At 43.6% G+C, this 72,089-nt stretch overlaps 1 protein-coding gene across 9 annotated transcripts in view; it reads right to left on the reverse strand.

The window, feature by feature from the left end:
* The window catches only part of BCL11A (BCL11 transcription factor A), a gene marked incomplete at both ends in the record, with an annotated part of 96,737 nt that extends 95,070 nt beyond the window's left edge, over window positions 1-1,667 (reverse strand). For all 9 annotated transcript variants that reach the window (XM_082642539.1, XM_082642542.1, XM_082642547.1 and 6 more), the window contains one exon: window positions 1,613-1,667. In XM_082642539.1, the coding sequence (XP_082498665.1) occupies window positions 1,613-1,667 (55 nt within the window). The remainder of the gene's footprint in view (window positions 1-1,612) is intronic.
* Between the last annotated feature and the right edge of the window lie 70,422 nt (window positions 1,668-72,089).

Consider the following 72,089-nt stretch of genomic DNA (forward strand, 5'->3'; position numbering starts at 1 on the left):
GACAGAACTCGCTTTTACGGCTGCTCTGCAGAATAAAAATGCTTTGCAAAGCCGAGTTTCTCCCCAGCCGATTTCGCAGTAGGGTTGGCAGGGAGGAGGTCTGGGCATTATGCTGGGGGGTCAGAGAGGACCCTCGACCCGGCTGGCGCTGAGTCACTGCACGGCCTGCCGCTGTGCCAGCGGGCGGGCGGCGGGCGCCGGGTGGGCGATCCCGGGCGGGGCGGGGGCGCGGCGAGGCCCGGCGAGGCCCCGGCGAGGCCCCGGCGAGGCCCGGCCGCAGCCGCCGCCCGCTCCCGGGCTGCCGCGCAGCGCTCGGTCCTCTGTCTGTTTGTTGGCAGGAGGCTCCCGCACACGCGGTGCTTGTAAACATTCAGACACGAGATTTTTCCCAATCAAAATCCACTTCCACTTTTTTTGAAAATCTTCCAAAAAATAGTAAGAGGAGGGAGTTCCTCGCTCCCTCTCTGTGCCGCCGGCGCTCTAAGTTTGCAGCTAAAGAGGTTTTGGTGAAGGAGATAATTGTATTTTATCCCCTCTATTAGAGACTGTGAGATTTTTGCTGGGAGGGGGGCGATGGGGGAGTCAAAGAGGAGAGCGTGGCAGAAAACGGCCGGCGGAGCGTTAGGCTTCTGTTTTGGGGCAAGAAATTTTGCCCTATTTTATTTATTTTATTTTATTTTATTTTTCACGTTTTCTCGCCGCCACTGAGGTTCGGCCGGGAGGGGCGGGCAGCGGCAACCCGGGCGGCAGCGGCCAGAGCGCCCTCCCTCCCTCTCCCGCTCGCCCCCGTCCCTTGCCCCTGCCCTTCGGCGGCGGCGGCGGCGGCGGCGGCGGCGGCGCGGGAGGGCAAGCGCGAGGAGCCGGCACAAAAGGCAGCGGGACAAACACCCACCTCGGGCCGGAACAAAAGGCGGCAGCGCCGGCCGCTGCTCCCGTCCTTCCCGGTTGCCCAAGCTCTCCCTGCCGCCGCGGTCCCTCTCCAGACTCGGGAGACTCCAGAGCGCCGGGGGCCCCCTCCCACAATCCCACTTTCTCACTATTGTGGAGATGACTACTTTCCTCCCGGTGCACACTTGACCGTGAGCGCGCTGATGTCCGAGGGCCAGTCTCACCTCTTTTCTCCCTGGGAATTGTTTTTTTTAGACTTGGGCTCCCCACCCCCCCCGTTTCTCTTCCTACGGTGAGTGGAAGCAACCCCCCTTTTCCCTTCGGTTCCCTCCCTTAGGTTTGCAAGAGAGTTGTTAGCATCCACAGCATTGTCCATTATTTTGCAAAACTGGAGGGGAAATCATTGCATTCCTTTTCGAAAAGCGAAATAAAGCAGAGGAAAGCAGGAAAGAGGAGCAGTCAAATTGTTGTAAAATTAAATAAAATTAAAAGGTTCGTGCTATCCCAAAAGTGTACATACGGCTATGGTTCGGGATGGGATGAGATTGGGTTTTTTTTCCCCCTCTCCCTTTAATCTCTTTTATCCCGACGCTCGGAGGTTTTTTCTCGTGAAAAAAAAATTTTAATGCATGCACACACCCCTCTCTCCCCCTCTCTCTTGCTTCTCGTCCTGCGCGCTCTTGTGATTATTAATAATTATTATTACTATTATTGGGTTACTTACGCGAGAATTCCCGTTTGCTTAAGTGCTGGGGTTTGCCTTGCTTGCGGCGAGACATGGTGGACTGCGGGGCGGGCGGCGGCGGCGGCGGCGGCGGCGGGCGGACGACGGCTCGGTTCACATCGGGAGAGCCGGGTTAGAAAGAAGGAGACTCCAGAGAAAATATCTTCATCAGTGCCTTTTGACATCCAAAATAAATTAGAAATAATACAAAGATGGCGCAGGGAAGATGAATTGTGGGAGAGCCGTCATGGCTTTTTTTTTTTTTTTAAGCAAAAAAAAAAAAGAGAGAGAGAGAGAGAGAGAGAGGAGAGATAGAGGGGGAGAGAGAGAGAAAGAGAGAGAGATGAAAAAAATGGCAAAAGCCCCCCTGAGCTGCAAGTTCAAGTGCGGACGTGACGTCCCTGCGAACTTGAACGTCAGGAGTCTGGATGGACAGAGACACACAAAACATGGGCAGGGCGAGCAGGAGAGAAGGGGAGGAGGGAAGGGGAAGCTCACACCAATGGACACACATCAGGGGCTGGACATGAAAAAGAGACCAGGACAAGCCAATGGCCAGTGCGGGGCGGGGGAGGTGCGGGGCGGGGGGCTCCGCAGACGCCAGACGCGGCCCCCGTGGGAGGGGCGGGCCGAGGGGAGGGGGCGCTGGGGCCGCGAGCTCACCAGTGGCCGCAGCAAGCGCCGAGGCAGCGGCGTGGCCGGGAGAGAAGAAAGGGGTGGCGGGGGCGGAGGGGGTGGGGAGCAAGACGTGCGCCCTGCTCCCCACCCCCGCACGCGGACTCTAAAATGAAAGATTATTTAAAATTTTAAAAACAAAACAAACAAACAAACAAAAACCAGAGTGTACGGGGAGGCTGCAGGGGCCGGGGAAGCGCGGGCGGAGGGAAGCCAGGTAGAGTTGCTCCCGGACACCCTCCTGCGTGCGCACACCCACTTCCCCTCTCCGCCGCCGCCGCGCTCGCACCCCGCGTGCGGACGCCGGGGCCGAAGCAAAAGCCCTGAGGCCGCGGCTGCGCTCGGGAAACTTTGCCCGAGGAGAGAATGGCAAAGAAAAATCACCCGAAGTTGAGAGCTGAGCCTCCAACTTACAGCTACGCGGCAGGCAAGGGGAGGCGGGAAGGAGCGCGCGGCGAAGCAGAGTCCAGCTCAAGTTTGGAGGGTTGCGGGTCCGGAAGGGCAGCGCCGGGGCCTCCGGGAGCCCGGGCGGCCTGGAGAGAGGGGGCAAGGGCGAGGGAAGCGGTGCAGACCAGGGCCGAAGGGCCGGGAGGGCGCCCCCCAGGCCAAGCAGGGGGGCCGGGGATCTGAACGTCCCGACAAACGATAGGGTCTGAATGCAACTGGGAGCAGGGAGTCGAGGCTCTCAACGGTCGCGGAAAGGGAGAGAAAGGCCGAGGAATAAAAAACAGGGAGCCGGACTCGGGGCAGGTTCCAGCCCCGGGAGTGGAGTGCCCGGACCCAGGGCGAGGGAGGCGCCGAGGCGTCCACCTCAACGGAGCTGCTGCCGGCCAGAGGACAAAGCCCGGGCAGTCCCGGGAGTGCCAGTGCCTGGGAACTTGCTCCCGGGGCCGCGGGAGGTCCCCAAGCCAGGTCCCAAGGAAAGACACACCCCCTCCCACTCCAGAGCTACTGCAAAAGCACCGAGGAATGGCAAGAAAGTGTTTCTTACGGGCAGAGCACAACTAGTCCAGTGCTGTTACCCGGGGAAAGAGAATGGGGAATGAAGAAAGAGCGACTGGCTCGCGGGAGCAGCGGGGAAGCCACAGTGATGGGGTGACAGCCCCGGGTCAGCGCCACGCTCCCCGGGCGCCCCGGGCGGAGCCGCACATCCCGGAGCCCGCAGCCCATCTCTGGCCTTTCTGCAGACGTTCCCAGGAAATTAGGGAAGACCTGTTGGAAATAAACCCCTGTCTCTTTAATGCGCGCGCGCGCGCGCTACTGCTGTCAAAAAGCGGGCTTCACTCTGGCGTGGGATACTTTCAGTTTTACGTAAAATGTACAGCAACAGCACCCCCTGCGATTGGAAAGTTTATTCAGAAACGTGCCCGCAAAGTCCCCCGGCGTCTCCCGCCTCCCAGCCTCCCCGCCTGCCTGCGCCACCCTGTAGCCTCAGCCGACGCCGATGCCGAGACCGCGCTGCGATTCCAGATCCGGAAGGGCACGGGGGGAGAGCAAAATGGACTCGGGTCCAAGGGAGGCGCGGAGGGTGCAGGGTGGAGGCGGAGAGCCGCGGCCCGCGACACTCCGAGCTGCAGGTGGACGTGTGTGAGTGTGTGTCTGCAGAGCGAGGAGCCTTCCTTCGCTCTCCTCCAAGCGGCTCCACAACCCCTTGTGTCTTCTCTTCCCCCTCCTCAGTCTAAGGGACGTCGTTTTCGTAAATTCACCTACCCGGCGCGGGGCTTTATTGTTTTAAGCGAGGGCCCCGGGCTTGCATGCGCGCACCCATCTCCGAGCCGCGCCGGCCAGCGGCTGTTTATTCATATGTTGCCTTCATAAAGTTTCAAACCCATTAGAAAATAACTGGTTTGCCTAGCTCGGCGAAGCTTCGGGCCCCTCTAAGGAAGAAAAGGAGGTTTTGATGCTCAACATTAGGAGAGATGTGGGCTGGACTGGGTTTGTGTAAATATGGTTTGTTGTTATTGTTTTCCTCCAGTTTAAGGGGGGGGGGACTAAAAACCTGTTTAAGAAGCGGGAAGATTCACTTGCAGTAAAGCTCTGTAGCGTGTGCGTTACACCATTTCCCCTTTTTCACGAGTTTTTCAGAGCAGGTCAGCATCTCTTTTCCACTACTGTCTATTTTTTTGTCTTGTTCCACTAGCCTTGGAGCGACCAAAAGAATGTTATTGCAGGGCAGGGGTGGGGGGAGCGGGACGTGGAGGAGAATGGTTGGAGGGAAGGTGAGGAGAGGGAAGAAAAAAGTACAACTGGAGGCCTTTGAAAAATAAATAAATAAAATAAAGGCCCCTTCAGGTGACAATAGTGAGTCAGTCACATTATTTCGGAACCGAGCTTTTCAAATTTAAATATTTTTCCCATCCATCCATAAAAGTTCATATATAGAAAAGGTATATAAATGGGTGAATGTGTGTTGTGGAAATATATATGTATGATTTATATATAATGGTGTGTATAGAGCTTTTCAGGGTTGGCTGTAGTGTAAAAAGTAATGACTTTATTACCTCTGAAAGGTTCTGTGGTTCACATTTAACAGTCTTCTGAATTACAATTCATTACACAATTGTGTGCTCTCTAAAACCGGCACCCTATCAGGGCCGCTATCTGTGGTTATTTCCAATAAATAACTGGCAACATTTTATTGATTTTCTTTTTTTAAAAAAATCATAGCGTATTAGGCACTTAGTTACAAGTAGGTCTGCTATGTTACTGCACTTGTTTCAGATTCCAGGGGGTTCCTTCCGAAACCACATGTTAAAACATAACATTTAAAACCCAGTTTTGCAGCTGCTTTCCCTGGGTGCCCATGGAGAGGTAAGTGGCGACGTTTCCACTATTAACATATATTTAATTTCACCATCATAAAATGCCCAGAGTGAAACAGGAACTGCCCTCCACTCCTGCCCCTCCCCCAGCCTGATTTCACCCAGTCCAGAAAACCAGGGCTGTGTATCGGCATTTGATTCCCTCCGCGTCGCGGACCCCCACTCGCGGTCCCTCCTGCTCGCCCCTACGAGTGACGCCCCCTCCCTCATTGATGCTGGATGCTCGCTAAAGCGCCCAAAACTGGGGGAGGGGGAAGGTTTGTATGTGTGTTTAAAGAAATAAAAATGTGTTGTTTTAAGAGCTTTGAAAATACTACGTAAGTATTGATTAATGATGCAGGTGGGTTTGTAGAGGGGTGAAAGGTCACTTTAAACGCGCACACTTGGATACACAATAAGTATATTTACTTTCCAAAAGTAGCTTTCAGAAAATAATAAATTATGACAACGTTAAAATCATTTTATGGCCGTTCGGTTAACTTCATTTGGAGCTGTAGAACCTTTGCTGATTCCACTGAGGAGCTAATACGCTCTGTGGGCTCGTTCCCAAACCTTTGGTGACGACATTGCGTGTAAACTCCAGGCCAACAGACGACCCCTCCCCTCCCCTCCTCCCCCTTTCTATCTTGCCCGCGGAGGAGACTCCCCAGGACTTCCTGCAGTATATATTCTGCCTCTGATCTCGTACTTAATAGCCAAGTCCTGTTTTATGCTTTATAATGTGTTGACAAGTTTTCTAACAGACTTTCTGAAATAATGCACATATATTCACGTCGGTTAGAAACCCACCGTATTTTTAGAGTCGAGTAGATCTATACCCTAATGCAGTGAGAGAGTGTAAATCATAGAGGATTTCATAGTCCTTTCAGTAGTTTTCGGTATGAAGTATGAGCCGCGTGGCCTCCAGACGTAACCTTTTAGAAAAAAAGACAGTGCTTTTATTTTATGGTGTAAAGTGCTTTTAGCTTCAGGGCTCTGAACGTGAATGTGGTCAACAAACAGCTCCAAGAGGGAGACTTAATACAGTCCCAGCCTTCGTGCGGAGGATCGGCTGGCGCAGGGGACTCGGGCTGAGCTGGAGAATGAAGGGTTAAAAGGTCTGATGGAAACTGCAAGATTCAAATAAAATATTCACTGTCTGCCTTTAGCAGGAAACACCTTTATAGACTTAAAGATAAATAAATGAGTGACTGAATGAATGGTTAATACAATCGCTCCCACCTTGCTTTTACTTCATTCTTCTTTTTTTTTTCTTCCTAATGTAATTTCATAAAATAAAGAATGGGCAGTCATCTTGATAAAAATAAAACTTAGGTTTGGATTCATCACTTGGCATAGGTTTTGGGGTTCTTAAGGGTGGGAGTGCTAGGGTGTTGTTAAGACAAAGGAAAATTCATTTTAAAAAGGAAGGGAGGTTGTGCTTGAGGAAGGGGGTGGGCTTTGTGTGGGGGCCCCACATTGAAAGGTGAGCATGAGGGCCACAGCCCCTCTTCTCCCCAGCCTTCCTCAGCCCTGACCCCCTATAACATTTCTTCCTCCTCTGCTCACAGTGTGATCCAGAGCCTGGGACCTAAGGAGGCCCCTGGAGGGCAGTGTCTACACCTGAAAAGGCAGACTTCCTCCAGTGGGGTTCCGGGAGAACAGTTAGTATGGCATTTCTCCAGAGGCTCCCTGGGCCTTTAGCTGACTGGCAGGCTACGTCACATACCTGGATGGAGCCCCTCAAAAAAATAAAGAAGGGAGGAAAGAAGGGAAGAAAGGAAAGAAGGAAGGGAGGGAGGAAGGGAGGGAAAGTAGGAAGTCAAAAGCTGGATCTGCTCTAAATAAGTCTATACTTACCTCTAGACTGGGCTGCTGTGTGCTGAGTCAACAATGTGTGTGTGGAGGGGGGCTGTGGGCAGCAGTCTCACCACTTAAGTAAGAGGCTCCTTTGAAGACAGCAAGGAGTTCTGGTTAGAACACTGAAATTTAGCTCCCTAACACTGACATCAAAGACACATACGTGCTGGGCAGTGAAACCAGTCCAATGGACCGCATTAGAAATGTCCAAGTGCAATGCTTAGCACACAGTAGATTCTCAATAAATGGTTTTTGAGTGAATAAGTGAATAAATCCTATCACCACATAAATGAAACCAACATAACCATACAAATTCTAGTAGTTTCCCCCAGAGCCAATAAGGCTTTCATCAGGCAACTCTGTTATAAGAGTACATTTTAGCCTAAAAGTGATTCCCACCAAGGATGGTGAGCTCCAAAAGATCACCCCAAAGATCAAAACAGCTGAACACTTAAGAATAAAATGCAAGATATTTTCACCACCTCCAGCAGCCTACATAATCAATTATCTTCCAAATAAACCAGTGTCAAGAACTGGGTATCATGAGATTCACTTTTGTAACATTGCTTTTTGGATATGTTCAAATCTGGTTTCCCAAATGAGAGTGCTTCTAAAGGAGAAAATACAATCAGAAAAAACAAAAATGAAAAATATCTCAAACTTCATTTTCTGTGCACCCTCTCCCAATAAATCTTTTGCTTTTAACAAGGGAATAATTTTTTTAAATACATGTTTTTCACACCCAGTCTTAAAAACAAGCTTCACCTATTTCCCTTTTTTTGTGGGAGGGGGTAAATAAGAGGAAAAGCAACACACACACACACACACACACACACACACACACACACATCTGGTCTGACATTTTGTACAGCAAGTTTCAGCCCAATGTGATTTAAAACAATGTGAGTTAAAAACCTCTTAAAATTTGGGTTTATAATGGAAACACTGACAGACTCTTAATTATAGCAGCCCTGCCAGACACTGCTATAATGAAATAGTTGTGCTTTCATTACTACAGAGGCACTATAGTTAGGGGTCTGTCAGTGTTTCTATTATAAACCCCAAGTTTAAGAGGTTTATAACTTGGGCTATTTAAATGGCACTGGGTGGAATTCAAGTTGTCAGTCCAGATGTGAAGTTGTTTTATAAAAGAATAACTCAGTAGAGGAAGAGCTTTTGGAGATACTTCCTCTCTCTCTCCCCTTCTCTCTCTCTCCCTCCTCCCCCCACCTTCTTCTCTCCCTCCCACCTTCCCTTCCTCCCTCCCCTCCTTACACATCACAGAAATGATTTTTACTGGTTTCAGATGGTCTTATTGCCAACTTCCAGCTATGACTTCACTCACTGTCTAAAAGGAAAATTTATAGGCAGCTAGTCCTTTATTTGGACAAGTACTCTTTGCCATTATTATAATTTTTTACTATTTTATTATCCTGGAATACATACACACAACACACACACACACACACAAACCAAAAAAAATCAAGACTCTATGTCAAGGAATGCAACCTCATACACATACACAGAGGTACACATTCTGATGAAAAAGTATAAATTTACTGAAGAGGAGAAATAAAGCACCTGAAATCTTCTTTATCTTGCCTATCAACTGTGTAGTAAAAACGAGAAGTACTACCATCTTATTTCAAAAATTTGTAGCTTTCCTGATATCATTTGGTTTGTTCAGAAAAGCAACAGCTAGCATTGTGCAGTCAGCACTGGACTATCCAAGGACTCTACACAGACACCATGTATGTCTCTGCTTGACTTTGAATGTTGACAGTTTGATGAAGAATTTATCTTGGATTATCTAATGGACCATAATTTTGAAATATGTTCTATTAACCTGATATACCATCACCATAATGTATGTTTGTTAGTGAGGATGTGGCTAATGCTGATTCTATCATAAGGAAAACAAAGATGGTGGTGGTGATCATGGTGATGGTAGTAGTGGTAATGGAGGTGACAGTGGTGGAGATGGTAGTGATGGTAGGGGTTGGAGGTGGGGTGGTTTCCCTAGTTAACACGTCCATAAGAGTGCAGTAGAAATAGGATGAAAGATGAAGCTAAAAAGCTCAAACCTTTGCTTCTCCACGTCTTGACCCTTTAGAAAAGCCATTCCATAAAGATGAGGTGGTCGATGAATTAAAACGAAGTTTTCAAATGCACGCTGCTCTATGTCCCTCCCTTGCCCAGCAAGACGAGGCCCTGGGTGGGTGTTTCTGGCAGGCCCTAAGGCCACTGACTTCATACAGAAAAAGACCCACCAAGAACTGTGCAGCAACCATATCTGCATTTAGGAACCTTCTCACTTTCAGAAGAAGAACAGTCCATTTTCTCTGTTCTCTCTGACTGAAATCAGACCACCACCAAATCATGCCATCAAGGACCATAGGGCCTTGATCATTCTCACTTCACAATAGCTTTAGTTGGTATCCTCTCGAATTAGCTAGGTGACAAAAGAGAAGCAGTCATCAAAACACATCACCAGGCTCAAGTTCCTTTTCTGCCAGTTTCTCATAAACCCCACAAATGCCTAGGCCCACAACCATTCCAGATGTGTGCCAATCATTCCCAGAGATTACTGAAGAGCTGCGGCTATTCTAGTTCCTTTTCCAGAATTTAAGACACCATTTTTTCCCTGATAGTTAATCATCAGTATTTTTTTTTCCTGCTAAAACCAGCAAAGGAAACTTTTCTGGTAGAAAAAGGCTGTCTCTATTTCATCTTCTTTGGCAGCTTGGTAGAAGATAAACAAATCTCTCTGGTCTCCCATTCCTGGTTGTATACAATTTGCCTGTTTTCTTTTTCTCTTAAAAAAAAAAAAATCCTTTGCACAAGGTCAGTTACCTAAGCCTCCAGATTCCTATAAAATGAAGAATCTAGTCCTAAGAACTGTTATTCTTTCTTTCTTTATGGAGCACTGCACTGAACAGACATGACACATGGTTTCTGCTCTTGGATGGCTTTCATTTTTAAGGCACTAAGATACACATACACAGGCACAAGCCCATCGTATAAAGTTCACAAGTCACACATGCCAAAGCCATACTGATGCACACTATTATCCTTGCTTTGGGTAGCCCTCGCTTCACATTGCTGATTTAAACAGTTCTAAGCCTTTAGCAAGGACCAGTTTGAGGAGACACAGCTCTAGTTACTTCTGACACCAGTTGGAGAAAGACCTTGGTTTCTCAGAAATAAAAATGGTAAATAATGAGGTTTGGTCATGGGTACATCTGTGATAATTCTATTGTTTTCAGTTTTTATGACATTAAATATCTTAACTACTCTTGAGAAATGAGCTTTCCGTATTACATTTGTTTTGTAGGCAATTTTAGAGACTTTTTCTAACATGCAATTGTGAATGTATCATTTCACTTCCTTAACACATAGTAGGCATTTAACACTGTTAAATCAAGGAATGAATTCTACAAATGCATTTTCTGTTGCTGCTGCAGGTGAAAAAGACACAGGTATTTGTGTCGGCTCACTAAGAAATTAAATATGCATATAGTGGAAAATTACATTATTTCACTTTTTAAATAGTTAAGAAGTATGGGCCATTTGCACAGCTATCTAACTATACTTTATAAACCGCAAGCCCATTTGCGTCAGGTGGAAACAATTGCATGTCTCTCTGTGTATATTTCATATAGTAACTTATGTCATAAAAGCTATCACCTGACAAGTCCTGGGTTGTCAGTTCTTTTAGGGCAGAGCCTCCGTCCTTTTCATCTTTTTACCCCTCAGCACAGAGTAGGACCTTAGGAAATGTCAGGTACATGAATAAAGACTTACGAAGTAGACCACTTAGATTCCTGGGAACTTCAAAATCCTTTCTACCATAGATAAAATGTTTTTTTTATTGTTCTCAATTCTCAGATTTTGAAATACAATAAAATATTCAAACAGTCAAAATCCAAGTACATTACAACACAGAGTAACTCTGAGAGATTACTTCTGGAGCCTGATTCTCCAGATACTACCTTCTTTAAATATCAAGGCCTGTTCTAGCTGGTTCTCATTTGAAAGAGGCAAGGCTCACAGAGCCTCATAATGGCAACTGCTCTCCCACCCATCCCCAAACAGTGATTTCTGTGGCCTTGCTCAGGGAACAAGGGAAATATCAGTATGTGCTCTTCAAATATGATGGAAAGAGAATCCCGACCCTCTCTTCTCAAAAGATTGAATCTTGAACTCTGAGCTTAATTAGTAGGAGAAAATTCAAGATTAGTGGATTTTCAAAATAAACTCAGTTTATGAAAGTAAACATATGAGGGGGGAAAAGGCAAATATGTTAATTATTCGAATATTAAGCACATAAAGGGGTTTTGCTAAAGACTGTAGATCTTTTGCGTTTGTTGATTTAAAGATTCTAGAAAATTAAAAATATGCTCATTTTAAAACATATGTTTTACAGGAAGTAAGCTCTCCTCAATGGGAACTTGCAACTCTCATTTTTTTTCTTTTATTTTAACATAAATAAATCAAACTGAAAAGCAACCTCAAACTAAAAAGGAACTGTTTTTTTTTTTTTAATTGATAAGACTTTAGCTATAGTAACATCTTTAGAATTCCAAGCTGGATTGTTGTATTTCCACTGATCTTCATATTTAAGGGTTTCAATCTCTTAAAATTAATGTGACAAAGAGAAAATGTTAAATGCTGAGCCCAAGCCTGTGTTTTCAGATATTTTACCCTCAGTAAGATTGACATGATATCTGGTTTGTAGAAACGTTCAAAATTATTACATTTCTGACAATACTAAAAAGTTGTCATTCATTACTTCCAATTTTTGAATATTCTAGAAGGAAGAAGCTTTTCATTATGGGAGATGAAGGGAGCAAAAGAGCCCCTGATTTCAGGTGGTATCTTCATTTTTTTAGGGGCAAGGGATTGACCAGCAGCAAGGAAATAAACGAACATTAATCCTGAATTATATATTTTTTCCAACATGATACCAAAGGCCTAAACATTGTGAATAAACTTGCACTGAAATAATAAGATGATGGCAGTAATTATTTTAATGAGAATCTCCCTAGCCAGAATAACAAACATATATTGCCTAATGTTACACTGAAAGGTAGTACATAAGTACACATACTGCTGTGGTGACTAATGTGTGATAAGAGAATCCTCTGCTCACAATTTGGGCATTTATGTCACCACGTATTATTGATAGCTATGTTATTTTTACTACCCTGTGTCTTTATTATGTAACGTCTAATTGCAGGAAAAATTATTTTCATCCCCTTGATTTTGATAGGCATTTCCATAGAAAGGATGGAATACAGAGAAGGCTGTGTATTGTGGAGTTCCTCCATCACTCAGGATGTTTGCTGTTGATTGCTGGTAACAGTTCTATAAGCACTGTACACTGGCCTTTTAGGAGGGAAGGAAATTAAGTACAATAGACTTGTGATAAAATAAGGATGAGGTTCTGATGAAGACACAAGGGAACTGGACCACTTAGAATTAAAGCTTCAGCCCCCATATTCCTGCATTCAGGTGTTGCCAGCTGCAGAGTGTGTGAACTCTCTCCCTGAACTAAAACCCCTGATAAACTGGGGTTTAACTGCACCTTGGTCCTAAGGTGGAGATAAGACTAGATTTTTCTGGGTGTAATTTCAATTATGATGCTTACTTTGGTGGAATGCTTTTCAAGACAGTGAGCAGAGTAAAAAAATCTGGCATCCAGAACCAAACAAGCCCTAGTGTCTGGCCCCTGTACAGTTTCCACAAAGAGGGTCAAAAGGGGCTGAGACGAAAGGTGTATCAAAGGTATCCTTGGAACTCAGAGCCAATAAAAATGAAACTATTCTCTTCTGAGACCTAATTAACTTTATATCCAAAGCTACACTGCACATTTGTTCATTGCTTATGACTAGGACTAAAAACATATATGTGCCATGGAACTAGGCTTTTAAGTGATCCATTGGGTGGCTTTTCCATGTCTGTAAGGAATTTTCTGTTCTTTAGAGGTATTCACTCAATGAATAAGTAAATCTATGCTAATTTTTTTCTCTCAAAATGTTAAGTATTTTCCTAGATCTATTTTCAAGGAATCAGAGACTTAGTCCTGTAACTTCCAAAATATTCCCTTCAAATTCTAAAACAAAACCAAAACAAAAATGTTCCAGAAACAAATTTCATGCTACCGGCTTTGCAAAGATTAGTCTCCTATTAGAGTCACGGTTCCTATATGATCCTTTTTCATGTGTTAAAGGAGGATATATATTTTTCTGTTACCTTTCTTGACTGTAAAGCAATCACAGGAACCTGCAGGAGGCACCATAAATATGCAAATTTCTGAGAGATAACTGTTTTCAGTGGTTATGCCTCCAAGTAGTCAGGGAAACAGGAGAACCTGAGCTTCCTACTTCCAAGTAATTCTTATGTTGGTAGTGCCCCCTGCTGCAATCACAGGTTGTCCAAGAAAGGGAGAATAAAATTCGGAAGCATTTAGATCTGGTTAATATGTGAAGTAAATGCCCGCTACCTCTGCTCCAGGAACAGTCATACCCAGTTCAGAGTTCCTCCTGCCCATCACAAATTCACTTTAAACACTTTGCTCAGCCTAAAATTGGGAAGATCTGCTTTTAGCTCAAAACCTTTAAATATGCAGGTTACATAGAGATAGATTTTATTTCTCGAAAAACAAAACAAAACAAAACACAGCACATCAAGATCCAAAACAGCACTTTAAAAGAGTGGAATATTCTAAGAATTTTTTAGAGGTTATCTAACTGTAATAAATTTTGAGTTAGAAGCATATCAAGCTACCCACTAGGACATTAGAGCAGGAAGGGAAAAGTTAAAGTGTTAACAGCGAGTAGAGCTATTATTCAGTTTTAAACGGCTTTATTTATTAAAGAAAAATTTTGTGGGCCATTAGCTCATGGTGTGGACTGGACATTTTGATATTAAAAAGGAAAATGAAATAAAATAAATACATGAAACCACCAAGTTACGAACACTGGAAAACTGATTGCTGTAGGTTTAAAGTCACTCCATTACAGATTTCCATATTCAGACTTGGGCGGAGGGGGGTGGTGGTGGTGATAGAATAGAATAACAGGATACAATTCAAACCTGTGCCGGTCTACTGAATGCATAATATGCATTTTTAAATTGCCTGAATATATATTCACATGACAGAATCTAATGGGTTTAGGAGGAGCCCTTGTTCTTGATCAAATCATAAAAACTTATAAACTTGTCTATCACATCAGATCACATACACTTCTATTAAAATTGTTTTTGTCTTCTTGTTTAAATATTACTAGGGTCTGAATAGATAAAGGAAATTAAACCTTTTTTTAAAAAGCTCAGTTAGGTATTAGAAACTCTACATAGGGCCACCAAAGCAAGGCCTGATGGCACAGCTACTCTTAACTTTTTCTGTTGGACCCTCCCCAATCTCACCCAATGCCCCCAAGTTGCCCAGTTTTGCCATTTTTTAACGTCAGTTTCAGAAATGTATGCTCTCCTAGTGTAAATATCTCACAGTGGCTATGTACTAGAGTTTGAATTTCAACTTAGCTTCACACCTCATTTCCATACTCAGATCTTCGCTGCTAGAGCAAAGTTAGAGGACTGAGGAAATTACCTATATAGTTTCAGCAATGAGCCTGTCTTTATCTGCATCATCCAGGAATCTTGCATCCTGTGTGTGGAGCCTTGACCTGAGAGCCTGTGAGGAGAGAGAGGGAAGGGGACTGGTAGATACTAGTTACCGGGCAGAACTAATTAGAAATAGACTGTGATATTAAAGGTATCCATCTTTTCCTTACTCCAAAGTTAAACAAGCCCCCATTACTCTATATGATGAGAATTTTTAAACCCCCCCCCAGCACTCTGGATTTTATTGCCACAGAAGGTGAACTGTTAGAAAAAGAAAACCGGTGCACAAAACAGCAGTTGGGAATTGAAGCCCCGTTTTACCAGAACCCCTGCCATATATGTTCTGTCACTCACCTTCTAGACACTCAGTACAACCATTCAATCTATTGAATCAAGAGACTGTTTGATCTTATCTGCATCTGTGAGCTGACTGTCAACCTGCTTAGGCTGCATATTAAATCATCTATAGTAGCTGTATCAAGCTGAGATGATCTGTTAATTCTAAATTTATTAACCCTTGGAGTGCAGTCATCATGTTTAATCTGGTGTAGCCCGCATTTATTTTACAAGATTAAATCCTTCTTTAAGATATGGCTGTGCTGTAGGTTAAAAACAGCTAATGTGGGTTTCATTATGATAATTGGGGGGAGACTGTCTGAAAAATGCTAGTGTGACTACCCTAACAGGCTATGTACGTATGTGTCTGGTCCCAGGCACTCTCCTAGGCTGGCATTTGCCTGTGGGATGAAATTTATTCCAGAAACAGTTCTGTCTCTAAAAAGAATGCAAAAGGAAAAAGAGGAGGGGGAAGAAGAGGGAAAAGAGCAAGGCCTCTGACAGACTTCCAGGGGTCCAGAGCCAGAAAGACTGATTTCCAAGGCAGTGTCAACCCCCAATGTAAAGCCTGAGGGATGAGTTTCCAGAGGCACACACCTGGTGAAAGATGCTAACAAAATTCCTTAAGTGAGTCAAACTTCTCGATCAATAAAGATCACCTATTTCTGGATTGAGTGATTTTTTCACTCCCCCCACCAAAGAAGAATTCCAAGCAATTCAAAATATAAGGTAGACCTGCTAAATAGAGAAAAACATATTCATTTAATATGTTAATCTGCTCTTCAGACAAAAAAAAAAAAGATATCCATCTCTTCTACTTGCCCATTACTGATGTTATCAACATATTCATAGCTTTTCTTTCAGACACAAACTGCTAGGCATGCTCCCTTTTTTGGTAACCACGTGCCTGATATCTCTCTAATGTAGCCTAATAACAATTTTAGCATTCAGATGAAGCGATTTCATTCTGTGACTGCCTTTTCTATTAGATTTGATTTTGAGAAGCCCCAGTGGGTGCCTTCGAGGCAGAGATCTATCTGTGAGGCTGCTACCGACTCAATAGCAGCCTGGGCTAACCTTGACCTTTCCCGAGACCCCACTCCATCTGGTGCCAGCCTGCTTTCCACCACCACCCCCCTCCTTTCTTGCTTCATAGTCAACATTGATCAAGGCAGAACGGAGCGCCTCGTCTCCTGGAAGGGCTGGGCAGGCTCAGGAGGACAGCACATTTCAGTATATGGAAATGATCAAGCTTCTTATGCAATCATAAATCTACATAGGAGTCTTGTGATTTGATATTTCATTCACCTCCAAAGATTTTTTTCTCCCTCCCAACAGGGATTTATAAGCTCTGTAAGAGCTCCCGGACAACGGCTTTCCCCAACACCTGGAAATTATCAAGCTTGCTGCTTGCTGAATGATGCTAACAGCTCTAATGCTGCAAATTCATTTTTAACAACTCACTGGCTTTTATCTAGGATCTGTGTGTGTGTGTGTGTGTGTGCCTTTCTTTAAGAAAAATCTACCAAAGCAACGGATAGTACCAAAGACACCAAAATAAAATCTGACTTGAATCTCCTACATCTCCACACCATCCCCATTATATGTCCGTAGATAGATTTTTCTATCTCTGTATTCTGTCCCCTTTTCTTAACCGCCTAGAGAGGGAGAGATAAAGAGGAAAAGAGGAGAGGGAGGGAAGAAGAGAGAGGAGATGGAAAGATGCCAGAGAGAGGTAACTGGATGTAACACTTGAATGGAGCGTGAAAACCTACCTCTCCCCTCCCCAGGCCACATTCCTTCTTTCCCAAAGACCCACACAAATGTCTCCTTCTCCAAATCACCCACTACAGTACACAGATGCCTCCTCTGCCTCACACTCTTTCTTTCCTCTTCTATCTGTTTCTGGAGCTGGGTGGTAAAGAGGCTGACTGAGGGGGAGTCACGTGGGCAGCCCGTGGGCAGCGGCGGCAGCAGCTCAAAAGAAATTGACTGACTGGCCGCTTGGGCGCATTTCAATATATGGAAATGACCAGAGGCTTCTGCAATAAATCAGCACTCAACACTGTCATTTTTCTAGTTCTGCTTCATTTTCCTATTTTCCTCCTCTCCTCACAGAAGCCCCATTTCTTGCCTTTTCCCTGCTGTGTCTCTTCCCACCTCCGACCCCCACCCTCTCCGAATCTGGCCCCAGCCTCGCCAAACGCCCACCCCCCCTTTCTGTTCCCTGGCTACCCTGTAATTGGAAACATCCGGTCGAGAACGATTCTTTTCTTTTCTTTCCCTTTAAAATTTTCTTCTTACAAAATCGGGCAGCATTTGCTGGCGTGCATCAGATTTCCTCCGACCAGAGGCGCCCGGGATGCGCTCACTTAATCCCTAGGACAGGGGAACTCAAGCCCCTTGTGATGCAGAAAAAAGAAAAAGACCGCGGTCCTCATTTCACCTTTCCCCATCCCAGCTCCCGCTGCCACCCTCGAGGAGTTCCCTTAGCAAACTTAAAAGAATATCAGAAGCAACTCGTGTTATGAAATGCCCGGGATAGCGCTGGGTGGACAGCCAGAGAAAAGGGAGGGACGTAGTGGGAATCTGAATGGGTTTGCGGGGTTGCTGCTTTTCTTTTGCAGATCTTCTGGTGCCCTCCACCTAACCCTGCCCCAGTGCCTCGGGTCTTTTTTTTTTTTTTTTTTTTTAACTAAAGCGGCGAGTCCCTGAAATCTGCAAATACTCTGGATGTTTCTCAGGAGCTCCACCGAGCCTGGATTTCGTGGCGAGTGCAAAAAAGCGAAATTAACAAAACCCCATCACCGCGCTGCGGGGTTTTGATTTTTGTTTTTGCTTTTAAGTTCCGTGCAGAAGCAAACATTACCTAGCTTCCTCCATCCCCTCTCCCTGCTCCTACTTGAGATTTCTAATCTTTCAACTTGGTTCTCTCTTGTGTTGACTGGGCAGCCTCTCTTTTTTTCTTCCGCTTGGATCTGGGAACAATAGGCATGTAAAGGGTCAGTGGGCATCACCTTATATAGCTCAGAACCTAATTAATTTTATTAAAGGAGGATCTGTTTATGCAATATGACAGCCTGGGGGAATTAACCATTTGAGGACGCAGACGCTGTTCAGCCGCCAGAGATTCCCACCTCACATCATAAGCTTATACATACTTCCTGCCCCTTTTGATCCTGGGCGGCACCGTGATCCGGGTCTGGTTTTTTGTTTGACCTCGTGAAGAGCTTGTCTAAATCCCGGGGTTCAGCACAATTCGAAGGACACCCAGAAAATCCATAGATTCCTATTACCAGATGACAATCGAAGTGCCCACCCATTCGCAGTTTGTTGCATTGACAGCTCAAAAGGTCTTACTATGGGAACGGGGGATGAACCTCTCACGTGTCCTGAAGTGGATATTTGGTGCTTGCAAAATTCTACTTGGAAATCACATCGTGTGAAATCCAATGTTCCTTCTCAAGAGCACAGGAAAATGTAACTGTTTTTAAGTTATTATTTTTTATTTTTTCCTGCCACTCTGGTAATTTGAAATACATTTTTAATAACCTCCCGGAAAAAACAGTTTAATAGTTCAGACATATTGTTCTTTGACTTAATATCCCTATATATTCTTTAATTGCCAAAAACAAAGTTTATTTTATTTACAAGGGCTAACTTTACATCTCCTAGGAATTCTAATGTCATAGTTTTTTTTTTTAATCATCACCTTGGATTTTGTTCAAGAGGGATCTAGAAATGTATAGCATATGTATAGAAATAGATATGATAAAATATTCAAGAGCTCTCTGAAGGAAAATGTGCTTGAAAATAACCCCCTCTTTTATGGAATTTGTTTTGATTTAGATCTATAGATAGTAAAAAGAATGAAAGAAACTGTGAATTACACTGAATATAAGATGTTTATCACTTTAATATTACACTTCCTAGCTTCCATATTACAGAGCTTTAGAATACTCCCCAAACTTTCAGATTGAAGCTCTGCCTTGTACGGTCTGAGGTTTGTCTGGAAAGACCTGCCAGCACATGCCAGCTAAAAATGAGTGTCAATTAATAATAATAATAAAGCTCCCTTATTTCTACACTCATGCAATTTAACAGGTTTGCAGAGGAACATAGGATGACAACAGTTGTGAGAACATTCCAATATATGCAGTTCTAACAGCTTTCATTCTAAGACGCCAAACCTTCTTAAAATAGAATGGCTTAACATTTCTTTTTTATATTAAAAGTCCAATCTACATTTCACATAAAATGTTTTTTATCACAAAAATATTTGTCTCTAACAAAATGCACTTTTTGTTCTACCAAAAAAGCAAACCTCTTGAAACAGATTCTCCTAGTTTTTTGCAGCTCCCCACTGCAATTTTCTGTACTATTTTCAACTGCCCCTCCCTCATATGAGATACTTTGAATAAAAATAATGACAATTGAAATGCTGAACTAGAATGCTATGTTTCCCAATATTGCTAATAAAATTTCTAATTCTTAAACTGCTCTCTGATGGAACTAGGCAAATTGGGGAACTTACACTGATATTTCTAAGTGCAGTTTGTTGTTTTAAAAACATATTGTACTGATTAATAAAAATGTGAAATAATTTGAGTTACAAATTTTGAACGACAAATCGCCATCTGCTCAAATGGGGGAAAACCAAAAATTGCCGAATATATTTTCTCACCTCTTTTTTTCATGATAACATAAACAACATTCCTGAATAATTAAAAAAAGAAACTGACTACACTTAACGCATTTTTATAGTTCAACAACTGCTTGATGAGTCCACCTTCTCAAACGTGCAATTATTTTTTTCTTAATTACTTACATATGTTCTATCAGAAGATGCAGGTTCTAGTGCTTTTCCTGTGTATTGTGCAAATCTGTTTAGTTCTATCTACTAGACTATAAGCCCCTGGATTGATATGATAAAGTAGATTGCAATGTACAGTAACCCCAACTTGGTCATAGGTGCCAGCTATGTCAGAGACCCGAGAGAACACTCAGAGTACCCTCTGGAGGAGGGGAGAAAATTTTTTAATTTCTATGAACCCAGATTTGGAGGAAAAGGCACAACCCATCAAATAGATACCTAGATACAAAGAAGTATGATAAACAATTTAGCTTACCATGTGTGGGAAAGAAAGTGGAGGGAAAAAAAAAAGAAAGTGGGTAGGTAGCTCTTCCATCCATGGCTATTAAAAGCAGTTAATGATGGCCTGGCAAACAGGACCCAGTGGAATTTACTATTCCACCAGCAGAAACAGTGAACAATCATCTAGGACGTGCCAACTTGTTGGCATTCAAGCAAGGAAGGGAAGAAGCCAGGGGTCATCAGTGCAAGGAGTCTAACGATATCCAATACAAAGTTGAACAGACTGCTTTTTAAACCATAACCTAGGCTTAGACAGGAGAGATAAGTATGTTGCTTTTTAATCATCCTGAGAATAAAAAAATCCCATTCTATTCAGTTAATCATAGAATAATATGATGCATTTTTTCTTTCCTTTTTGTTTTTTCTTTTTTAAAAGCTTAACGGTTTGAGGGGGAATGGTGTTCCTTTTTTTTTTTTTTTTCGGTAGAGAAACATTTGCAACATGATCAAAAAGCTGAAACTTCACAGATCATGTATGCACGGGAGAGGGAAGAGTGGGCCAAATCATGCCATGCTCTCATGCCATGCCCACCACTATCTCTGTCCAGTTTCAGTGCAGGTAAAAGTTAGGGTGTGACTCCCCAGGTCCTGGGAAGGATGTGGAAGTTGCTTTCATCATGTTGGGATGGGGTAGAAGGGAATGAAGAAATGGCTGGAAAATGCCTCCAGCTGACCCTAGACATCAGCTGCTTTCACTCTTTCTACCCAAAGTGTAATTCCTTGAACGTGGCAGCTGTTGTTTTTTTGTTTTGCTTTTAATTCACAGCCGATCTCTCTAATTTAGAGAATACTGAATACCATGCATAATGTGAAGTGGGCAGACCTCTTATTTAGAGTCAACGAAATGCCAGGTGCTTTTGAGTGTCTACCGCACCCAGGGACCTCTACCAGGTGTGGAAGGGACTTAAACTAAAAAAAAAAAAAAAGTTCCAGGTCCCCATCTTCTCAAGTGGTTCACATTCCAGGGGGGGAGCTTACACACACCTGGCTACAAAACCAATCAGACAGGGGATAGGAAATAAAGAGGAGATCAAGAAGCCACCACAAAGCAGGAGATTCCTCAACTGCTGGAGAAGGATGAGTCGGGCTTTGCTAGGTGGGAAGATGCGGGAGGAGCACTCAGGGTGGAAGGAACAACCTGACCAGTCACACGAACGGGCTTGGTGAGTTTGGGGGCCCACAGGTCTCCTGGTGCAGCTAAAGCATAGAGCAGAGTGGCAGAAAGTTGTCTGGAAAGAGTCTGGGCAAGTTTGGGAAGAGTGCCAAAGTCAGGCTTCAGAGTCTTGACCAAATTCTGCAAGCCATGGAAAACCACTTGATGTTTCTGAGTAGTAGTAGTCACGTGACACCACACACTCTTTGGAAAAATGAAAACTGGAGGCAATTTAGAGGATGGCTTGAAGAAAGTTGTCCTCTGCCAATCAACCTATTTTTTTGTCCACCAATCTGTAGAAGAAGCGGTCAGCATGACAATGATGTGACTTGAACCTTACTAGGGATGGAATATTCATTGCTTCCTCCTCCATAACCGAAGAAGATGCTCTGGACAGGGATCTCTATTTGTATGCACAGGATGACTGACTTTCGGAATCTTCACGTATAAAAATCTGTTCACTGAATGCTTCTATATTCGAAATCTCTAAGAATCTAATTTGTCTTTCCCTGGATGCGTCCCAAACATTTTTACCTCCAACCCTTACCTCTTCTCCTGACCCAATATGCCAAAAGGTAAGACCCAAACTCATGAAAGAAACCCCTCTTTTCTACCTCTTAAGAATAAACGTTTGAAGATATTTAAGCCTCGTATTATCCAGCATCTACTATATGCACATCCCTTTGCTGAATCTTCTTCCAGAAAAATGAACGCAAACACAGATATTAAGAAAACAAGGATGAATAATACATGCTATTATAAATTTTTTTAAATAACCTAAAATCAAATAACTGAAGAGTAGCAATTGTGCTCTGTTAACTGGTTTGATGGTGATCTGGTTTCTAGCACAACTCTCCTAGTGCAGCAAAGCTAAGTTCTGTAAATTAAAAACCCTTTAAAATTAGATTCGATCTTTACGGGGCTGGAGAGACCAATTTATAGAAATTTGACTATGAGGTTTCATGGCTTTTGTTTTACTTCTCTAGTTCTACCCAGTAGAAAATAACAGTATGAAAAATGGGACACCATGCTGCATTTCAAATAGCCTTCTGCTAATTAGAAAATTACCCTGTATGATCATAAGGGCTGACAGCATTGTTTTAATATGGGTCTGCTAATATTCCATTCTGAAGGCCCTAATTTAAAAATCTCGTACTTTGGCTGCTAAAATCACCGCAGGCTGAATCTTGTCAAACAGGAGGAGACTTTTTTTTCCAGTCTTGGACATGGAGCATAATGGTGTCATTTTAAAAGGCCTGGAGTGTGTGTATGTGGAGGTGGGGGGAGAGTACAAGAAAATTGTCTTTAAATGCTTTCCTTTCGGCACACCTTAGCTGTGATCCTAGAGCAGAACCTAATTCTCTTGAGAATGAAGACTGCTTTGACATTTTTAGTGAGGAAAATCTCAAGTAACCCATATGGATTTCTCCTACAGTATTTAGCCAAAATATATATTTATAGGAGATTTAAACAAAGTAGCTTCTATTGTAACATTTACAATTATTATCTGTTTCTCTGTTAAATTATTTGTTTTGGTTTAAATTAAATCTACTCTCAATAAGAATGAGTGAAAAGTGCGGACCCTAGATATGTAAACACATATTCATGTGTGTCAGCAAATTTAACATAATATATAGAAGTATACAGTGCGTTCACTTTAACTAACATCAAAAGTGAGCACTTATGATCTGACTTCAGAAAAATTCTTGCAAAAATCAGACTTACCACCATAATTCCATGCTTAACTATGCCATTGTGGCTTGGTATTATTTTTATATGTTGCCCTACTTCAAATATCAGATAGTAAAAGACTTCATTCATCTTACATATCATATATACCACAGTGTCAAGGCAAAAGAGTACAACATAAGAAAGCATTCAGCCTGAACCTTAAAACATCAGGTTTCACTCTATCTGTTTAGGGTATGATTTTAATGTAGATCAGTATATGGCTATGATAATATTCAAAAGAAGTGATACTTATAAAAAGCTATATCCCTTGGCAACGATTTAACTCAGAAAATTAGTCTTGGCCTTGTCTCTTTCTTTTTTGCTAGCTGCACTTTCAAAAGTGTTATATATTTTAGGCAACTTCTATTTAAATGTAAAAACTGATTAATCCCTTGAGCTATTCTTATTTAAATTACAGACCCATAAGCATTGCCTTTCATCGCTGGCAAAAATTAGAAAGCATCAACTTAAAGTCTAAACGCATCTCCATCTAAGAAACAAGTTGAATAGTGTACAGTATGTGGCAATTTGGGCATGATGACTACTTGGAGCTCGTAAGCATTCATTAGCTTACTTTCCTCCCTTTAGCTTGCAATAAAAATAATAACATTTGCCACTTAGTAGAGGCTTTTCGCCCTCAAAGTGCTCTATGGGCATCAAGTGGTTTATTTATTAATAATCTATGTTTCTGCTTAATAAACTAGATTTCTATTTACAATCAAAGAGAAAATTAGAAAATGTTCTGCAAGCGGTAAGTAAAAGGAGTTGCTAACGGACTATCAAATTACATATTTATTTTGCCCTGCCCATTATTTTTAAATGACTTTCTGCTAGCCAGTTAAAAATTTCAAGGTCCTGGGCAATGAGATATTGACATCTATTTCACGTCTGTTTTTCTGTTTTGGGAGGGCGTAGATTATTTTCAAAGTTTTTATCCCTCAATTTATTCATGCAAAAGGAAACTGGGTTTTAGATACTACAGATTAGCCACCAAAGATATTTCATTTGTGTTTATAAGAACATATCAGCAGCTCCGTGCTGGAGAGGGGGAGCCCCTGGAAGTCCTAGGGTGACAGCTCAGAAGCCCTCAGTGGGTTCTGTTCCAACCAGAGTAGGGACTGCAAGTATACATTTTAAAGACCCAAGGCCTCAAGGACATTTGAATTGTGCCTCTTCGGCTCTGGCTTCTGGACAGTGAGTGGGTGAGGGCAGAGGTTAGCGTAGCCCCTTGGTAGATGACCACTAGAAAGGAAATCAAACTGATCTGGGGGTGATGAGGGGGTTTTAAATGACATCCATAGACTCAGATTTCAAACTGACCTTCTCATCTCAAGATCTGCTTGAGGGTTTAGTTGGAACTGCTTATGCTTCAATTTTGAGTTTACCATCCAGAGTTCTCATGAGGAACATCTGAAATGTTCTAAGGTTTCTAGAAATTCCTTTGAGGGGGCACAGTATAAAAGGAAAGTACAAACTGGTTTACAAAGAGGTGTAAATGGCTCACCATACCGCAACTTAAATATATAAATATACAGACCATCAGACAGCCCAGCACACTGGGAAGGCTGCACCGCCTCTGAAGACTTAGAGATAGTTCTGCTGATAGGCTATTACCTTATGTGTGGTGACACTTTACAATTTTTACAGTATTTTCACATACCTTCTCTTTTTCAATTACTCATACTTTCATCTCTCTTCTCATTGATTTGGGTTTATTTGCTCTTTAATATTTTTGTTGTATTTCTTCTAACTGACAAGACTGGGGTAGTGTAAACATCACCCAGATATGTTTGCATAATGCTGCCTTGTTATAATTAAGTGTATTTTCCAAAGGTCTCTAAGCAGGTCATAAAAATCTGCTCAGTGCTAAGCGTGGAATATTCGGGTCTGATCCTATGAGCGAATTCTTTTAAACACCATAAGAACCTGAATTTTGGCCGTTTAAAAACATATACACGTGAAACAAACTCTCCGAGAGACAGTGTTTGGGTTTTACAAAGTGACTGGGTGTACTTCCCATTTTTATTTGTGTAAAGAATGGATGTGTTTAAAAGTTAATTTTGGGAGGAGGGAGATGCAAGAGGGAGGAGATATGGGGATATATGTATACATATAGCTGATTCACTTTGTTATAAAGCAAAGACTTAACACACCATTGTAAAGCAATTATACTCCAATAAAGATGTTTTTAAAAAAAAAGTTAATTTTGGTCTTTTTAAATGGTTGAACAGAAGCACTTGCTGCAGAAGTAGGCCTTGTGGTTCACCTTCAGTTTAAAAATGCTAACTTCTGCCTTCTGGGTGCCTTTATAACGACTTGTCCCAATCTTTGGCGTCAGAAAGCAACTTTCCAGTGAGAGGGGCGGAGGGGATAGAGGGAGCCATCCCCCTCACCCCGCTTGCACGCCTCTCCTCTGACGTTTTCCAAGAAGGAGGCCCAGGAGAATGATCTGCAAAATCCCTGCAGGCGGGCCAGAAGGGGAGGTGCAGCCCTGTTTAACAATTCCTTCTGAGGGAACACCCAGCAAGGCCGGCCTCTTCACACACTGGGGCCTGAACGCACCTTCACCGGCCCTATACACACGGAGGGCTAAGTAGGTGAGAGGACTCACCTTGCTCTATAAAAAGCCATTTTCCATCTCATTCCTCATCTCTTTCCAAAAGCAGCATTCATATAAAATAGAATTGCAGAGTTGGCCAGGAATGGGAACAAAATTGCAATTCAATTGCTTTTTTTCCATTTTGTAAAATAATGGCAATAAATTAAATAATCAAAATATTTAGCTGTGTAAACTGGCTTCTGCCACTTGTGCAGTTACTTCTTTTCATGAGGAAGTTTGCTTTACATACCAATAGGTGTTTTTAAAATTATCTCAATATCTATTTAGACATGCTGCTCCAGGAAGGTCTTCTGGGTTTTTTTTCAGTTGAAATTACTATTTGCTAATAAAAGAACTGTCGGGACTTTGAAGTAAACTTTCGTTTATGTGCCCAAAAGAACAGACTGGTTCCAGTTTTCACTTGTGCGGTGTCCTTCTGACCCAGTCAGTCAGCAACGCTGAGGGGCTGCAGCTCTGGCCGGAGCTGGACATCAAGCTCAGGGGGACAGAGAGGTGCCTCCTGAAACATGGGACATAGAATATTGAATTCATTCGTTTTACCAGCCCTGTATGCTCCCGGCAAAAACAAAGACAGTGTGTGGGCTGGATTCTGCATTTACTCATAAAGTTTAAGGTGTTGGCTTTAAGAATGACTGTCAAAAGGCGATTGTACCATAACCCATGAGGATAAGAGGGGCGACCCCAGAGGAAAATCTCAATCTCACACCTACCAAATTTTCATATCTATTTCAGGCATAAATAGATTCTAAAATTTTGTGGTTTAAGAAAAAAAAAAAAAAGTTCAGTGAACACAGCAGAAACTGCAATGCTGATACTGTTCAGCATGGAGACCTGGAAGCACAGATCGGATTCTGGAGCCCACCTGGGTGTATGTTCACGATCAGAGTTCAAATCAAATGCTGCCAATGGGATCATCAGGCAGGAGCGGCACCCCAAACATGCCTGGACCTTAAGTTCTCTTCCCAGGCCTTCTCTTCGGCCCCTGCCTTCCTTCCTCTGCAAGGCCTGCACAATAATTGAAAAAAACTGAGATTTTGTAAGACTTTTCAAGGATTACCAAGTCAATTACTGAGAGGGAGAAAAATAAAAGGGAAATAGTTGAGCGTGGCATGCTACGGCACATTCAATTCAAACAGCTCCCAGGGAGTTGCAATTCTCTCTATAGGGTGAACAGTGGGTTCCTACATGTTGCTGGCAAGCCGACAGCAGTTTAAGGTAATATTTTGGTCAACAGGTGTAGACCCCAAATGAACAGTGGCTTAAGACCTGGATTGTGAGAGGCAGACATGTGCTGAAATTAGAAAAGCATTCTCGGGCTATTATTTAACATTCTACATATGTGAGATACAGAATGAAAGAATGAGAATTATCTTAAAATCCCTGTTAAAGCAGGGCCTGCTTTCTCAAGGCAATCTCAAGCTTTAGTAGTTCAGACAGATTCTCTAGCTGACAATTAATATTAATGGGTAGATTTCACAATGTGGCATTATCACACGGGAGATGGGTGGGCACACCATCTGGGTTTTGGCAGGTATTAGATGTAATCAAAGGGATTACTTGGCTCAGGGAGAAATAGAAAACCTTGGGTTTGTTTAGTCTCTTTCCTCTTTTGTTTGGACGCAGCTCTAGGTGTGCTTAACTATTTTCCCCCTTGTCCTTTATTTGTGGTCGGGAACATCTCCAGGAGAAAAAAATCAAAACAAAACAAAAAGGGATGGACAACCTGCAAAGGTCATTTGGATATGGAATCATGGCCCATTTTCCCTTCTCACTAAAAATTCACCAAATATTTATTGAATGCCTACTGTGGGTAAGGAGCTCTGCCAGGACACCTCCGTCAGCTTCAGTTCAAACAAGCCATCAGTGTTCGCAGGTCTATTTCTGGATACTTTAGAATAGGCTAAAAGGCACACTGATCCCCAAAGATAATACAAGCTTTTTTGGTCGATTTTTGCCCCCTTCCCTCCATTTGCCTCCACCCCACTCCCACATACACACAGACATACACACACACACACACAAATGTTATTTAGAAGATCAAAGGGAGCATCCACCTCAGATTTTAGAATAGTCACATAATTGGATTGCTTATTGGAAACATTCAGTTAACTAGACCAGGGAACCTACACAGGTGTACATGTTTATTTTCAATAAAAATAAATGAAGTTGTTGATTGGTTAACAGTCTTGGAAGAGACAGGTGATTAGGCAGTCTTGAGGTACCAGAAGCCTGCTGATTGCTGCTGCAGGTAACTTCTAAGTTTTACATTTAACTGTGCTCTGATGATGAGTAAGAAGATGGCTTGCAACCTAAGACATTCTGCTCATGAAGAAGCACTTCTAATCCTCTGGTTTCCTATCCGGGATTGTCTTGTATCCTACAGATACACGCCCTCCTGACCCACAAGGCACCATCTTTGCTTAGTAATTATCACATGTCCAGGGAAGACAGCAGCACCATAACCCCAGTCATCACTGACCAGTGGTGATGCAGACCCAGGCCCTCCTCTGCACTCATCGCAAGCACCCAGGACCACAGAAGAACCCAAGTTCTGTCAAGGTTGTTTCTGGGTCTGACCATCTTGTCCCAGGAAGCCCAGCATGTGGGATGTCTATATTTAGCCACTTAATACATGATGGTGGTTATGCCCCCCCAATTTTCTCTAAACATAGCTCAAAGCTGAGACAGTCCCATTTGCAAGACCAGCAAGACATTATAAGGATCCATTTCCTCTTCACCTTCTTTGCCATGTCACCTTACCACAGACAGTTCACCCTCTAAAAGCATCTCCCCAAAAAGCCAAAATAAACTCAGCTGACACCACTGTCTCTTTCTCCCCACCAGCTACTATGGGGCATCTTTTCAGGTGCAACGGGCATACACTCCATGCTTTATCTGTATTTTTATAAAGTTTTGCTGCTAACAACATAACTGCATATTCAACTGCCCAGATCAACTTGAGATCTTAAAGCTGCATGTCGAAGAGGGTAGCCATAGACCTACACACATGTGAGCACAGGTGGCTACATAGGTTTAAGTTCGTTATTAAAAATTCAGTTCTTCAGCCACACTTCAGGCACGCAGTCGTTACATGTGACTAATGGCTACCAAATACTGGACAGGGAAGATGCGGAACATTTCCATCATCACAGAAAGTTCTATTGGGCTGCAGGACTAAAGGGTGTGAGGACAGGAGAGGAAAGCATTCCCGGACCCTGCAGTGACGAGGTTGGGCGACCTAGGCCCAGTCACTCCTGATTTCCACTCAAATCTAAATGCCAGTGTCTCCTCTGCAGACGTGACACCCAGGTCCTATATAGCATTTCAACCCGGAAGGCGGGTCAGGGCAGTGGTGAAAAACCTCCACAGTGCGGAATTCTGGGGCAAATTCTTTGCTACGGGTGGAAGGGAAAGGAAGCTTCCTGGGCAGGCGTTTGGAGGCCGTTCGCACTCGGGCGCTTCCAGCTTCTTGACCATGACCCAAGCTCACATGGGGCCGAGCTGTGGGGTGTCGGGGCCGAGTCGGGACTCGGGTGGATGCCCGGCTGGCGCCGCCTGCACCCGGCATCCTCTCGCCTTGTCCTTTAGCACAAGGGCGGGCAGCGCAGGACAAAGGCTCTAGCAGGCGTCAGCTGCCAGGTTCGGCGCGCAGGGGCGGCCGCGGCCACCCCGGGCGCCCACCGCCTCCGCGGCCCCGCGAGGGAGGCCAAGCGCCCGCCTTTGTCTGCGCCGCCGCCGAGGGACGGGTCCGCAGGAAGCGGGCGCCATCGTGCGGCCGGAGACGGGCACTGCGCCCCGGGAGGCGCGGCGCGACCCTAGCGCGGCCAGAACCACCGAGCTTGGACGGAATCCTCGCGGGGAACGTGGTGTCACAGCGGAGGCGACTGCTTGAATTGCTACGGTGCGTACTATTAGATATGCTGTGTGTTAGGGAAACACATTACCACTCCTGATAAAGGCAGCTGAGCCACTGCCAGCAGAAAAAGTAGAAGGAAGTGGACACACTTGTCTATGTATAACGAACAAAAATACCCAGTAGCTATGCTCAAAAATATTTATTAATATAGTTGCTTGCATATGCGTGGACTATCTCTGGAATGTCACAAAAGAAACTGGTTACAGTACTTGTCCTGGTGACCTAAGGGACCGGTGTGTCTAGGGGATGAGTGTGAGAGGGTGGCTTCTGATTCTTTGGACTTTTGTACTACGTGCACATATTTCCTGTTCAAAACCAAAGCATTTAATAATATAAAGATATGTTTGATAGACTGTGTCTGTGGTATGTATCATGTGCAAATGTTGGCGGAGCCAAAGAGAAGTAAATACATACAATCATTAAACATTCCATGTCCCGGCCCTCTGGGGACCCTGGGTCTACAGGGACAACCCAGCAAGTCCCAGAAATGGAATTAACCATCATTTTCACTGATGTGTGATCAAGTACAGGTTTTCCCAGCTTGAAAGACCCTGTTCAGCAGGTGAGGCTCTTGCAGTCTTAGTGAGGATACAAAGTGTGTCTGTTGTCCCTTACTTTGTTGACTAAACTCCTCTTACGTGGTTTTTGTCTCAGAAAATGGGGAAGATTAGCAGAAAAGGAGCAGTTACCCTCTGGCTTTTTTTTTTTTTTTTCCTGCGGTACGCGGGCCTCTCACTGTTGTGGCCTCTCACATTGCGGAGCACAGGAGGCTCCGGACGCGCAGGCTCAGCGGCCATGGCTCATGGGCCCAGCCGCTCTGCTGCATGTGGGATCTTCCCGGACCGGGGCACGAACCCACGTCCCCTGCATCGGCAGGCGGACTCTCAACCACTGCGCCACCAGGGAAGCCCCCTCTGGCTTATTTTAGAAGGCAGGTGTAGAGTTGAAGCTCTCAGGAATGATACTCTATCTCCCTCCAACCCGATCTTCTCTCCTAACCATCTAACCCTATCTTCCAGTATGGATTCCAACAAATTTAACCTATGAGGCCACTTGCCAAGGTAGAATTGGTTACGCTTAAGCTACTTCTACTCCCCACAGCCTTGACTCTGTGACATATTTGCAGAATTGGGCCTTGTGAGATGAACCCAGTCATTCCTGGCCCCTGAGAGCATTAAATCTAGCCAAGGAGCCAAGGCATGTGCACCAGGCCTGGGGCTCCTCCAGGCAGGGACCACGTCATCATCCTTCAACTCTGTTGAACTGAACTCTAAGCTGATTCTTTATCTGCCCTGGAAGTGCTCTGTGGGGTCACAGAAAGCGATGGGACAGCCAGACTGGCATCCCTGCAGTTGGGGTGGAAGGAGTGTGGGCAGCAGGGCTGGCTGGAGGGCCTGACCGAGTCTCTCCTGATCGTAAAGAAGACTTCAACTGCGTGCTCAATGGGATCAGCTGGAGACCTGAGAGCAGGGAGGGCAGAGCCAGGAAGGCCTCACCTGGGAGGGAATCTAGCTGGGCTGGGTAGAGGGGAATATGTGTGTACAGGTGTGTGTGTGTGCATGGGCGTGCGTGTGTGCTTGGGTCTAGGCAGTGAGCATTCAGGAGCCCCGCTTCGCCCACCTGCTTGGAGCAGATGGGCTGATTTGAGGAGCAGGTGAGTGAGAGCTTCTTGAGTCATTGTCTCTATGGCTTTATTTCCATTCCCCAGATACAAGTTCCAAAAAATGCAAAATCTAACCCCTGGCCCTCTCCTGGAGCTCTGATGAATCTCCTAAGCACAGGTAGGAGGCAGGGAGGGGGGCTTGGCGGGACAATGAGAACTTGATCAGCATTTCCTTCACGGTGAGGGAAGGCACTGTGACTGTGTCTGAGAAGGGCATGAGGCAGGAGGTGGCATGTTGGTTTTTCTGTTGTCTCTTTAGAACTCAGGATGGGAGCATCTTTCCTTTGCTCCAGCTGCCAGGTATCTCTTGGACCTTCCTTGGTCCTGCCTCTGGTGGGGGAGACAAAAGAAATTCGTGACAGTAAGGAGCCCACTGCCTGGAAAATCTGCCCAGCCAACTGGGATGTACTTACAATTGAAACCCTCCACTTGGGAAAGGGACCAAGTCCACCCGCAGTGGGTTCAGAATGAGGTTCATTTCTCGAGCACCTGCTCAGGGCCCTGCACTGTGCTGGGCACTTGCCAGCAGGTGTGAACTTCCATCTTGTTTTGTTGGGATCCCTGTGACCTAACAAGGGTGGCAGTGAACCCCACTCTCTCCACAGCTCCAAAGAAGATAGCAGTTCCACAGCACGATCAGTGTTTGGATGGACAGCATCCTTGGAAATCGTTCACTCGTCAGGTCTTCAGCCTTGATAAGTGGTTAAGATGCCTCTTGCCTCAGCTGAAGCTGATGGAACATGTCAGGAGTCATTCTCCAGCTCAACCACTGCATACGGCCTTCCCGTCTCTCTTAGAAAGGAAGACTGTTGCCGTTGGTTCCTTGAGGAAGACTTGGGCCTCGGTGCCTGTCTTCCCAGTGGGGAAACCCTTTGCCCTCTCCATGGGGGAGCCATGAAGCTTCCAAGCCTTGCTTTGGGCTCCCCTTGGGCTCCTGGCTCGTGGGACACAGAGGTTGGTGAGAATTAATTGTAAAGTGCATTGAGAGGCACAAATGAAAACCAGTCCTGCGGCGGAGAGATTATTACTGTTGGCAATTTGGGTTTTCTGAAATAGCTCTTAGGATTATGACTGTGGCAGCCCAAACCCCAGAGGTGAGCTCAAGGCTGATAGATTTTCAGAGTGGCCCTGTTTTGCTACAGCCTTCCCGCCTCCCCTCCCTGAAGGTGAGCCAGTCGGAGAGGGGCCTGGGCTGGGCTGGGAGCCGCATCCCCTCCAAAGCCTGCAGATGCGAGGGCAGCTGAAGGCTGACCCCCACGTTCTTGAGAGAGGGTCCCCAGACTTCCCGGCGTAATTTCCTTCTCACTTCACTGTTCCCTTCCCTGTCTGAAATGGCAGGTGACCTACGTGGGAGCGGTGTGCAAATTGATTTGGAGGCGATCAATGGCCCGGGGCGCGGCCCCGGCTCGCTGTCGTGTCGCTGAACCTCTCCGAATCGATTCACACACCGTTCCTGCTCAGCACACCTGCCACGTCAGATGGAGAGGGATGAGTGAAGTGAGAAGAAAATTACGCGTTTGTTACCGCCACCGCCGTGGAGCCGTCTGCTTCCTGCTCTCCACCACCTCCCAGGCCGCCACCACTCGCCTCGGGAATCTGGGGAGCCCCTTGCCGGGCATGTGGAGAAAGAACCCAGGAGACAATGGAGCTGCAGGGACATTGACACCACCCCACGGAGGATTCTGAACCAGGAGATCACCAAGATCGCCCTCTCCCACCACACGGGGCTCCTAAGGCGTTTGCTCAGAGCTTTTCATTTGTTTACTCTCTTTAAAGACCACTGTTGACCAACTTATAAACAGACCACTTACTTGGTGGGCCCAGAGTCATTCAATATTTGAAGTCAATTAAATTTGAATTAATTCACTCATCCATTCATCGACTCAATAAGCCTCCGTGGAAGCCCCACTGAGTGTCCAGCACTGACCTGAGAACAGGCCGGCTCCTCAACCTTCTGGATTTTCACCAACACAATCTGCTTTGGAGAAGGCAGAGCATGCTCATAGGAGCACCCAAGAAGAGCCCGAACCAACATCAAAAAAGAGAACAAGTAAAATAATGGAAAGATTCTTGTAGCCATTTACACAGACCTCATCAACTTACTGCAGTTCTGACGGTCCCCTAACTGTCCGTTACTGGTCTGCTAAGAGAGCTTGCACTGAAAGGGAAATAGACTGTGTCACGAAGCACAGTTCTTTCAGAACAAGACTTTCTCAATGAAGGAAGCAGTGCATTTTACATTCTGGTGCAGACAGTTCCTGGAGTGGCACTTTGAGTTGGGACCAACTTATCCACTAGTCATGGGAGGCGTGGTGCCTCAGCCCCGCAACACTTAGGGACTGTGGTGGGCTGAATAATGTCCCCCGGTCAAGATGTCCACATCCTAATTCCCAGAACCCATGGACATTACATGGCAAAAGGGACTTTGCAGATGTAATTACACTGAGGATCTTGAGATGGGGAATTTATCCTGGATCACCTGGGTGGGCCCAAAATAATCACAAGGGTCCTTATAAGAGGGAAGCAGGAGGAAAAGGGTCAGAGAAGGAGATGAGATGAAGGCAGCAGAGTTCAGAAAGTCAGAGAGAGGTCTGGAGATGTTAATCTGCTGGCTTTGAGGACAGAAGAAGGAACCACAAGCAAAGGAATGGGGGCAGCCTCTAGAAGCTCAACAAGGCTGAAAGTGATTCTCCCCTAGAGCCTCCGGGAGGAACCAGACCTGCCAACACCTTGATTTCAGCCCAGTGAGACAGATTTGGGGCTTCTGACCTCCAGAACCGTAAGATGATAAATTTGTGGTATTTGAAGCTGCTAATTCTATGGTAATTTGTTACGGCAGCCGTAGGAAGCTAACAGGGGGCACACAAAAATGTTTTCATTTCTTTTCAGAAGGAAAAAATATGAATTTTTAGGTTAAAGAAAATGTATACACTTAATATAGTCATCTTTATACCAATGCAGTTGTGAAATAGAATTTTTTTTATGGAGGAAGAGCCCCACAAAGGCAAAAGTGCCGAGGGCTCACAAAAGCCACGACTCGACCCTGCTTCAAGTAGCGATGATCATGAAGAGCCCTCTCTTTTAGCAATTCTAGAAGGATAAGAAAGCAGAGATCTGATGCAGAACTAAACAATCCATTTGACCACCAATCTTGAAACAACCATTCTGGCTGCTTATTGTAAATCCTTCAAAAACCAATCTTTTAAAATAGAATTTAAAACTGAGCTAAATTTATGTGTCAGAATACATCCAAGTGACTTATTTATAATAAGAGAGGCCGGGTATGCCTCCTTCTTTTTTCATACTGTCTTCTGTTGTACAGAAATGGGCTTCCCCCAAAATTAATGGTATTTCCACATTTATAAGTGAGGATTCCTTTTGTTGGAGAAGCCCCCTTGGAGATTTCTGGATTACTTGGAAGCTAAATAAACTAAAAGTTTTTTTTTAATCCTTTAATCCTACTTCCGCCTGTTTTTGAGCCACTGAAATCAAGAGTCTCCCACAGGCAGAGAACCAAAGCAATTCCTCTCAGCAAACTCTTTGACTTACTGTCCAGGTTCTGACACGTTCCTTTGCCAGCAGCAAATAAGTGAGAACTCTTCCAATGAGCAGTGGCACCTCTTCTCATTTGTAGAAGGGAGTGTCAGCCTGAAAATAGTGGCCAAGTGTTTTGACGCAAAAAGCAAGAATTTCAGGCCAACTGCAGCCAAGTGGGCTATTCTTAGATGTGCATAGGAGGCTGAGAGGTCTCTGTGTGGGTTGTTGGGAAATGGTTAGGGATTTGTGACTTTTAAGTGGCTCTTGAAAAATGTTTAGAGATGAACAAGCCCCTGCAGATCCCATTCATCACAGATGCTCGGTTCCACCTGACATTCAGAGCCCTTCTTAAACAGCAGCTGGTTTCTGAGGTCTTCCCCAATCACTCAAGGATCAGTGTGCACTGATCCTTCTCACTCCTGGTCCCTTTATTCAGTACTGTATTTGTACAGTCCATTTGGGCCACTACAACAAAATACCACAGACTGGGTACCACAGAAATCTACTCTCACAGTTCTGGAGGCTGAGGACTCCAAGATAAGATGCCAGCAAGGTCGAGTACTAGTGAGGGTTCCTGGTTCCTAGCTGGCATCTCCTCCCTGAGTAGGGAGCTCTCTGGAGCCTCTTTTATAAGACATTAATTCCATTCACGAGGGCTCCACCTCACGACTTAAACACCTCCTAAATTCCCACCTTTTTTTTTTTTTTTTTTTTTTTTTTTGCGGTACGCGGGCCTCTCACTGTTGTGGCCTCTCCCGCTGCAGAGCACAGGCTCCGGACGCGCAGGCTCAGCGGCCGTGGCTCACAGGCCCAGCCGCTCCACGGCATGTGGGATCTTCCCGGACCGGGGCACAAACCCATGTCCCCTGCATCGGCAGGCGGACTCTCAACCACTGCGCCACCAGGGAAGCCCAGTCCCACCTTTTAATACCATCATATTTGGGGGTTAGGATTTCAACATAGGAGTTTGGAGGAGACACAAACAGACAGACCATGGCAGATAACATCCTAAGTAGCACTTGAATGATACCTTTGGAGAGTCATATTGACATGGTCTTCATCCTGCTCGAGTTTTCAGAGGTGTTTGATGTGGTTGCTAACTATCTGTGTAACTCTGGGCCACTGGCATTTTGTGGACCTCAGTTCCTGTGACTCTAAAATGAGTACGGGCCATCTGGAGCCTGTAGATGTAAGAAGGGGCCGGGGATAAATCAACAAGGAGTGGAGAGCAGCACGGGACTCCAGAGACTGCCGGTGTGCCCGACTGCTTTTATACAAGCTCTTGTATCCATGCAGACGTTTATTTCCTTCTTTCCTTCTGCCTAGACTGGACAGGGTCCTTTTGCTGTTTCTTAGTCTTCTCCTCCAACAAGATTCTGCAAGTCCCACTTCCTCCCTCATGTTCACAAGAACTGCTGGAACCCTCGGTCAATGCCTACTCTCACGGACAGGGCCAGCTCCTGATATGTGGACCACCCTTTTGGAACCTGCTTCTCTATTCCCCTGTAATGCTGCTTGTGTTCTGGTTTATAAAACAGAAACAGAGGGTGGAGAGCTAAGGACTTGGGCACTCTCCAGACAACTCAGGGCAAAAGCATCGTGATTGAAAGCGGAGATTTCTGGCTTACACTACTCAAATAATTGCCCAACTGCATACAATGTACCAGCAGAAGTATTTTGTCTTACAGACTTCAAGACATGGCTATGAGATCATCATAAAGTCCTTCAAAACACTATTTGCCGAATAGAGGCAGCAAGCGGAGCAGATCAGGAGTGGGGAGAAGAGCTGCTACTCTGTTTGGGGAGCTCCTGTGTTCACAGAGAACCCGTTCTCTGAGACACCGTTGTGGACCTGATGTCCTCATGCCTTTGACAGCTGAGCAGGAGCTGCTGGAGCCCTACCACATTGAAGGGCCGCTTGAAAAGGCCTCACGATTTGGCCATGCTGTGCCTTCTTCCACAACAGCTACCTGCAGTCTGCCCGAGGCTCTTGCAGGCCTAAAGGCTATCAGGCCCCCCAAGGTGTTTGTTTTTTTTTAATTTTTTTAACATCTCTATTGGAGTATAATTGCTTTACAATGGCATGTTAGTTTCTGCTTTATAACAAAGTGAATCAGTTATACATATACATATGTTCCCATACCTCCTCCCTCTTGCCTCTCCCTCCCTCCCACCCTCCCTATCCCACCCCTCTAAGTGGTCACAAAGCACTGAGCTGATCTCCCTGTGCTATGCGGCTGCTTCCCACTAGCTATCTATTTTACGTTTGGTAGTGTATATATGTCCATGCCACTCTCTCACTTTGTCACAGCTTACCCTTCCCCCTTCCCATATCCCCCAAGGTGTTTTATCAGTACCTCTTTGGGTCAGTCCCTAGCAGACTAAGCAGAGAGGAGAGATAAGCAAACAAGCAGCTAAATGTTGGTTCCTCAACCAAGCTGCTCAGCCTTCTACTCTGGAAACAGCGTCTCTTTGGACAGGCTGGGCAGAGTGGTGGCTGCACTCTTTCTTTGTGACAGGGAAGGAAAAGTGTCACTGAGTACTTCCAAACTAACATGATTACCGTAACTATGCAGATTAATTCATATTGTTAATTCCGTGATGTGTGTTTACAGTAACACAAGGACAGGAGATAAGCCTTGTAAGGGTGACTCATCACGTGCAAAATTCCCATTTCCTCATCACATCCTTTGAAATTTATCTGAAGTCAAAGGGAACGGGCTGCCCAAAGAGTAGTGTCCTGCGATATGGTTGGTGCAAGAAGAAACTCAGGAGAAAATCTGAATCTACATTGGCGTGCTATGGGTTGAATTGTGTTCCCCCGCCGCCCTGCAAATTCATGTGAAGTCTTACCCCCCAGAACTTCAGACTATGTCCTTATTTGGAAATAGGGTCATTGCAGATGTAAGTAGTTAAGATGAGGTCATACTGGAGTAGGGTGGGTCACAAATTTTCAAATACAGTTGAAGAACTTCTGGAACACTAATTTATAACATGGATTTACTAATTATGAATTATATTTATTATTAATTTGACAGATTCCCTGAGGACCTCTACCAAGTTATCTGTGTATATTCTCTTTCTTTTATAACACTTTTCAGACCGTGTGATGACTTATATCTTTGTATGTCTGTCTCTCTATTAAGCTATAAGATCTTTGAAGACTGAAATCTTCTTCTATTCCACTTAGTATCCCCGCCACCTAGCAGGATACGCAGTCGTTGGTAACCAAGTGTTGGTTGAGTGAGATTCCAACTGTTGAACATTTAAAAAATTTCTATCATTCACACTTTTGTTTGATTAAAAATGCCATTATTGGGCTTCCCTGGTGGCACAGTGGTTGAGAGTCCGCCTGCGGATGCAGGGGACACGGATTCGTGCCCCAGTCCGGGAGGATCCCACATGCCGCGGAGCGGCTGGGCCCGTGAGCCATGGCCGCTGAGCCTGTGTGTCTGGAGCCTGTGCTCCACAACGGGAGAGGCCACAACAATGAGAGGCCCGCGCACCACAAAAAAAAAAAAAAAAAAATCTCTCTAGCTCCTACTCCTCGGAAATGAGGCAACCCAGCTCATGTTAAAAGCCTTTATTATGGTCACAGAAAATCTGCTCTGACAAGATCCACCTCGACAAGATTGTGTTCCTGGAGATCCTTCCCTCATTTTATCTGTCATCTCACTTTCTGGGTCACATCATTTCCTGGCATCGAAAGTGTTGTCTGTTTATATATATTGTTAAAGAAATGGAGGAGTGGCAAGTGGCGTGAGTGCCTTGTGGGGCTGCAATGTAGAAAAGGCTCTTCTAACTTCCATTCAGGGCACCTGCCATTTTCTGGAGAAGGAAGAGGAACAAACGCACACACATAACCATTTCTCCATAGAACCTGTTGATTTTGATGGGGATTTTACTTCTTCGAGACAGCCAATGGCAGCCCAAAGCCCAAGACGTGGACTCCAGTCAAACCTTCAGAGACGTGAGTATGAATGTTTGCTGGATTCTTCCAGAAACACAGACAACACGGGGGCTGGGTGGTGGTGGAGGGGAGGGGGGCTTGGGGCCATGAGAACCCCAGGATAGGATGACACTGCAGGTCCACCCTCTTAGGAAATAGCCAGTCACACGGTAGGTCGGCTTGCATCAGGCTGGCCCAGTACCATCATACTGATGTCTTGCTCCTCAGACCAGTCTGTCACCTGCCTTATAATAGTACAGGCAGATCTGAGATACTGCGGGTTTGGCTCCAGACCACTGTAATCAAGCAAATATCACAATAAAGCAAGTTCTGTGAATTTCTTCATTTCCCAGTGCAGATAAAAGTTGTGTTTCTATTACACTGTGGTCTATAAGGTTGCAATAGCATTGTGTCTAAAAAAATTTTTAAATACTTTATTGCTAAAAGTCCTAACCATCATCTGACAATGCAGGTTGCCACAAACCTTCAATTTGTAAAAGCTTCCAATATGTGCAGAACACAATAAAGTGCCATAAAACAAGGTCTGCCTCTAATGCTATCTATTTATTGGGTGTTTACTAGCTACCAGCACTGTGCTAAGCAGGTGACAAGCACAATCGGTGTACGGTTTCACAGCCACCCTAAGAGGGAGGTTCTGTTACTACCATTCCCATTTACAGTGAGGAAACTGAGACCCAGTGAGCTGAAATGACTTGCTTCAAGGTGCAGAGTAAAGAGCAGGGTCAGGATGTGAACTTGGGCAGTGAGGCTCAGAGTCCAGGCTCTTAGCTTGGCTTGGTTAGTGTTACGGGTTGAATTGAAATCCAACCCCCCCAAAAAAACAGATATGTTGGAGCCCACCCTCAGGATCTCAGAATGAGTCTTTATCTGGAGATAGGGTCTTTTTTTTAAATTTTATTTTATTTATTTATTTATTTTTGGCCGCCTTGGGTCTTTGTTGCTGCGCGCAGGCTTTCTCTAGTTACGGCGAGCAGGGGCTATTCTTAGTTGCAGTACGCAGGCTTCTCATGGAGGTGGCTTCTCTTGTTGCGGAGCATGGGCTCTAGACATGCGGGCTTCAGTAGTTGTGGCTCACGGGCTCTAGAGTGCAGGCTCAGCAGTTGTGGCCACGGGCTTAGTTGCTCCGCGGCATGTGGGATCTTCCCAGACCAGGGCTCGAACCTGTGTCCCGTGCATTGGCAGGTGGATTCTTAACCACTGCGCCACCAGGGAAGCCCGGGAGATAGGGTCTTTACACAAGTAACCAAGTTAAAGTGAGGTCATTAAGGTGAACCCTAATCCAATATGATGGGTATCATTATAAAAGGGGAACACGTCTCTTTGGACACAGAGACAGACATGCACAGAGGGAAGATTATATGAAGAGACACAGGGAGAAGATGGCCATCGATAAGCCAAGGAGAGAGGCCTGGGACAGATTCTTTCTCACAGCCCTCAGAAGGAACCAACCCTGTCAAAACCTTGATTTCAGACTTCTGGCCTCCAGAACTGTGAGACAGTACATTTCTGTTGTTGAAGCCTCCCAGTTTGTGGTATTTTGTCATGGTAGCACTAGCAAGATAATACAGTCAGTGACCCTCATTGTAAAGCAAAGACAATCCAAAATTCATTTAGCAAAAGCTCTTTCTTTCTCTTTCAGTGTGATCATTTGACCCTGGCTGGGGTTCATTCAAATACATTTAAATCCTAGGACTGCAGGGAATAAACTAACAGGGGTTAAACTGTTCTTGTGCCAGGATGAGTAACACGCACCCCACGTTCTGTGCATCAGCAGCAGGGCTCAGATCGAAGACAGCTGAGGTCCCCTGGAACACACTCGCCAGCAGTCAAGTCACGGAGGTTTGCATAAAAGAGAATAGCTTCGTGTAATTTTAGAATCAGCAACTTGAGGGACACTCAAATCCTCCTCCTGCCCACTAGACTTGGGCCTGAGTCTTCAAGAGAGGGGACCATGGGTGAATAATGTAACAGTGACGTCCACATGGCATCTAAGTAGCACGCTGCTTACAGATACAGATATGTTGACTATCACTGGCTAGTGTTTCCATCCGTGTGTATGTTCTATCAGCTGTGAATTCAGGGCCTTAGATTCTTAGATGAGCTAATGAGACTTAACACCTTAACAAAGCAACAGCTGACATCCTCTGATTAAACAGTATTGGCCAGCCAGACACTTGTTCTTTCTCTACCTTTCCTTCTTTTTTCCTTTCCTTCCTTCCTTTCTTATTTGTCTATCTATTCCAGGTGTATACTTTTCACATTTCCATTTTGGTCTGCATATATTCATGAGAAGGTGTATTAGTTTCAGAGGGCTGCTATAACAAATTACCATAAATTTGGTGGCTTAAAACAATGAAAATTCATTCTCTTGCAGTTCTGAAGGCCAGATATCCTAAATCAAGGTGTAGCATGGTTGGTTCCTTCTTGGCTCAGAGGGAGAATCTGTTCACTGCCTCTCTCCTAGCTTCAGGTGGTTGCCAGCAATTCCTGGCATTCCTTGGTTTGTGGCAACATAACTCCAACCTCTGCCTCCATTCTCACATGGTATTCTCCTTGTGTCCAAATTCCCCTCTTCTGGATTTAGGGCCCAACCTAATCTGGTATGACCTCGTTTTAACTTGATTATATTTTCAAAGACTCTATTTCCTAAAAAGGTCACATTCATGGGTTCCAGGTGGACATTAACTAACTTTTAGGGACACCATTCAACCCACTGCAGAAGGTGGCTACCACCAAGCATGAAGTCTGTGCCCTTTCTCCTCACTGTGGGCTCCCTCCAGAAGCCCTTTCAGATCAAAACTGGTGTCAAGGGCTAGACAGGCAGCAGGGCCAGCCAACTTTCAGACTATGTTGGTTCCACAACTCAGAATCAGCTTATAACTGGAGATGAAACTTCAGCTGGGCATTCAAGTCCCCAAACAATAATAAAGCATTGATTCTGCTTAAGAAGTAATTCTACCATGTTGTCACCCTAGGACATGGCTAGACTTCCAGGGGGCATTTGAACCTGCCCTAATGCACATGAGCCCCTTGGACACTCTTGGAGACCAACTGCCCTCTGCTTGCTTGGGGTCTGGTTGCCAAGTCAGCTCACAGACCTGGATGTTATTTACTTTGCTCTCTTTAACAATACTGAATCATGTGATGGGAATCTACAGGAGAAGGACCTGGTTTGTGGCATTTATTTTCAAGACTGATTGAGTCCAACAAATATCCAATATAGTCCGATTTCTTCTTTGTTCTTTCTTTTTTAAAAAATATGAATTTATAGTTACTAACAAGGAAAGGTGTCTGAAAGCTATTATGTTTAAAGAATAGTAGGTGACAAAAGAGTATATATAACTTGATCCCAATTGTGTGGAAAATAAATATAGAGATACACTTATAAGTAATAATAATAATGATAATAATAAACAAATATTAAACATTTTACTCTGTGCTCCCCTGTTATGAACATTTTACATATTTTAAGCCTCACAACAGCCCTGTGGAGGTCCTACTTTTATCCTTACTTTACCACTTTCAATAAAGTTGGCTAATCTGCTACATATTAAGTGTGACAATATTGATATTCACAAATCAAAGGGAAAGGAAAGAGTTTTGTTTAAATATTTTAAAATAGAAATTAAATCTTGTGAATCTATAGAAAATCATAAATATAAATTTTAAATAAGCTCTTATGTGATTTTGTTTTATTGTATTTTGGGGTTGGGGGGCATATTGGATTCTTCCCTAAGTATAAACTATTTTCTTCAGGAAAGTTCCCTGGTTTTTAAACTTATATTCCTGGCCTTTGATTCATTCAATTTTTGGCCATTCTTTCATTAAATTAAAAAAATATCTCTTGCGGGGAGAGGGGTTAAGAGCAACTCAGAGTTTCATGGGGAACAGCCAACTTCTTCCTTTCCAAGATCTGCTGTGTACTTCCTGCTTCTCTCACTGGGGGCAAATAAAAAACAGGAGATTTAAGAGACAAATTATCCCTGAGAAAGCCCCCTAGAACAGAGTAAAAATAATTGAAAAATGATAACAAGTGGCTGAAATGTTTGGAGAGATAAATGTGATTTATCATAGAGCACATAAGCACAGATGTGAAATTGTAATTGTTCCCTTAACATCTGTGTGACCTTCAGAGCATCCATAAAACTTCTACCACACGCAAAAACCCATGTATTTGTGGTTGGAGATGAACCCCGGTTTGTGTTCTACTTTCTCATATGCACCTTTTAATTTTTCTTGTTTTGTATTTTAATCCGTCTTGAGAGGCATTCCTTAAGAACTTAAGCAAAAGCTTGAAAACAAAAGCAGCTCTGAATCTATAAATTGTGAAGTCAAGGCTATATATTTTTGAGTCTTGTGTGGAGATGTGAAAGATTGTTTTATGTTAAGACATTTTTTCTTCTCAACATATTTGCTTAAGAAAGAGGGGAGAAAAGAACATATGCTTACTGCTTCATTGTTATCAGCGAGTTAGTTTTAAGTTTCTGCCAGCGCAGTATTTCCCCTTCTTATAGCTGATTTTCTCACCATCCTGTGACAGAATATGAGACAAGCACTGCCACTAAAGAGATAAAGTTTTCCAAGAAGAGCCTAGTGCTCTTTGGTATGGAAATGGAAGGTTTATGCCTCTTTGAGGTTTTTTTTAAGTTTAGCAGCCAAGAATTCAAGAGTTAAGGCTGATAAAACTGTATTCAGATTATCTCACCTGCCCAAGTGTGGGAGAAAACACGAGTCCAGAATAAATTGCTTTTCTCAAAATAGAAAGACTTCTCTGGTTTTAGTTGGCCTGGGAACAAAGCTGAAAGGTAGGTGGGGCTTCCTCCTCACAACATCTGTTTCTTGGATTGCTGGGAGCTCAGAAACTGGGAATCCCCCAAGCACCTGAATGGATGAAATGAGGACTTGGGCTCCCCCAAAGAGCAGAGGGCAGGATGGGACACAGGCAGCCACAGGACCACTCCTGCATCCTTGAGGCTCACAGACTCAGGTAACATCAAAAATCCTGATTCACTACCTAGCAGGCACCTCATTTCAAACAGAGTAGGGCCCCGATCAGTAGCTGCTGAATTACAATCTAATACATATATCTGTAGGTGTTTTAAAGACATATTTTCCACAAACAAAAATATTTTACAGGTAAAGCCAACACAAATCCCAACAAGTGTGCTAAGTGTGCATATGTAGTACTTTATAACCAAATAACGGTTGTTAACCCCATTACAATCCATCATGCATGCACGTACCTTGAAAGACACATTACCAACACATAGCTGATCGTGCTGTCCTATCGGGCCACCAAACCCAACTGCTGCTAGAACTCTTTGGGTTGTTCATATCCAAATCAACATCTTTAAATTCCCTAACTGTGCTGGTCAACCAATTTCTCAGTTCCTTTTAACATGCATCTTCCAAATCCACCAACTTCCCAAATCAGGCCTATTAACCAGAAATCAATTCTGAAAATTGTTTGTTTAAATTTAAAAATTACCATTTAACTACCCACACCCTGGCATCATGGACCAAAAGCCCAAATGGAGAATAATAATTTTTTAAAGACAGCTCTTGGTAAGAATAACCTTGGAAAATGTATTTTGCACATGTTCCATTGATGAATTTTTTGCTGTTCTTTTTTTTTTAATGGGAATCCATCGTTTTAGGAGATAATATAGTAACCTCAGTTAATTCACATGCTGCTGTTCAATCGGAGTCTGAAAGCTGAAGGCCACGAGGTTGTGCTGTAATGGAAAAAAAGCTTTTTAACTAAAAGCCGGGAGACCTGGGTTCTAATATCAGCTGAGCCGCTGCCTTGCTGTGAGACAATGGGCAAGTCGCTTAACCTGCCTGTGCCTCAATCCCTTCATCTCTGAAATGGGGATAACGGCCCTGTCCTCGCACATCTGGGGTTCTTAGAAAGATGAAAAGCAGTGACGGAAGTAGAAAGCTATCGTGAATTAGGAGCGTGTTATATTTTCCACGTGTTTGCCATTGTACGGTTTTATCTGTGCCGACTTCAGACACCAAGCACCTGGCTTTGCTTCAGGAACAAAGCTGAATATAAGTCTTATGAGCCTGGCCGTTGAGTCTGGCCAGCCTGGGGTTGAATACTGGCTTCACTACATAAGCTGACTAACCTTGGGCAACCACATAACCTCTGTCAGTAGCTGCATCTGTAAAATGGACATCATGAGATCTACCTCTTTAGGTTGTTGTGAAGCCTAAATGAGTAATGGAGACTGAATATACATAATGAGTGCTTACCAACACCATCCTCATACTTCTTGGGGCTAGACGTTTAAGGAGACATTCTTTTATGGAAATTATACTCAATTATTACTATGTCCCAAGTCTATTCATCAGGTCCCTGATTGTGTTTAAGAAGCTCACCCTTGGGTAAGTTTGAAATAATTGGAAACCAAAACTTCAACTGTTTCCTGATCATGTGATGCAAAGAAATCAGGTAGTATTCAACTTGGAAATTGCTCCATTCCCTCCAAAAGCCAGAGGTGCCTTAGGAGAGAGAGAGAGGACAACAGGTAGAGGTGATTTTAGCAGAGCATGCAGCAGACTCTAAGGGACTCAAGCTGCAGCACTGACCAAGTCTGTGCAGTTCAACTCAAAGATGAGATCATCTGGAGCTGCCCAAATGGTTGTTAATGACTCTGGTCTTAAAAACACAAATATTGAAATTTTGAAGGCAGAGAGATGAGAATTCTCTGAAATTGCCTTTAAAATCTGAATATAGTAAAGTATATATTCAGATTTGTGATAAGGACATATATATACTTATTTTAATACCTATATGCTTATAGTATATACTTATACTATACTAAAGCATAGTATATGCATTATATACTAATAATATATATACTAATAGTATACGTATATACTTTTTTTTTTTTTTTTTTTTTTGCGGTACGTGGGCCTCTCCCGTTGTGGAGCACAGGCTCCGGACGCGCAGACTCAGAGGCCATGGCTCACAGGCCCACCTGCTCCGCGGCATGTGGGATCTTCCTGGACCAGGGCACGAACCCATGTCCCCTGCATCGGCAGGCGGACTCTCAACCACTGCGCCACCAGGGAAGCCCTATACTTATTTTTAATAAGATATATATTCATGTTCAATAAACATCAAATATAGTTCAATGCTTCAACTGTCTCCTGCAAGCAATTAATTCTCGTTTCCATTTTTTTAATGTTTTTTATGCTTTATTTATTTATTTATTTTAACATCTTTATTGGAGTATAATTGCTTTACAATGTTGTGTTAGTTTCTGCTGTATAACAAAGTGTTCAGCTATACATATACGTATATCCCCATATACCCTCCCTCTTCCATCTCCCCCCCACCCTCCTTATCCCACCCCTCTAGGTGGTCGCAAAGCACAGAGCTTATCTCCCTGTGCTATGCAGCTGCTTCCCACTAGCTATCTATTTTACTTTTGGTAATGTGTATATGTGTCAATGTTACTCTCTCAACAAGTTTCCGTTTAAATCTCCAACCTTGTCTTCTCCATCAGGTTCCAGAGTGATAGTCCCAATTCTCTGCTAGAAAACAGTTATCACAAATTCATATAGCAAATGTATATTGAGGGTCTACTGTGTGCCAAGGAAACATACAGGGAGCTTGCATTCTGGTGGGAGACACAGAAAGGTGAATGGGTAATTAAGGTGTGAGCAGAGCCACAAGGCACTTGGGAACGGCTGCATGGGCTGCCCACCCTGCTTAGGGAAGCAGAGCAAAGCCCACTGGAGGAAGTGATGTCTAAGCTGACACAGGAGGGGCAAGTCAACCAGGTGTGTGGAGGGGGCTTTAGAGGAACATTCAAACAGAAGGAGCAGCGTGCACGGTGACCCTGGGGCAAGAGAAGGCATGTTGAAGTGACTGGAAAACCAGTTGTTAAGTGTGGGACACCATGATCAGATTCATACTGTAGAAAATCTCTTGGGAAAACTATGTGTATTTGAGAGAGGCAAGTTTGGAGGTAGGGAGACCAGTTAGGAGGCTTTGAGGTAATTCAGGCAAGAGATGATGGATGGTGGTGGTTGGAAATCGGAGAGTGGCAGTGGAGCTGATGAGAAGCCAATGGATTTAGAGTTGTGAAAGAGTTAGAGGCAGCAGGAAGCAGAGACGGATTGGCTGTGCTCCTAAGCAGTCTTAAGCAGGACGGAAGTAGAAATTCGAGAATCACCATAGAAATCATGGAAATAAATGAGACCACCCAGGGAGAGTGTAGAGTGAGACGAGAAGGGGTCAAGGATGGAATTCTGAAGCACGTCGAAGTTTAACTGATGGCAGGGGAAATGGAGCAAATGTACAACTGGAGAAGTAGGAAGAAACCAGAAAAGGGTAATTTTCTAGAAGCCCAGGCAAGAGAGTTCTGCAAGAAAAGAGTAACACTGCTGTCAAAAACCCAAGAGTAGGGGATGGGGGGATTTAGGGTGACAGCTAAAGAGTGTGAGGTTTCCTTTTGAGGTGATGAAAATGTTATAAAACTGCTTATGGTGATTAATATCCAGAATATATAAAGAACTCCTACAACTCAACAACAGAAATACCTCAGACAACACAATTCAAAAATGGGCAAAGGACTTGAACAGACATCTCTCCAAAGAAGATATACAAATGACCAATAAGCACATGAAAAGATATTTCATTCGCCATTAGGGAAATGCAAATCAAAACCACAATGAGATACAACCATCCGCCTATTAGGATGACTACTATAAAAAAAAAGGTGTTGGTGAGGATGTGGAGAAACGGAACCCTTTCGCACTGCTGAATAGAATGTAAAATGGTACAGCTACTATGGAAAACACTATGGCAATTCCTCAAAATATTAAAAATATAATTACCTATGATCCAGTAATTCCACTTCTCCATGTATACCCGAAAGAATTGAAAGCCAGGACTCAGAGAGACACCTGCACACCAGTGTTAATAGCAGCAAGGAGTCACAATAGTCAAAAAGTGGAAACAACCCAAGAGTCCATAGATGGATAAATGGATGAACAAAATGTGATATATATATGCAGTGGAATATTATTCAGCCTTAACAAGGCAGGCAATTCTGACAGATGCTACAACATATGTGAAGCTTGAGGACATTATGCTGTGCAATAAGCCAATCACAAAAGGACAAATACTGTATGATTCCACTTACATGAGTCACCTAGAGTAGTCAAATTCATCGGAACAGAAAGTAGAATGGTAGTTGCCAGAGGTTGAGAGGAATTAGGGAGTTATTTATTCATGGGTATAGGGTTTCAGTTTTGCAAGATGAAAAGAGTTCTGAAGATAGATGGTGATGATGGTTGCATAACAATGTGAATGTACTTAACATACTAAACTGTATACTTAAAAATGGCTAAGAAGGGACTTTTCTGGTGGCGCAGTGATTAAGAATCCGCCTGCCAGTGCAGGGAACACGGTTCGGTCCCTGGTCTGGGAAGATCCCAAATGCCGCGGTGCAATGAAGCCCGTGCACCACAACGACTGAGCCTGAGCTCTCGAGCCCGCGAGCCACAACTACTGAGTCCACGTGTCACAACTATTGAAGCCCACGCGCCTAGAGCCCGTGCTCTGTAACAAGAGAAGCCAACTCAGTGAGAAGCCCATGCACTGCAACAAAGAGCAGCCCCCGCTCGCCGCAACTAGAGAAAAGCCTGCGCGCAGCAACGAAGACCCAATGCAGCCAAAAAAAAAAAAAGAGGCCAAGATGGTAAATGTTATGTTTTGTGTATTTTTAAAAATACACAAAATATTTTTTAAAAAATACATAGGTGATAACTGAAAAAAATTGATTGTGGTGATAGTTACACAACTCTGTGAATATACTAAAATGTGAATATACTAATTGTACCTTTTTAAATGGGTATATTATATGGTGTGTAGATTATATCTCAATAAATCTTTAAAAAAAACAAGATTAGTCAAGTAAGAATAAACTGATCAATGTTCTTTTGACAGTTACTAAGAGGTTGTTAGTGACGTTAGTAGCAGCAGTTTGAGTGGAGGGATGGAGGTGGAAGCCAGGTGATGAGTGAGGAGTGAGCAGGAAGCGAGGAAGGAGAGTGAGATTACCTCACCATGAGTGTACACCGCCAACCAGCACCAACCATTTTTTTCAACAAGATTGGCTGGAGTGGGGAAGCAAGAAGCAGCAGTATCTGGAAAGGACAAGTGCCAATGCCTTCATTTTTCAAGAAGAGAGAGATTTGCTTTTAAGAAGAGAGATTTGAGCATTTAAAAGTCTCTATGGGCCAGAAAGAGAAAAACAAATACCGTATGCTAACACATATGTATGAAATCTAAGAAAAAAAAAAAAAAAGGTCATGAAGAACCGAGGGGTAAGACGGGAATAAAGACACAAACCTACTAGAGAATGGACTTGAGGATATGGGGAGGGAGAAAGGTAAGTCGTGACAAAGTGAGAGAGTGGCATGGACTTATATATACTACCAAATGTGAAATAGATAGCTAGTGGGAAGCAGCTGCACAGCACAGGGAGATCATCTCGGTGTTTTGTGACCACCTAGAGGGGTGGGATAGGGAGGGTGGGAGGGAGGGAGATGCAAGAGGGAAGAGATATAGGAACATATGTATATGTATAACTGATTCACTTTGTTATAAAGCAGAAACTAACACACCATTGTAAAGCAGTTATACTCCAATAAAGATGTTAAAAAAAAAAAGTCTCTATGGGAAGGATCCAATGGAGAAGCGAAGGTTGGCATTATAGGAGAGGGGATCACTGATCATTCCAGGTTCCAAAGGAGGTGAGTAGAGCTCAGCGCATAGAGCAGGAGGAGGAAAGGAGGCGAGAGCAGGTTCAGAGGCAAGTCAGTTTGCTGCTGGGATGGCAAGAAGCTGACAGGATTCTGATTTGATGATGCCAATGATTCTTGGCAAAGTCGGAAGCTGAGAATGAGGAGGAAGATGGCGGGACAGGAGGAAATCTGAGGAAGGTGGAGAAGGCTTGAAATATCTCCTACAGAGAATGAGAGAGAACCGGGTGGGGAAGGCCTTGCTAGGATTCACAAGTATGAATCTGTGGTGCTTCCACTATGTGAGGCCTCTTGCAAACCAGCGTGGGAAATTGAATTCTCCGACCTCTCTCCTCAAATGCCTTCTTCTCCATACTTACCTATTTCCTTTTCTCCACCCCCCACCCAAAGAGGTTCTCCTCTGAGGAACATCCCTCATCTTGCTCTGGGCTGGACTGTGTCTGCTGCCAACACCTTATTTGAGGTCCTTGCCTGAACTACCACGCTGAAACCAGACAAATCCTCCAGAAATGCAGCTCCAATCATATCTCTTCACAGTTGGCTTCCAAATGATGTATGTTGCCCCCAGCCCAGCCTTGCAAGTTCTCTACAACAGGCCACCTTTACAGCCTTGTCGCCTCGTTCTCCCTCAGCATATCCTAACCTATATCACGCTGACTACTTCCTGTTCCCCAGATATGCTTGCGTTTCCCTGCCTTGGAATCTCCACTCATGTTGTTTGCTCTCCCTAGACTGGAATGCTCTCCCCACTCACTCACCTCTGCCTAGTGAAATCTTATCTACCATTCAAGACCAATCTCTTGTCAAAACTATATGATCCCTTGAACCAGTTCTATCCCAGAACTGGATATAGCCTTCCTTTTCCATGGTTCTTTGCTAATATTCTTCTTATTTCCCCTCCACAAGTCCTTTAATGAATTAATTGGGAGCAGAGACGCTGCCTTGTACAGAGTAGGTACTCAACAAGGATTTGTTATATTGAGTTACAATACATTAATGACTTTGAATTTAGGAAGGGAAGCCATGTCTAATAGAACTTCAAGAAGACTATTCGTTAACCAATATGGCAATAACTGATGAGCTTATGAACTCTATTTCCTCAAAAGAGTGGCTTTTTTTATGCATATGCTACATTTTTGTGGCAAGTTGTACAGAACATAAAGTTTATCATTTTAACCATTTGTTAGTGTACAATTCAATGCCATTAAATATATTCACTATGCCATGTACCTATCACCACTATCTCTACCCGAACTGTTTTCATCAAACCCATCTCCAATGGGTACAAATCCCTGTAGCCCCTGAACTATAACTTCCTCTCCCCGCTCCCTCCAGCTCCTGGAACTTCTATTCTACTTTCTGTCTCTATGAGTTTGCCTGTTCTAGATACCTCATACAAGTGGAATCATACAATATGTGTCCTTTTGTATCTAGCCTATTTCACTAAGCATAATGTTTTCAAGGACCATCTATATTATAGTGTACATCAAAATTTCATTTCTTTTTGTGGCTGAAGAGTATTCCATTGTGTGTATGTGCCACATTTTGTATACTCATTCATCTGTTAATATTTTCCACCTTTTGGCTATTAAGAATTATGGTGCTATTGGGACTTCCCTGGTGGCACAGTGGTTGGGAATCCACCTGCCAATGCAGGGGACACGGGTTCAATCCCTAGTCCTGGAGGACCCCACATGCTGCAGAGCAACTAAGCCCGTGTGCCGTAACTGCTGAGCCTGTGCTCTAGAGCCCGTGAGCCACAACTACTGAGCCCGCGTGCCACAATTACTGGGGCCCACGCACCTAGAGCTCCACAACAAGAGAAGCCACTGCAATGAGAAGCCCATGCACTGCAACGAAAAGTAGCCCCCACTCGCCTCAACTAAAGAAAGCCCACGCGCAGCAGCAAAGACCTAATGCAGAAAAAAAAAAAAAAAAAAAAGAATGATGGTGCTACTGGGACTTCCCTGGTGGTGCAGCGTAAGAATCTGCCTAATTACACTCAATGACTAATTTTGTAAAGCAAACAAGAGTCTCTTTCAATGTATGACACATTTTGCTCCCACCTTCTTAGAAAAGAAGAAAGGAAATTTAATATGGAAAGGCTATAGTGTATGCATTTGTTTTTAATGTCAAAGTTCCAAGAATCAGGAATCTTATTACATTTATTCTTATTCAGTTTGGGGTCAGGAGGAAAAAAGATTTATGAACTAAGAAGATGTTTAATGATTGCAAAAACTGTATCTGTTTGCTTCTTAAGACTGATCTTTTCTACATGCCATAAAAGAGTTCCATCACACTGATAAATTGTTTCCAACCTTTTGGATTAAGGATATAAAGAAATTTGTTCTCATCAGGGCATGAGCTTTCATTGAGTAAAAATACATAGCTCAGATTTTCAAATAATGGCTAAAATTCTTTGTTTTATGAATGACAAGAAGCACACCTGGTATAAAACTTTTCTCCAAATGACATGAAAATTCACTGGCTCACCTGCTCCTCATTTGTGATGATCAAGAAACATTGTTCAGCCTTGAAAGAGATCTGACTGAGGAACATGTCAGCTCTCTGTTCTCTTGCATTTATTTTGGAAGGGATAAGAGAGAAACTTTTGAGACTTTCTAGAAGAGTTTGAGTTCAGTTCCGCCATTGTACTTTGGCTTCTCTTTGGAGGAGGGTGACTGAAAACAGCCTCAATCTGATGCCCTCTTAGGGGTGCCATGATCCTCTTTTACTTCTGTGCCTTTGGGTAAAGGAATTCATCTTCACATGCCTGACATTACTGTCTCTTTGGAAGAAAAATGCAACACTTTTTCTGCAGGCAGATCTTGCCCAGTCTCAAACCTGGTGGTAGACTTTGTAACCAGCATAGAGATGTTGGTGATAAGAAATGATGCAACTCAGAATGTCATTCACACACATTGTAGCTGAAGACAGCTCCAAGTTGGCCTTGTCTGTGTTGGGTCAACTGTATTTTCTGTGTCTTTAGTTTTACAGAAGTTGTAAACCCCTCTGGGTTGGTTTCTCCTTCCCTCTATTATTTAAGTTAGACTTAATATCTCCTTCCATCTTCTTTTTACAACTACTATTTCCCTTGAATATTCAATGTTGTACCTCCTCTTCACTGCATTTTATGCCTCCATCTAAGGAAAACAGGAACCATGAGAGGTTGTGCTCTGAAAGGACTCAGACCAGCATAATAGAAACAAGACATCACTTAATACTTGATGTTGGAAAGCTGTTATCCCTAGGGACTCTCCCATGCCCTTCCCAATGGAACAAGTACAGATTCTTCTGGCCAGGGCTCCTTTGTGATACGTGGATTCTGGTCTAGAAGTCAAAGCAGCACAAGAGGTTATATAGATAGTCCAAATTAAGCAAAACAGTCCTTGTTTTTGATAGACAGACGTGGAAAGCTTGGATTTGCGCCTCATCCCAGGAAGCTGGCACTCACCTGACCAAGTATTTCTTGCTTGCCTCATTAAGCCTGGTCCTAGGATTGCTCACCAACCTGTCTTCTCCTATTCCTCAGCATTTTAGGAACATGTACCATGTAGTTTCCATCATTAAATATTTCCTTTATAGGTCAAATGCTAAACATGATCCATAGGCCACTCTACAGACTTTTTTAGTATTGTTCAGTAGAGGAAGAAATTTCACGGCTTAATTAGAGCCTTGAAGTGTGAGCAGTCAAGATTTCATTAAGCATGCTTCATACAGATGCAGCTTCTATTACCTACAATGGTATACAGTAGTCTGTAATTAAACAATAAATATTACTTTTACTCCCTTCCTTTTGCCAGGGCTTATGATATTCATCTATTCAACAAATATGTATTGAGCCTCTACTATACACTATGTTTAGCACTGAGAATAAGCACTGAAAAGACAGATAGAGCCTTGCTATCCTAGATGGATATGGGCTATTGACCATGAAAGCTGGTTATTACATGTAATAAAAAAGAAAAGGTAAATTTTGGAAAAGAAACCCTTCACTGTCTTTCAATTTAAAAACTAGCCTTAGGAGACCATGCCCAGAGAGTCTGAGGGTCCAGTGGCCATCCATTCCACACAAAGACTCTAACCTCACGCATCATTTTGAAATATTCTTTCCTCTTCTGATCAGTTGAAGTCCAGGCTTTAAAGAGCTTTTGGTTTTTTTATTTTTCTAGCTGTTTCATCCTGTCTTTTAAACCATGACAGCAAAGGATTAATAGCCAAGAGAACAGAGGGCCTGACAACTCAATTCTGTCACCCAAGAGTACTTATTAAGCTGCCACCTGTACATAGCCCTGTACTAGATGCTCTTACTAATAACATGTGTGTGTCTCTTCTCCCTACAGGACCTTAGCACACACCAAACTTAACATGAAACTGCAGCTCCAAGGCCCGTGGTGAGTGTGGGATCAGGGCCTTGGATGAGACTTCAAGTGTGTGAAAAAAGAAGCAGACACGAGTCTAAGGTTAATTATATCGGGGGGAGCTTGCACTCTTAAAGACATTGTGGAGAGGGGCTGGCTGGTGACCACATGGAGGTTAATGGCACTATTATATATCGAAAGAGTCTATATTGTGTCAATGAAGAGATAGACTTCTTTTTTTTTTTTTTTTTTTTTTTTTTTGCGGTACGTGGGCCTCTCACTGTTGTGGCCTCTCCCGTTGCAGAGCACAGGCTCCAGACACACAGGCTCAGCGGCCATGGTTCACGGGCCCAGCCGCTCCGCGGCATGTGGGATCCTCCTGGACTGGGGCACGAATCCGTGTCCTCCGCATCGGCAGGCGAACTCTCAACCGCTGAGCCACCAGGGAAGCCCAAGTTAGACTTCTTTTAAACAATGACATAATCTACTATAACCGCTCCTCCGGTGCACTGAGACAGGGCAGTGAAAACGAGGTTTGTTATTAGAAGATACACACGTGCACACATCCACGCACCCGTGCACACCCCAAGCACTTTGCCAAGGAGACTCACTGCACTGTCTTTGGGTTCTCAAATGGCCATGGCATCAGTTAAAATTAGGAGAACTTAATTATTCTTTTGGTTGTTGGGTGAAACCCATTTGAAGATACCAAAATGCTGAAGCTTAGCATGGAGAGAGTTTAGAATTCTCTTAGGGTGGGATTTTAAGGCAATGTCATAATTTCTGTACCAGACCTGGGGAAGGCTTGGCACAAGAGGTAAATGGGGCAGATTTGAAAACGGTGTCCTCCTTGTCATGTCCTGGGTGTGGAGTGTGTGCTCTGTGATGACTTGCTAAAGGAAGACTTCAAAGCTAGGAAAGGTGGGCAAGGCGGTGCTCTGTCACCTCACAGGCAGGACGAAAGTGGAACCAGGAAACTAACTATTGTTTTCAGCCTCAGTTTTATTTTCTCTAAAACGGAGTTATTGCCCTAAGTTTGAGGACAACATGGGACAATAACTGTGAAAAAAATTTAATTATTGAAAGGATTATAGATGTAAAAAAATCATTTTTATTAATAGGTTAGATATCTATTTAAATGTTTCAACTTACTAAGGGTAAGAGTAGAATGCTTTAAAAGGAGATGTTTGCAGTCTGGAGATCTATATCTATATCTATATATATCTAAAATGCAAGTGCCTCTTAGCTCTCCCAGATCATTTAAATGGGGTTTAAGGACGACAAAGGCAGGAAAGTTCTTAGGGTCACCATCCATGCCCAGGGGTTTCCTGGGATGCAGGACTTTCAGTGCTAAAACGGGGACAGACCCCGGAAAACCAAGATGAGTTGTCCACCCTAGTCCTATTCAACCCTCTTCATTCAGTGACTTCTAATTTCAGTCCTCTCATCTCTAACAGAGAGTTAATAAACCGATGAAAATAAATGCCATATCCTTTAAGTAAACAGCAACAAAGCTGTCCCTGCAGTTCTGGGTGAAATTTTAGGGGTGCCATGGGAGCAGAAGGGAAAATAGTCCATTTCGTTCTGGTTGTTCTCCCAGCCTCCCGTTATCCGTCTTTGAAAGGAGCTGTGGGTTAAACAATGCCACTCAGTACTGCCCACTTGAAACCAGTCACTGCACGACTGCCGGGCTTCTCCCACCAGAAATACACAAGAATAACGTTCCCAGAATGTCAGCAGAAAACATAAGTTCTACTGAGCACAAGCATGGAAGGCAAGTAATCGAGGTGTTTACCTGATGAATGAAGAGGGGGGCGAAGGCAGTATCACCTCAAATATATCTAGCATTTTCCCATTAAGCCGTGAAACTTGCAGGTATTAATCATCAAAATAAATTCGCCGTGCCCTTAGGTGCGTGCTGCCTTGCACAAGAGAAACCGCCAGTACAGCGTTTCCTTTCATCAAATTACCAAAGATGAAATGAATTTTGAAACAATATCCCAGGTGAATTAGACATTTAGCCACTTAACAAGAGGCTTTGCTAAGACCCTCGTTTGTTATTTCCAGAAGTTAAGTCAGTTCCTGCTAATAATTCAGTACCATCCTGTTCACATCTCCATTATTTCATGAGCAGGAGATTCCATGGCCAATGGCCAGACCCTATTGTATCTTGAGTTTGGCATTGGAAATGGTTCTGAGAGCTTCCCACTGAGCCAAGAGTCAAGTTAGAGATCTCCCGTGCAGAAAAGGGTGGGTATTCCATTATTCTGCAATATAGCAGAGTAAAATAAGTAGGATTTCATTTAAGCTGTGTTTCTCTTTTAGATTAGGTTAAATGGCCAAGATGCTAAAAGCCTCCTATCTTGTACAAATCGAGTGCCTCTGTCTGCTGATTCTGACCATTCTGGCTGCAAGTCATATTCTGAAAAGCTTTTGATAAGCGTCTTAAGTGTATGGAGACATCTCATGTGTCTTGCTAAGAATGGGCACATTTTTATACCAAAAAAGAAGGGTACTGCTCCTTCTTTAAGTGTCTTTCTTCCTTCAGGGGTATTTTAAAGGCAAGATTGAGAGTTTTAAACCAAAATGTAAGTTTGAGTTTCAAACGTTAGTCCCCAGTTTTTTGGAGGGAAAAAAGTATTTAGAGGACAAGTCAGAATATCAATGTTTCAAGGTGTATCCCCTAGAAAGATATCTGTTCAGGAAGGAAGTTCTTAAAACAGAGAAAGCTCATTTCAGAGTTTTTTAAAAAAAAAAAAAAAAAAAAAAAGAAGCACAATGTGGAAAAGAGAAAAGCAGTACTGGTCTCCTTGCTACCAAATTTCCCTCCACCCTCCTCTGGGCTGACCTTGCCCACCAGGGACCGGTCCTCCTCTCCCATCAAGGCTTGAGGGAAGGTCCCTCTGACGGCAGAAAAATCCTCTTCCACCCACTGGTTGATGCTTAAAATTCTACTATTAGGACTTAATCCCTTTAGTTTCAGCTTTGATCCCAGTTAAAATGTAAATACCTCTGGGTGGGGTAACCCTTTTAAACTGTTATCAGCCCTTTACAGTCCACTGAGAAGGAAGAAGCCAGGCAGATTTCAATAGGGTTGAGAGGGGGAGATCTTGAGGCCAAAGAGCAATGGAAGATGAAGTGTGAGCACAGAAGGAGGGTTCCCAGGGCCAGAAAACAACCTGCCTTTCCCAACTGCCGAATCATGACAGGATCTGAAAAAAAGGAATCTTATTCCAACTGAACAGGGCACCATTAATTTATGTAGAAATTCCTCCACCAAAGAATCTGAGACAAGCATTAGCTGAACAATGGACCAAGTTACCCTTCTACTAAAAGATAATTCAAATGTTGGGGCCCATTCTGTGATAAAATATAATGGCTAATCCTCAGGGTTCAGCCTTTCCCTTCTAACTTTAACTAAGGAAAAAAGTTTAGCCTTGTTAAAGCTATTATCTGTTCCTAAATTGCATAGTATATAAAATGTAAATGTGATCACACCACTCTTAAATTATTATAACAATATGCCATTCTGTTTTCTTCCCCCTGACATTTACAAAATTCATTTGGAAGAGTGGGATCTACCTCACAGAGATTAGTGATAAATCATGTATTTTTAATGAATATCAATAGGAGAAACCCCATGACATAGCCCACCATCTAATTTGATTAAACTGTGCTTAAGGCAATACTACCTCTCTGGCTAGGGAATAGCTCCATAATGACTTTGTGAGCATTATTGCAGGCTGTTTTAATGATTTAATGAACTGCCTCTATATTTAGTTCAATAGCCTTAAAATGATTAGTGTTTAAGAAAAATTAGCTCACTTTGATTTGATTCCATTTGATGGTAAGTTTAAATAACCTAACCCTTCAAAACACAGTGGAAAAAAAATCCTAGAATCACAGCCAACTAACTGCTAGAAAACATTATGACCATCATTAATAACCGTTCATTTATGTTTAGCTACAGTATCCAGGCTGACATGCTCATCTGAGGATCTGGGCTGTGGGAACAAGGGCTAATGCTGCACTTCATCTTCCCTTTCTACGATTGGAAGGGGAGGGAGAGAGGAGGAGATGGGAGAAGTAAGAAAGAGCCTTCAATTTCAAGTGTGGGGCTATGAGGAATTTTCTCTAGTTCAGGTCCAAAATGGGTCTCTGTCTACATGTGGGATAAGTTCCAAGTTTCTGAGGGAGGAGGAGGGGAAAATTGGTGTGAGGTTTTGAGCCAACCCCTCCTGCTGTGATGTGGGCAGCCAGCATGGTTAGGTTTGAGCAGCGTGGTCAGGAAACTCCCTGGGACACCCTGATGGGAGTCAGGGAGGCTTTCTGCAAAGAGGACTGAGGCAGATGGTACTTTTTAACAATGGTAAGTGATCTGAGCGTTGGTGTGACACAGCAGAGACCAGAGCTAGCTCCTCATTCCAAAATAAAGAGTGTCACAGCACACAAATAGAAGTCTGTTCTGTAGTGTCCCCATGGGTCACCACTGCATGGCCACACCCCAAAATATGGAAAATAATTGCAATATTGGAGAACTGAGTACTGCACTTCATCTGAAATGTCTAAGCCAGTGGTCTGGTTGTACAGAACACAATGTTCAAAACCATCTTAAAGGAAAGTTACAGATCGAGAAATTTGTTCAGCTTTGAACTTTGGAATAATAATAGGGAATTTATGGAGCATTTTGATTATCTTCACTTTCAGCAGAGAAGGCAAGGCTCAGAGAGACTAAAGAGCTTGCCTAAGATCACACAGCTAAGTGGGGGGAGGGGAGTGTGGTGCAGACGAGCTCAGGTCCGTTTGACTTCAGGTCGACTCTGTCACATCACCTTTCACATCCACATCCATGCCAGATGACATGCTGAGGATATTCTGAGTTAGAAACAGGGACAGATTTAAAGAAAATGGATGTCAGAGGAGGGTTGGTGAGTATCCAGTGATTTACTAAATGAGGCCGCTCACCCCAGCCTTCATTACTCAGAGCTGTCACTGCAGATTCCTGGGCTTTGGGGGCAAGAATGCAATCCACTAACCATCCCTACTCCTTGTCCTTGGGAGGGGAGGGAAATATTTCCAAATGAACCATTGTCATCTGATGACAAAGCCCTGTATTTCTTGGCATATGTTATATACCCCCAAGATGCTTTTCCTCTTCTGTCTCTCTGTTAATGTCCACCCTTCATGCATTCCCCACTCCTGCCCTGTCTGCACTCAGGGGTGTACACAGACCCATAACATGCATACACATGCACATACACGGGCCCACATTTTAAGGCCACTCACTGAGCCCCTAGCATGGACACCATAACACAGAGAAGAATGAAACAGAGTCCCTGCCCACGGCTCTGTACTTGATGGAGCACACAGTCTCCTGGGGTGAAGGGACTGGTTCAAATATACACAGTGTCACATGACCATCACCTCTCCCTTGGCATTATCCCAGACAACCCAAGACTTTTTCAGGGTCTACTTTGCAAAGGAGTCAGCCTCCTTCTGGTACCACCTTCCCTGGTCTCAGAGCCACCCCCTTGTCTTTCCCACCCTCACTCCAGACCTTGATCTTCCTTCCCCATCACCTCATGAAAAAGCCTGCTCCATAGCTCGCGACTCATTTTCTCAAGGCCACCCATTCTGACACACTCCTTCTGGACTTATATGTAAATAACGGAATAACTTGTGTCTTTTCCCCTCCAACAGAGTCTGTGAGCACCTAATCTTATGCTGTTGAGGAGTATCAGCCCATTTGTGTAGGACATCGCTGGATGGCAGAGTGGCAGATTCTTACACTGCAGGAAATGTAAATGAATGACGTAGGCTGTGTGGGAGCTGGTAAACTGGACATACGCGTCCCATCCTAAAGGGGGCAGCACCACTCAGAAACAGCCTGTCGTTACCAAGCAGGAACGCTAGCGTTAACAGAACACCTGAGTTTTCAAGAAGAACACAAAAATCCTGTTCTAATTTTTTTTTGCTATTTTTTTAAATTAATTACTGTTCTAATTTTTTTAAGTTAGCTCATTTTAAAAGAGAGAGAGAATATTGGGCAGGCTAAACAAGACACACCTGCATTTCAAATATAGCCTGCAGTGCCAGTTTGCAAGCTCGAACCTCAGCCCCAGGGTAACACAGCGGCATTGACAGACTCAGCTAAGTGAGGACCAACCCATGCAAGAATTTTAGCACCTCGGCCACGGCTCAGTATGGAGGGGTGCGCACCCCATTCACCAATGGCTCTCTAGACACTAGAATAAGTGCATAACATCAGATAAGGCTGACATGTGCCTCTTGGAGTGAACCAAAGATTCTAGATGTTGCTGCTAATAACTTTTCCTGTAACCCACCCAAATCTCTAACTCTTGATGGGGGTGTGGGGGGGTGGAGGATGGGGAAAGCTCCTGGCTGTACATAGGCAATATCCAATCAGAATTTTAAATTACTTGACCTACATTTAGATCTTGTGACTCTGGTTTTGAGTACTGTGTTCTTGAAACAGCTGCTGTGTTGCTGTGGAGTTGAGGATTCTAACCTTACTTATTTGCTTCTGCCCTGCCTCTGACAGCTTCCTGTAATCATAAATCCAGTTGGTTTAATAGAAAATATGAAGTTTCATACAGGAGGTAGGTCTTGAAATTTAGAAAACTTTATAGGAAAGTGGGAGACTGTGGTTTTCTTAGGGTGGGGAATCTCATAAATTTCCCACTTTAAATTCCATCCTTTCCTGGCGAATGGAAAACTTACCCTGAAGACTGGAATAAAGGGATGGATCAGTGGTTTTGAACCCAAAAGGGAAAATCTCAACAGGTTTCCTGTATGTGCAAAGCCACTTGAAATTGAGTATGTGTCAACACAGATTTAATTAACTCCCAGCCAGGACATATTGGAAATGATCCCAGAAAGTTGGGACAAAGGAGAAGGTGTTAATTTCTCAGCAGGAAGAAAGTGCCTTTTAACTGCACTGGATTATGGCTCAGGGCTGGGTGAATTTTCAGGTGATCCATTTCAGGTGCGTTGAAAACAGGTGGCAATAAAAATCAAGTCAGTCCCTGCCAGTAAGGCTGGAAGACATAGGACAGTGTCCAGGGATCAACACTACAAACATTATTCGACGTATAGATAGTCCCAGAATCCCTGATTATGGAAGGGATAGCAGTGAGGTGTCCTCAAGAACTTAAAATCGAGTCTCTCTGCAAGAATTAAACCAGTTAAACATTTTGTTTCAAATTGCACACATTGGATGTGGTTACTCATCTGTGGGAGAAAGCCAAGAGATCAAGAAATTTGGCAGTCTCAAAACCCAATTGATAATGGCAGCGCCTATATCAGGATCCTCCCTCGCATCCCCCAAAGCCACAGAGATCCACAAGGAGAGCAAATAAAGTGCACATAAGCCATGCCTGCAGCATAACCAAGAGACAAAGAACACTAGGAATTTCAAATAACTATGGATGGATAGATAGATAGATAGATAGATAGATAGATAGATAGATAAGCAAGCACTGATTGAGATGATGAAACAGTATAATCTTAGTGCTATGGACTGAATGTTTTTGTCCCCCGACCCAAATTCATATACGGAAGCCCCAGCTTCCCAGTGTGATGGTATTAGGAGGTGGGTGAGATGATATTAGGGCCCTAGGGAGGTAATTAAGTTTAGATGAGGTCCTGAGGGCGGAGCCCCCATGATAGGATTAGTGTCCTTATAAGAAGAGAAAGACCCCAGAGCTCTCTCTCTCTCCATCTCTCTCTCCACTATGTGAAGATACAGCAAGAAGACTGTCTGCCTGGAAGGGGGCTCCCCCCAGGAACCGTATTGGCACCTTGATCTTGGACTCCCCACTGTCTAGAACTATGAGAAATGAATATCAGTTACGCCACCCAGTCTATGGCATTTTAAAATTATGTAAGTTTCTGGTGTACAGCATTATAATTTGACATCCCTATACACTACAAAATGATCACCAGCATAAGTCTAGTTACCATCCATCACCACACAGTTGACTCTCTTCACCTGTTTCACCCACTCCCCCAACCCCCTTCCCATCTAGTAACCACTAATCTGATCTCTGTATCTATGAGTTTGCTTTTTTTTTTTTTTTTTTTTTTTTGCGGTACGCGGGCCTCTCACTGCTGTGGCCTCTCCTGTTGCAGAGCACAGGCTCCAGACGCGCAGGCTCAGCGGCCATGGCTCACAGGCCCAGCCGCTCTACAACATGTGGGATCTTCCCGGACCGGGGCACGAACCTGTGTCCCCTGCATCAGCAGGCGGACTCTCAACCACTGCACCACCAGGGAAGCCCTGAGTTTGCTTTTGTTTTGTTTTTGTTTTTTTAGATTCCACGTATAAGTGAAATCATAAGGTATTTGTCTTTCTCTGTATGACTTATTTCACTTAGAATAATATCTTCAAGGTCCATCCATGTCATCACAAGTGGCAGGATTTCATTCTTTTTTTATAGCTGAGTAGTATTCCACTAAGCATATATACCACATTTTTATCCACTCATCCATTAATAGACACAAATTATTTCCATATCTTGGCTATCATAAATAATGCTGCAATGAATATAGGGGTGCACATGTATTTTTAAATTAGCCTTCTCATGTTCTTTGGATAAATACCCATCTATGGTGTTTTGTTGTAGCAGCCCAAGCTAAGACACTGGGGAAGCACAAGTGAATATGATTGTAATTTAATAAGCAGACACAAAATCAATTCTATTGTACCCAGTTAAGAGAAATCCTGGAACATGGAAAGGGAAGTCTGGAGTGGGAAGTTGACCCTTTATGTTGTTTTTTTTTAATTTTTTAATTTTATTTTTGACCCTGTTTATTCACTGGTGTTCAAGGGAGAGGCCCTAAGTCCAGGGGATGTGAACTTTCTATTTCCAGGGGAAGTGGACTCTGGGGTCAGAGATGACTTATGAAACCACAGAGTAGGCAAGATTGAATACTCCTCAAAACAGTCTACTTCTCCACACCATGATTCCAGGTTGACCAAGCAAACTTCTTAATATAAATCCCTGGAATACAGGTACCAGTAAAGGGCCAGGCAGGAAGCATGAGCATTTCAGTGATCAGAAAGCACTTCCCCACTCTAATAAGTTGACATTTGGGCTGCTATACATCAGTCTCCTGTGAGCTTGTTTGATGTGAGTTTGCCTCCCCAAGTCCAATCAGCTCCTGAAAATAATGTAGCAAAGAGCTAGATGCAAGGCATTAGTACATTTACCAACAAATTACTTTTTGTTGGATAGCAACTCTGACTCCATCTATGCCTCCTTTTGTACCTAAAATGCTTTCTGTATGCCCAGCCCTGTTCTAGGTTCTCAGAGATTATAAAACATGGTCCTTGCCTTCTAGGACCTGCCAATCTACTTGGAAAAATAAAATTTGAGACACAAAATCATTAGAGAACAATATACAATAGCAGGTGATTGAGTATCTGTGGGGCCCATCAGATGGCATTAAAGCTAAGAGAAGTACAACCCTTGGGATTAGGGCTGTGATACCAGTAATCATAATATGCTTAATTTTATCACATTGCATCATCAATCAAGCAATTACACATTTTTTTTTTGCAACCACGTAGCTGTCCACCTGCAGACCTTACAGTCTCCCTGCTTAGCAACTCCAGAAGGACAGCCCCTCTTCTGATAGTCCCATCAAAGACCCAGAGTTAACTCTCATTGGCCCAATGTAGGTGATTTGTACATCTCTGAGCCAATCACGATGTCCCTACAAGTCGGGAGCTGGGTGGAATTGGCCTTAATTGAATCACAAGGGCTGAGAGTGGGAAAAGAGTAGTGTCTCAAAGGAAACTTGGCATGCTATTAGCAGAAAAGGAGGGAATTATGCTTGTCAGGCAGAAGCAACAGAAGCTCATTTTTTCATCTCTTAGTATAATACTAATCTCATCAGATAATTATGAGAATTAACAGAGATAACATGTATGAATGCATTTAGTATAATCCCAGGCATATAGCAGGAGCCTAATAGACATCTTTGATCCATTGTAAGGAGTTTTAACAGAGTCAGAAACCAGGACAGACATTTCAGAGCAGAAGGCCAGTAAAGGAGGTGATGGCCTGGAATAGAGACAGTTGGGAGAAGAAGAGATAGATTGAAGTGTGTGGCAGGGCAGAGGAGAGAGGTCCCAGAAGAAGAGTGTGGGAGTTCCCCAGAGTGGACCAGCAGCTGGGAGCAGCTTCAGCTGATGAGGCTTTAGACCTGCAAGGGAGACAGCTGCGGTAGAAGGGCAAGGACCGGGGAATCAGGCAAGGCCTGGCTGGGATCAGAACCCACTCAGTAGCGTTTGACTGAAGAGTTTAATGAAGGGGCTCTTTACAGAGGGGTTGTCAGGATGAAATGAACCCTGAGGGGTGTGGAGGTCCCAGGAGCAGCAAGAGAGGGCAGCAGTTTCCATCTCTCAGCTTGAGGGGCCTGGAAGGAGTTGTATTGCTGGAAGCCAGTGAGAGCTGGAGTCCCCCCATGAGGAGGGGCCGCCTGGCAGGAACTGTCCTCACAGAGAGACACAACGGGGCGGCCAGTACCAAAGCCCTCTCCTCTGGCCCTCTGACCTGCTGGTGAGTCTGGTTCTGTTTTGTAAGTAAGCTCATTTGTATCATTTTTTAGATTCCACATATAAGCAATATCATATATTTGTCTTTATGTGTCTGACTTACTTCACTTAGTATGATACACCATCTCTTTTTTACTTTAAAAGATAAAACAACAAAGATTTATTTAAAGTTGTGAGTATGGGGCTTCCCTGGTGGCGCAGTGGTTGAGAGTCTGCCTGCCGATGCAGGGGACGCGGGTTCGTGCCCCGGTCCGGGAAGATCCCACATGCTGCGGAGCGGCTAGGCCCGTGAGCTATGGCCGCTGAGCCTGCGCGTCCGGAGCCTGTGCTCCGCAACGGGAGAGGCCACAACAATGAGAGGCCCGCGTACCGCAAAAAAAAAAAAAAAAGTTGTATGTTTCCCCAGCTCCTCCCTTGTTATTTCCTGTTCCCACATTCAGGCCTCCTCACCATCAGCAGTAAAGTTTCTCTGCCTTGGGCTCTTAAAGACCATATCATGTTCTGAGGGTCTCTCCCACCATTTCCCTCTGTCTGTAAATTTCTGACACCAGAGCTGAACCCCAGAAAACCTCTTCACATTCATTTATCCAGTGAGAGGGTAAAAGCTGAGTCCTAGAAGTGTTAGATCTGGAAGGAATCTTATGTATCATCTAGAACCATCATTTCAACTTACTGATAAGGAAGCTGTGGTCCAAATAAGAGACAGGACTTAGACAAGATTATATGGCTAATGTTTCAGACCCAATAATGTAATTTTTATTGTTTTTTTAAAAAAATTTATTGAAATATAGTTGATTTACAGTGTTGTATTAGTTTCCAGTATAGAGCAAAGTGATTCAGATATATATATTCTTTTATATATATATAGTTTTATATATATATTCTTTTTTAGATTCTTTTCCATTATAGGTTTTTAATAAGATATTGAGTATAGTTCCCTGTGCTATACAATAGGTCCTTGTTGATTATCTATTTTATATATGGTAATGTGTATATTTTAATCCCAAACTTCTAAATGTATCCCTCCCCACCCTTTCCCCTTTGGTAACCATAAGTTTGTTTTCTGTATCTGTGAGTCTATTTCTCTTCTGTAAATAAGTTCATTTGCATCATTTTTAAAGATTCCACATATAAGCAATATCATATGATATTTGTCTTTCTCTGTCTGACTTACTTCACTTAGTATGATAATCTCTAGGCCCATCCATGTTGCTGCAAATGGCAGTATTTCATTCTTTTTTATGTCTGAGTAATATTCCATTGTGTATATATACCACATCTTCTTTATCCATTCATCTGTTGATGGACATTTAGGTTGCTTCTATGTCTTAGCTATTGTAAATAGTGCTGCTGTGAACAGTGGGCTGTATGTATCTTTTTGAATTATAGTTTTCTCTGGACATATGCCCAGGAGTGGGATTGCTGGAACATACAGTAACTCTATTTTTAGTTTTTTTGAGGAACCTCCATACTGCTCTCCATAGTGGCTGCACCAATTTACATTCCCACCAACACTGTAGAAGTGTTCTTTTTTCTCCACACCCTCTCCAGCACTTATTATTTGTAGAGTTTTGGATGATGGCCATTCTGGCCTGTGTGAGATGGTACCTCATTGTAGTTTTGATTTGCATTTCTCTAATAATTAGTGATGTTGAGTATCTTTTCATGTACCTGTTGGCCATCTGTATGTCTTCTTTGGAGAAATGTCAATTTAGATCTTCAGTCCATTTTTTTGATTGGATTATTTGTTTTTTGGGGGTTGTTTTTTGGTATTAAGCTGTATGAGCTGTTTGTTTTTTTGTTTTTTTGTGTTTTTTTTTGGTACGCGGGCCTCTCACTGCTGTGGCCTCTCCCGTTGCGGAGCACAGGCTCCGGACGCGCAGGCTCAGCGGCCATGGCTCATGGGCCCAGCCGCTCCACGGCATGTGGGATCCTCCAGGACCGGGGCACGAACCTGCGTCCCCCACATCAGCAGGCAGACTCTCAACCACTGCGCCACCAGGGAAGCCCTGTTTGTATATTTTTGGAAATTAATCTCGTCGGTTGCATCGTTGGCAAATATTTTCTCCCATTCTGTTGGTTGTCTTTTCGTTTTGTTTATGGTTTCCTTTGTTTGCAAAAGGTTTTAAGTTTAATTAGGTCCCATTTGTTTGCCTTTGTTCTTATTTGCATTACTCTAGGAGACAGATCCAAAAAACTATTGCTGCGATTTATGTCAAAGAGTGTTCTGCCTATATTTTCCTCTAGGAGTTTTATAGTACCCAGTCTTACCTTTAGGTCTTTAATCCATTTTGAGTTTATTTTTGTATGTGGTGTTGGAGAATGTTCTAATTTCATTCTTTTACATGTAGCTGTCCAGTTTTCCCAGCACCACTTACTGAGGAGACTGTCTTCTCCATTGTATATTCTTGCCTCCTTGACATAGATTAATTGACCATATGTGTGTGCGTTTATTTCTGGGCTTTCTATCCTGTTCCATTGATCTATATGTCTGTCTTTGTGCTAGTACCATATTGTTTTGATGACTGTAGCTTTGCAGTATAGCCAAGAATGTAACTTTGATCTCAAGACTTTCATGCAGTCATGCACGCATTCATTCTTCAGCTTGGGTATTTGACAAATATCTTTGCATAACTATCATGTACCAAGCACCAGATAAGTGAGATAGACAGAGCCCTGCCCTCACAGAACTTTTATTCTCTCAGGGGATATAGGCAGTTTGAACCATTTTCACATAGGTTTATAGCCCAGAACTTTTTTCCTTAAACCTCACAGCTGGTATTTGGACAAAGAATCTGACTCTCCTCATCTATGAAAGATTGTACATCTACAGTTTAGATACACATCACTTACAATCATTCTGACAAGACTGACAAGAATAGCACCAAACTACTCTCTTTAATCTGAGCTGTGATGACAAGAACAAAAATGAAAATTTACACACTAAAGCATCATCCTTCCCCAGAAAGATTGTGTGCATAAAGAAAGAGCATGGGCTTAGGAATCAGAAAGCCCTGAATTTTAAACTCTGATCTTTTTTTTTTTTTTTCCTGATCTACTCTTAATACTTACTGGCTGTGTAACACTGTGTAAGTGACTTCATCCCTCTGGGCCTCATTATGTATACAAAATTTCCTCATCTATAAAAAGGCGGTGACAATGCTGTTTCATAGAGTTATACAGTATTAAATGAGATAATGGGTGCAGTGCACTCCACACAGTGCTCAAAATACATCAGCAACTTTTCTTTCTCTACCACTCTCTCTTCTATCGTTAGCACTGACAGTTGCATGGCTGGTACCTTTGAAGAAATCATGGCATTTAGGGGACTTAGTAAAATAAGGCACCTGAGGCAGGTGATCTAATCATAAACAAAACTTATGACCACGTTTCCTTTTATTTCCCAGGATTGTTTTATTCTTGAAAGCTATTAAACACATTCTTTGCACTTATTAATGTATTAGAGTCTGCCCCCTAGTGGTCATGGTACACAGTGCCAGTTTTGCTAATGACAGTTCAGCCCACAAAACTTTTCCCCCATCTGTGTTTGATTAACCTTCAGTGGTGCTTCTTGGCCCTAGTCACAACGCATTTTTATCCCAACAGAAAAACTAAATAGGAACAACGGTGACCAAAGTTAATAAGATCGGTTCTTTAACATGGAGGTTAATCCTGGCTGAACATTCAAATCACGCACACATGCACGCATGCACACACACGCAAATACAAAATCAATGTCTGGGCCCCACCCCAAACCGGTTGAACCTGAACCTCTGGGGAGCAGGTCTGCACATGGAGGGTTTACAAAGCTCCCCAGGTGATTCTGATGAACAGCCAGGATTCAGACAAATGAAAACTCTATTAGAACTTGACAAATGATGAATGACAGCAAAGACTATCCCCTTGAAGGCAGCCCTCTCAGAAGCCTCCAAGCTCTGTGGAGTTGCTGTCCAGGCTCAAAATGGTTTTACCTCCTCTTGGGGAGTTGCTTTCAGATCATATGGCATATATTTTGGAACAATCTCAATATCGGCAATGTTTTGTCTTTTGACAGTGAATTTGAGTGAGTTTGAATAAAAATCCTGAAGTGATTCTAAAATCAAGGCAGCTGACTATGCTGGACCATTTTTCAGGATAACCTGGGTAAGACCATTTTTGGTCAAAAACAACATATGGTCAAGGGGATGGATTTGTCTCGTGCACCTCATAATTGACACAAAAGGCAATTCCAAAAGAGGGCCACAAACACTTTTATTAGTAATAGCTGTATTGGAGCCTGTGTGCTGCTCCCCAAGGTACCATCTTTAAAAGGCACTGTTCATCTGGACATGTGAAGTCTGATGGGACTATTTAAAAAACTGCCTCGGGCTTCCCTGGTGGCGCAGTGGTTGAGAGTCCGCCTGCTGATGCAGGGGACACGGGTTCGTGCCCCAGTCCGGGAAGATCCCACATGCCGCGAAGCTGCTGGGCCCGTGAGCCATGGCCGCTGAGCCTGCGCATCCGGAGCCTGTGCTCCGCAACAGGAGAGGCCACAATGGTGAGAGGCCTGCGTACTGCAAAAAAAAAAAAAAAAAAAAAAAAAACCTGCCTCATTACTTAAGGGTCAAACCCGAATTTAGAATTGAAAGGGGGAAAACTGGTGGGAAGAGTCAGACCAGGACAGCCCCTGGGTTTTATGGAACTCTGTTCATGATCCAACACTGTCAGCATCCAATTTACCACATCTAAGAAGGACCCGACTCCAGGCTGGCAGAGCATTCGCCAGCACTAGGAGCTGCTGAGGGTCTCTATCCAGGAGCACCAGGACCCTCAGGAAGTTCTGTGGCTGAGTGAGATGACTAAAAATTGCATTGTGATCTTCGTCTGCTCTCTGAACCCTCATAATGAAATTCTCCAACATTATGTCAGAAAACTAACAGACGAGCACACAAAACACAGGTGAGGGCTTCCCTGGTAGCACAGTGGTTAAGAATATGCCTGCCAATGTAGGCGACATGGGTTCGAGCCCTGGTCCGGGAAGATCCCACATGCCACAGAGCAACTAAGCCCGTGCACCACAACTACTGAGCCTGTGCTCTAGAGCCTGCAAGCCACAACTACTGAGCCCACGAGCCACAACTGCTGAAGCCCATGTGCCACAACTACTGAAGCCCACATGCCTAGAGCCCATGCTCCGCAACAAGAGAAGCCATTGCAATGAGAAGCCTGAGCACCTCAACCAAGAGTAGCCTCTGCTCGCTGCAACTGGAGAAAGCCCGCGTTGAGCAACGAAGACCCAACACAGCCCCCCAAAATAAACAAATAAAATAAATAAATTTATTTTTAAAAAAAGACACTGGTGAGCCCTCTTCATCAGTCACAAATCAGTTGGACTTTATTTCCAACTCCAATATTTTGCAGTTATTTTCTTTCCCAGGTGAGATTTTATTCCTCTCTCCTACCTCCTTGATCTAATATGAACATTAACCACGGGGCCCTCCTGTTTGGAGTCTCCTGTCTCAACAATGGTGTTTTCCAATGTGTATTCCAAGGAACACTGGTTTCCTAGTATCTGTTCATTCATTTATTCAATAAATATTTGTTGAGCGCCTTGTGTGTTCCAGGCAGGGGCAGATCCAGGTTTTACAGGACCTGAAGCTTATAATAATCGTGGAGGTCCTTTTTAAAGGGAAGAACACAAAACTGAAAACAAAACTAGATACAGGGACACAAAAGGGCAATCCTGAAGCTTAAGCCCCCTTACTTTATGGTGCCTTTGTGAACAGTTCCAGGCACGATCCTGGGGATAGAATCGTGAATAAAACTGACCTGTCCTTGTGAAGTGTACATTCTAAAGGGATAGAAATAGGAGCTGGAAATTAATAGAATTTAGAGGGGGGAAAATCCAGGATTATATGTTTGAGAACTAAGGAGCTAAACAAAATTAAACAAATTTCTTCATTTAAGGGCTTCTTAGAGCCATTAAAATGCTGATGTGCCCATGACTCTCCAAAAGGGGAACCGTGTTTTCATCATTCCCCAGCTTTACTTATCAGAGAATCCTTCTTTTGTGAGGTATCCCTGTGGACTAAACTCTGTGAAACCCACTTTGGGGAAATCCTGCCCTATAATGTATTGGAAGCTCAGCACATGACATCACTTGTCATCTGCCATGAAACGGCGTCCCCTTCTTATTTGGGAAAAGCATTTGGTTCCTGTGCTAATGAAATAATTTAAATCATTTCTCATTATTGTCATTTTTCTAACCCCTCTTTTAGTGTTTTAGGCATTTGGAACAATTGTCTCCTCTGCTTCCAACATTTCAGACTATAAATCTCAAAAAAACATGTTTTAAAACCTTTCCAATCCAGCCTTGGATTTTACACAGCATGGGTTCCGCCTAAAGTAACGAAGAATTCACCTTATGAGGGATTCTCAAATTTAGAAATGCAAAATACCAGGACACCTCGTGGCTTAAAAATCATCTGTTATCCTCCAGAATCACAGAAGAGTCAGCATTTGGGGTCATAAATCTGCCTTCGCACTTCCCTTCAACCCCTCCACCAGGGTGAGAAGGCTCTTGTGTGGGGCCTTGCTTTCCAGTGGTAAGAATTATATTTGTCTTGGGTGCTGGTTCCAGAGACATCTGTGATGGCAGCCCATCCAGCTCTGTTCTCAGTGAGCTAACTTTAGCAGCAGATTCTGCATCTGTTGGTGGAGTTTGACACAGCATATGTTTTCCAAAGCAGCCCTTCCCAATAGCTGACTCCCTTCTTATGTGAGGACATTTAATATATCCTGAGAACTAATCATCTCCCCTCTTTCCCAAATGTTTAAGCTATTTTAAATTTCATCCAGTTTAACAAGCAGTCATGTGTGAAGCCCACCTTTTGATTTCAAAATAAATAAAAAAGAATTTCTATGACTCACAATAGATTTCACCTCTGGGCAGGCCAGCAAATTTATCCACACCTTCCTCCAAATAAAGTCCTTCTCTCATATGTTTCCTGACATGATTGTTAACCTTTTAACCTCTTGAAGGGATTAAATACAAGTGAACCCCATTGTGGTGGTTTTTAAATATGTCCACAATTTCTTTGACACTTCTCTCCTCAAAAGGTGGAGCCTAATACCCCTCCCCTTGAGCGTGAGTTGGACTTAGTGACATGCTTCTAACAAAGAGAATACAGAAAAGTGGCAGTGTGTGACTTACAAGGCTGGGTTATAAAAGGCACTGTGGCCTCTTCTCTGTTTTTTCTTGGATTACTCATTCTGGGGAGAACCAGCTGCCACATAATGAAGACATTCAGGCAGATCTATGGAGAGACCACATGAGGCCTCTTGCCAACAGCCAGCCAGGAACTGAGGACTTTGCCCACAGCCTTGTGAGGAAGCCATCTTGGAAGTGGATCCTTAGGTCAAGCGTTCAGATGACTGTAGCTTCAGCCAACTTCTTGACTTGGACCACATGCAACTCTCTGAGACCGAATCACCCAGCTAAGCTGCTCCCAAATTCCTAAACTACTATGTGAGATAATAAATGTTTATTGTTGTCTTAAGCCATTAAGGTTTGGGGTGATTTGTTACACAGCAATAGCTAACTAATACAACCATCCTAAGTGTTCTTGTATGATGTCCCAGCTGTACTCCCTGAGGCACTTGCCTCTTCTATCTGAAACAGTTGGGCTGGATTAGCCAGGAGTGTAATTACTTCAGTAATTGGA

The sequence above is a fragment of the Mesoplodon mirus genome, assembly GCF_964341445.2.
Source record: "Mesoplodon mirus genome assembly, chromosome: 14".
Taxonomy (NCBI): domain Eukaryota; kingdom Metazoa; phylum Chordata; class Mammalia; order Artiodactyla; family Ziphiidae; genus Mesoplodon; species Mesoplodon mirus.